This window comes from Abramis brama (assembly GCF_963993115.1).
Source record: "Abramis brama genome assembly, chromosome: 3".
Classification (NCBI taxonomy): Eukaryota; Metazoa; Chordata; class Actinopteri; order Cypriniformes; family Leuciscidae; genus Abramis; species Abramis brama.
Window position 1 is genome coordinate 1,593,505 of NC_139965.1, and position 72,089 is coordinate 1,665,593.

At 38.1% G+C, this 72,089-nt stretch overlaps 3 protein-coding genes across 3 annotated transcripts in view; all 3 read left to right on the top strand.

Moving 5' to 3' along the window:
• Positions 1–5,219: 5,219 nt before the first annotated feature.
• On the top strand, positions 5,220–9,416 carry LOC311078802 (uncharacterized protein). The gene is made up of 2 exons (XM_084107806.1): positions 5,220–6,908; positions 8,024–9,416. The coding sequence occupies exons 1-2, from the start codon at positions 5,247–5,249 to the stop codon at positions 8,387–8,389; spliced, it is 2,028 nt and encodes a 675-aa protein (XP_083963932.1). The 5' UTR covers positions 5,220–5,246; the 3' UTR covers positions 8,390–9,416.
• A 554-nt stretch (positions 9,417–9,970) lies between these two features.
• LOC311078931 (uncharacterized protein) lies at positions 9,971–38,445 on the top strand. The gene is made up of 18 exons (XM_084107982.1): positions 9,971–10,048; positions 12,399–12,462; positions 12,572–17,343; positions 19,207–19,271; positions 19,659–19,774; positions 19,980–23,080; positions 24,944–25,008; positions 25,341–25,462; positions 25,668–30,304; positions 32,168–32,232; positions 33,094–33,209; positions 33,416–33,963; positions 34,231–34,295; positions 35,034–35,215; positions 35,327–35,439; positions 35,526–35,590; positions 35,687–35,865; positions 37,030–38,445. Exons 1-18 carry the CDS (start codon positions 10,040–10,042, stop codon positions 37,119–37,121), a joined length of 14,376 nt encoding a protein of 4,791 aa, XP_083964108.1. The 5' UTR covers positions 9,971–10,039; the 3' UTR covers positions 37,122–38,445.
• Positions 38,446–69,322: 30,877 nt separating this feature from the next.
• Positions 69,323–72,089, top strand: part of LOC311080140 (uncharacterized protein) — a 5,451-nt gene continuing 2,684 nt past the window's right edge. Inside the window, exon 1 of the mRNA XM_084109911.1 lies at positions 69,323–72,089. This exon is cut by the window's right edge and continues 787 nt beyond it. Coding sequence (XP_083966037.1) covers positions 69,499–72,089 — 2,591 coding nt within the window. The 5' untranslated portion in view covers positions 69,323–69,498.

Below are 72,089 nucleotides of genomic sequence, written 5' to 3' on the forward strand. Positions count from 1 at the left end.
TTACATCTACATCTGAAGACATGACCACAACTCCTTCAACATCTACAACAGAACATACATCTACAACTACTGACCCTCTTACAGCAACAACAACACAACTTACATCTACATCTGAAGACATGACCACAACTCCTTCAACATCTACAACAGAACATACATCTACAACTACTGCCCCTATCAAAGCAACAACAACACAAATTACATCTATAATGGAAACAACGCCAACAACTCCTTCAACATCTACAACAGAACATACATCTACAACTACTGACCCTCTTACAGCAACAACAACACAAATTACATCTACATCTGAAGACATGACAACAACTCCATCAACCTCTACAACAGAACATACATCTACAACTACTGCCCCTCTTACAGCAACAACAACACAACTTACATCTACATCTGAAGACATGACCACAACTCCATCAACATCTACAACAGAACATACATCTACAACTACTGCCCTTATCAAAGCAACAACAACACAAATTACATCTATAATGGAAACAACGCCAACAACTCCTTCAACATCTACAACAGAACATACATCTACAACTACTGACCCTCTTACAGCAACAACAACACAAATTACATCTACATCTGAAGACATGACAACAACTCCATCAACCTCTACAACAGAACATACATCTACAACTACTGCCCCTCTCAAAGCAACAACAACACAACTTACATCTACATCTGAAGACCTCACCACAACTCCTTCAACAACTACAACAGAACATACATGTACAACTACTGCCCCTCTCAAAGCAACAACAACACAACTTACATCTATAATGGAAACAACACCACCAACTCCTTTAACATCTACAACAGAACATACATCTACAACTACTGCCCCTCTCAAAGCAACAACAACACAACTTACATCTACATCTGAAGACATGACCACAACTCCTTCAACATCTACAACAGAACATACATGTACAACTACTGCCCCTCTTACAGCAACAACAACACAACTTACATCTATAATGGAAACAACGCCAACAACTCCTTCAACATCTACATCAGAACATACATCTACAACTACTGACCCTCTCAAAGCAACAACAACACAACTTAAATCTATAATGGAAACAACGCCAACAACTCCTTCAACATCTACAACAGAACATACATCTACAACTACTGCAACTCTTACAGCAACAACAACACAACTTACATCTATAATGGAAACAACGCCAACAACTCCTTCAACATCTACAACAGAACATACATCTACAACTACTGACCCTCTTACAGCAACAACAACACAACTTACATCTATAATGGAAACAACACCAACAACTCCTTCAACATCTACAACAGAACATACATCTACAACTACTGACCCTCTTACAGCAACAACAACAACACAACTTACATCTATAATGGAAACAACGCCAACAACTCCATCAACATCTACAACAGAACATACATCTACAACTACTGCAACTCTTACAGCAACAACAACAACACAACTTACATCTATAATGGAAACAATGCCAACAACTCCATCAACATCTACAACAAAACATACATCTACAACTACTGCCCCTCTTACAGCAACAACAACAACACAACTTACATCTACATCTGAAAACATGACCACAACTTCTTCAACATCTACATCAGAACATACATCTACAACTACTGCAACTCTTACAGCACCAACAACAACACAACTTACATCTATAATGGAAACAATGCCAACAACTCCATCAACATCTACAACAAAACATACATCTACAACTACTGCCCCTCTTACAGCAACAACAACAACACAACTTACATCTACATCTGAAAACATGACCACAACTCCTTCAAAATCTACAACAGAACATACATCTACAACTACTGCAACTCTTACAGCACCAACAACAACACAACTTACATCTATAATGGAAACAACACCAACAACTCCATCAACATCTACAACAGAACATACATCTACAACTACTGACCCTCTTACAGAAACAACAACAACACAACTTACATCTATAATGGAAACAACGCCAACAACTCCATCAACATCTACAACAGAACATACATCTACAAATACTGACCCTCTCAAAGCAACAACAACACAACTTACATCTATAATGGAAACAACGCCAACAACTCCTTCAACATCTACAACAGAACATACATCTACAACTACTGACCCTCTCAAAGCAAAAACAACACAACTTACATCTATAATGGAAACAATGCCAACAACTCCATCAACATCTACAACAAAACATACATCTACAACTACTGCCCCTCTTACAGCAACAACAACAACACAACTTACATCTACATCTGAAAACATGACCACAACTCCTTCAAAATCTACAACAGAACATACATCTACAACTACTGCAACTCTTACAGCAACAACAACAACACAACTTACATCTATAATGGAAACAACACCAACAACTCCATCAACATCTACAACAGAACATACATCTACAACTACTGACCCTCTTACAGAAACAACAACAACACAACTTACATCTATAATGGAAACAACGCCAACAACTCCATCAACATCTACAACAGAACATACATCTACAACTACTGACCCTCTCAAAGCAACAACAACACAACTTACATCTATAATGGAAACAACGCCAACAACTCCTTCAACATCTACAACAGAACATACATCTACAACTACTGCAACTCTTACAGCAACAACAACAACACAACTTACATCTATAATGGAAACAACGCCAACAACTCCATCAACATCTACAACAGAACATACATCTACAACTACTGACCCTCTTACAGAAACAACAACAACACAACTTACATCTATAATGGAAACAACGCCAACAACTCCTTCAACATCTACAACAGAACATACATCTACAACTACTGACCCTCTTACAGCAACAACAACAACACAACTTACATCTATAATGGAAACAACGCCAACAACTCCTTCAACATCTACAACAGAACATACATCTACAACTACTGCCCCTATCAAAGCAACAACAACACAAATTACATCTATAATGGAAACAACGCCAACAACTCCTTCAACATCTACAACAGAACATACATCTACAACTACTGCAACTCTTACAGCAACAACAACAACACAACTTACATCTATAATGGAAACAACGCCAACAACTCCTTCAACATCTACAACAGAACATACATCTACAACTACTGCAACTCTTACAGCAACAACAACAACACAACTTACATCTATAATGGAAACAACGCCAACAACTCCTTCAACATCTACAACAGAACATACATCTACAACTACTGACCCTCTTACAGAAACAACAACAACACAACTTACATCTATAATGGAAACAACGCCAACAACTCCATCAACATCTACAACAGAACATACATCTACAACTACTGACCCTCTTACAGAAACAACAACAACACAACTTACATCTATAATGGAAACAACGCCAACAACTCCTTCAACATCTACAACAGAACATACATCTACAACTACTGCAACTCTTACAGCAACAACAACAACACAACTTACATCTATAATGGAAACAACGCCAACAACTCCTTCAACATCTACAACAGAACATACATCTACAACTACTGACCCTCTTACAGAAACAACAACAACACAACTTACATCTATAATGGAAACAACGCCAACAACTCCTTCAACATCTACAACAGAACATACATCTACAACTACTGCAACTCTTACAGCAACAACAACAACAACACAACTTACATCTATAATGGAAACAACGCCAACAACTCCTTCAACATCTACAACAGAACATACATCTACAACTACTGCAACTCTTACAGCAACAACAACAACACAACTTACATCTATAATGGAAACAACACCAACAACTCCTTCAACATCTACAACAGAACATACATCTACAACTACTGACCCTCTTACAGCAACAACAACAACACAACTTACATCTATAATGGAAACAACGCCAACAACTCCTTCAACATCTACAACAGAACATACATCTACAACTACTGCAACTCTTACAGCAACAACAACAACAACACAACTTACATCTATAATGGAAACAACGCCAACAACTCCTTCAACATCTACAACAGAACATACATCTACAACTACTGCAACTCTTACAGCAACAACAACAACACAACTTACATCTATAATGGAAACAACACCAACAACTCCATCAACATCTACAACAGAACATACATCTACAACTACTGACCCTCTTACAGCAACAACAACAACAACACAACTTACATCTATAATGGAAACAACACCAACAACTCCTTCAACATCTACAACAGAACATACATCTACAACTACTGACCCTCTCAAAGCAACAGCAACACAACTTACATCTATAATGGAAACAACGCCAACAACTCCATCAACATCTACAACAGAACATACATCTACAACTACTGCAACTCTTACAGCAACAACAACAACACACATTACATCTATAATGGAAACAACGCCAACAACTCCATCAACATCTACAACAGAACATACATCTACAACTACTGCAACTCTTACAGCAACAACAACAACACAAATTACATCTATAATGGAAACAACGCCAACAACTCCATCAACATCTACTATAGAACATACAACTACTGACCCTCTCAAAGCAACAACAACACAACTTACATCTATAATGGAAACAACGCCAACAACTCCATCAACATCTACAACAGAACATACAACTACTGACCCTCTTACAGAAACAACAACAACACAACTTACATCTATAATGGAAACAACGCCAACAACTCCATCAACATCTACAACAGAACATACATCTACAACTACTGCAACTCTTACAGCAACAACAACAACACAACTTACATCTATAATGGAAACAACACCAACAACTCCATCAACATCTACAACAGAACATACATCTACAACTACTGACCCTCTCAAAGCAACAACAACACAACTTACATCTATAATGGAAACAACGCCAACAACTCCATCAACATCTACAACAGAACATACATCTACAACTACTGACCCTCTCAAAGCAACAACACAACTTACATCTATAATGGAAACAACGCCAACAACTCCTTCAACATCTACAACAGAACATACATCTACAACTACTGACCCTCTTACAGAAACAACAACAACACAACTTACATCTATAATGGAAACAACGCCAACAACTCCTTCAACATCTACAACAGAACATACATCTACAACTACTGCAACTCTTACAGCAACAACAACAACACAACTTACATCTATAATGGAAACAACGCCAACAACTCCTTCAACATCTACAACAGAACATACATCTACAACTACTGACCCTCTTACAGAAACAACAACAACACAACTTACATCTATAATGGAAACAACGCCAACAACTCCTTCAACATCTACAACAGAACATACATCTACAACTACTGCAACTCTTACAGCAACAACAACAACAACACAACTTACATCTATAATGGAAACAACGCCAACAACTCCTTCAACATCTACAACAGAACATACATCTACAACTACTGCAACTCTTACAGCAACAACAACAACACAACTTACATCTATAATGGAAACAACACCAACAACTCCTTCAACATCTACAACAGAACATACATCTACAACTACTGACCCTCTTACAGCAACAACAACAACACAACTTACATCTATAATGGAAACAACGCCAACAACTCCTTCAACATCTACAACAGAACATACATCTACAACTACTGCAACTCTTACAGCAACAACAACAACAACACAACTTACATCTATAATGGAAACAACGCCAACAACTCCTTCAACATCTACAACAGAACATACATCTACAACTACTGCAACTCTTACAGCAACAACAACAACACAACTTACATCTATAATGGAAACAACACCAACAACTCCATCAACATCTACAACAGAACATACATCTACAACTACTGACCCTCTTACAGCAACAACAACAACAACACAACTTACATCTATAATGGAAACAACACCAACAACTCCTTCAACATCTACAACAGAACATACATCTACAACTACTGACCCTCTCAAAGCAACAGCAACACAACTTACATCTATAATGGAAACAACGCCAACAACTCCATCAACATCTACAACAGAACATACATCTACAACTACTGCAACTCTTACAGCAACAACAACAACACAAATTACATCTATAATGGAAACAACGCCAACAACTCCATCAACATCTACAACAGAACATACATCTACAACTACTGCAACTCTTACAGCAACAACAACAACACAAATTACATCTATAATGGAAACAACGCCAACAACTCCATCAACATCTACTATAGAACATACAACTACTGACCCTCTCAAAGCAACAACAACACAACTTACATCTATAATGGAAACAACGCCAACAACTCCATCAACATCTACAACAGAACATACAACTACTGACCCTCTTACAGAAACAACAACAACACAACTTACATCTATAATGGAAACAACGCCAACAACTCCATCAACATCTACAACAGAACATACATCTACAACTACTGCAACTCTTACAGCAACAACAACAACACAACTTACATCTATAATGGAAACAACACCAACAACTCCATCAACATCTACAACAGAACATACATCTACAACTACTGACCCTCTCAAAGCAACAACAACACAACTTACATCTATAATGGAAACAACGCCAACAACTCCATCAACATCTACAACAGAACATACATCTACAACTACTGACCCTCTCAAAGCAACAACAACACAACTTACATCTATAATGGAAACAACGCCAACAACTCCTTCAACATCTACAACAGAACATACATCTACAACTACTGACCCTCTTACAGAAACAACAACAACAACACAACTTACATCTATAATGGAAACAACGCCAACAACTGCTGTACTTTTAAAGTGTGAGGTGTGTGACAGAGCATCAGATTTTTTTGGAATTGTAATACAGGTTGTAAAATAGAAAGTTAAATGGCAACAACACACACAAAGACAAAACACCATCAGAGTAACACACATGACACTAAAATAATACAATAAACATTAACTAAACACCAGAAAATGTAATTAAATAAAAACATCCTAATGTGCAATACTAATGATAAAAAATGCAAATAAATAAATACAAATAAAATATAAATCACATGATGCATCCAGCAGGGACATCTAGGAATGTCCTTTAAATAATCCCCCCCGTAAATGATATGGTAATTCATCGCTTTTACTTAAAGCCATACATTTGGCAGTATTTTACACTAAAATTACATACAATGTAGGTCTTGCTGATATGTCCAAAAACAAATTTCACACATTTTCCTCATGGGCGAGCACAAAGCTTTCCCTGTGCATGAAATCCCCCATAAGCCAGCAAAACAATGATAACGTGGGACACGGATGATAACACATCAACATGCTGTGGATCCGCTTACCCTAAACCCTCCATAACGCACAGAGTTAAAGAAAGTTAAGTTTTTTGGCAAATAAATAAATGACAGACGTATACGTATTACCAACATTTTATCATGTAAGCTTTATTGTACACATCAAACGAGGGAATTTATTGTAACTTGTAGTGTTAATGTTAGTCCACGCAGAGCTCAGTAGACTACACACCCTTGATATATTTAGTATAAATGCCCATAGCTTAATCACAAACAATACTGCAATTATATTAAATTACGAGTCCTTTAATACATTTAATACATGCCTACATAATAAAATTCCATATTTAATATCCATTGTAAATGATGGTGATTTGCTGAAGCCTTCTGACTGTATCGTTGCAAACAGTGTTTGTCAGAGCCGTTTCATCTGGCTTTAAACTAGTTTAAATCACCGAGACATTCGTCGTCTTCGCTGAATTCAAGCGCTTCTCATTGGAACTCACAGGAAAAATTTATTGAGGGAAAAATGTATGTGCTAATTATCGTTATTGTTTTATTGCCCAGCCCTAATACAAAGCGTGTTTTATCCTACAATATGTGGTAACTTAATCACATTCAACCATTTTCATTTTCTTTACAGGGAACAGTTTCAAGACAAGCAGTGACACCTGATTCCAAGCCAATATCAAAGGACATATCCGCAATTTTTCCAACCACTCAGGAAAGCAATGACTCAATCTCTTCTCCTGAACCTGTGACCACCACATTAGCTTATGCACACCGAGATTCTCCTTTGGGTTTATCCATTCAACCAGGGCAAAACGGCACCTTGTCAAACCACATGACTTCAATACAAACAGATCTAACAAACTCACCATCACAAAATGACATCACCAGAGAAGGAAGCGTTGTTAACACACACCAAGAACCCATGTTTAAAATTATTACCTTTAATTACCCTCTAGTAAATCAAGTCACAATCATGACCACAGTGCCAAGACCATGAAACAGTCACACAAAACTACTTAAAGGTGAAGTGTGCAATTCAGAGAGCTTCTATTGTGCTCTTTGAACAGAAACTCTCTGTGAACTGTTACCAGAAAGAGATTGACCATTTAAGCGATGAACTAGCTGAGATGTTTCAGTAGCAACTGAACGCACAGGAAGACCATTCCAGTTATTCCAGATATTTCAATGTTTCTATGTCAGATCATATGACTAAGTTCTTATAAACAACCCAACAAAGAAACACACACGCAAAGACCGAAACAAAAACAAGTGAAACAGGAAACACATTTTGAAGAACCTTTTTAATGTTGCATGAAGACTAACTTCCATTTCAACAAAATATCAAATATAATACAATATGTATCATATGTAGAAATATGTTTAATATGATTATCTACAGCACTGTCTTAGGGTTATAGTGATCCCGCTTTATGTTAAAACCTGTCATGCAACACAAAACATTTCTCTTTTCTACATTTCAATATACCTTTTCAAAGTTGTGAATAAAACTGGAGTGCGTTTTACAAGAAAATACTAATTCAGTGTTATTTGCAGTTTCTTTGTAATTATAAGTTAAATTTACTTCATTTAGTGATTACTTTACTTAGTTTATTAGCTGTGAAATGTACAAGTAGGCTACATTTTTTTCAGTGGAATCTTGTTTATACTTTAAAAATTAGTATGAATATTGTTGACTCCTACGACAAATTGTGATTTTCCTCATTTGTACTGTAAGTTGCTTTGGATGAAAGCATCCACTAATTTATGAATGATTAAATGCCCTAGCTGGCATTTTAGCTGATCCACAGTGCACACAGAGAATGAATTGTAATTGTTAGGTATAATCGTTTTAGAAAATCTTTATTAAATTAAAATGTTAGTCTATGAGTAAAAGTTTTTTTAAGGTTAGAGATTTATGTTTTTATTGTATTTGTTGTTTATGATCCAATGTATTGTCAATGTAAATGCACCTTGAGTTCAAAACAAATTTCCCTCTGGGGACAATAAAATGTATTTCTTCTTCTACTTCTTCTTCTTATCACAACCTTTCATTCCGCCTTAATGAGGGATAATTAGCCTACATTTTTTTTTATTTCTGCCATCATCTACTCAATAATTTCATAATTTCAAACTCTCATATTGTGCATGTTCTCCTTCAATGTTTAGTCATCCATACAATAAAAGCCAATGAGGTCCAATGTGTTCTACAGAAGACATAAATAAATACAGGCTTGGAAAGACATTTTTGACTTTTTGAAATAGGTGTTTCATTATATGATCATGTAAATTAAACAAATGATCAACAAACGTAATATACACTGCTCTTTACAAGTGATAAAGCAGCCTACAAAATCATTTTGTCTTTTATAGGTTTAATCGTTTGACACCTTTTCGCTTACCTTTCAATGAGATAACATAGAACTGAATGCTTAGGGAGGAATGCATTGCTGTATAAGTAGGTATTTCTAGTTTGGTTAAAGATGGAATGTAAAAACGAACAAACCACTCAGAGTGACAACTATGTGGTTCATGTCATGTGACTCGAAGCTAATAAAAACACTGACTTTGAGGAGAGCATGACTTTACATGAGTTTACCAAGGGACTTACAGCTTAACCTGTGTGTAGGATATTACATTCAGATAAGCAATGGTTTGGGTGAGTTTGACTGAGTTCAATATTACTATAACCATAATTATTTATACTCATAATCATAATTAACCGTACAATATTTCTTAATTTTTTGTTGTTGTTGTGTATCATATAATTGTTATAACAGAATCAGACTTTATACTCCATGCATATTGTAAGAAATGGCTGACACTTCAACAGCAACTATAATAAGCAATTAATTTAAGTACAAATATTTTAAAATTGTCTAAATTTGAAGATGCAGTTGGAGTGATTTTCGTAAATTTCTCCAGACATTAAAGATAAAACAATACAAATGCAATAGGATACTATAATGAATGCAAAAATAATAGCCATGAACAATAATGATATCATGAGGAAGTACAATCATGTTTTACATCTTAAAATGTATGTAGGTACTTATCTAATTTCGCTGAATGTAGGTTTTAGGATAGCATATAAAAACCCTTGATGTTGGCAAAAAGACACTTGTGATGTAATGATTTAATTTTATAATTTTGTTCTTAATCTACATTACAGTTCAAAAGTTTGGGATCGGTATGATTTTTTTTTTTTTTTAAGAAAGGCAATTGTGCAATTTTAAAGGATGCTATTAAGTGACCGTTTTTACAGAAATAATATTGTTTTCAGCACTGATAATAATCATAAATGTTTCTTGATCATCATATTAGAATGATTTCTGAAGGATCATGTGACACTGAAGACTGGAGTAATGATGCTGAAAATTCAGCTTTGATCACAGGAATAAATTACACTTTACTGTATATTCACATAGAAAACAGCTGTTTAAAACTGTAATAATATTTGACTGTTTTTACTGTATTTTTAAAGAAATGCAGTAGGGCTGCACGATATTGGAAAAAAAAATGATATTGCGATATTTTGTTTTTCTGCGATATATATTGCGATATGAAAACAATTTCACCAGATTACTTGAAAAGCTCTATTTGAAAATAATTAATAATTCTAGAAAGATTAGGCCTAGTTGATGTTGTAGTGGAGTAAATCTGCATAGAAAATAATAAACAAATTGCAAGCGTAGATAAATACAATGGAACAAAGATACAAATGAAATAAACTTGTGCTTTATGTTTTTCAGGTAAGCCTAACAGTATTTAGGGACAGATGAATGAATAATCAGATTTATACATTTAATATAAATGAATCTTTGTTAAAGCTACAAAAGTGATTTTCTCTTTGTCTTTTGTTGTTTGATTAACATTAATGACACAGACAGCAGCAGGTATTTATAGACTTAATGCACAGATTCAATATAATGATACACATTCTAATTGTTTACATTGATCCAAGAGGTGCCAGATTCAATATTAAGTTCAATATTCTTTACTGTTAGGTTACAGTTAAACTGTCACAGACTAAAACATTGTTCAATGTATAAATTAACCAATAATAAAGCAATGTCAATTAACTTGAGAAGTTTCATATGGGAAAGTACATTACAATTGAATATATTCAATATTCAGCTGCACTATCAATTTATATTATAATCAACAGTATTTTTTAAAGTAAATATTGATGAAATATGTAATAATTACCAAACAAAAGCACTATTTTCCTTTAGTTACACTTACAGGGACTTAGCATAAATCCATCAGGCTTTTTAAACAATTAAGTAACAGATTTTCTTGTTCAAGAAGACGCTTCACTAGGATTTCAGTAGGGAAGAAAAGACTAGCACAGCTGTTTAAGTTCCCGTTCGCTGTTAAGCCTCTTCACATCACATTCTTTCATAATGGAGACTGTCTCTTAGCAATTAATACAAATACAATTATTATGAAAAAATGAAAAAATTCTCAGATTTCCAGTGCTCATAAAATCGACGGCCCTTCTTATCTTCTTTGTTTCTCTGATGTGGCATGGTGGTATCCCAAATTCCTAATAAAAAGTCATGTCCAAACCTTTAATGGTCACTCACTCATGGTTTACCGCTACACCTGGACTTAAACCTATTGCTGCCACCTTGTGGTGATATTGCACATTGCAATGTTGATGCTGAAATGATATGGTGCAGCCCTAAAATGCAGCCTTGGTGAGCAGAAGAGGCTTCTTTTGAAAACATTTAAAATCTTATTGACTTCAAACTTCTAAATAGAACTGCAATGCTTTCCTTGTTTTCTTGTTATTTATGATAACTACTTTCATCTTAATGTGCACTGTACAAAATGACAAATCATTTTTGATATACAGACAAAAAAGGAGTCATCACAGGTTCCTGTGCTGGAAAGAGAGTGTTTGTATTCATAAGTTTTTTGTTGTTGTTTTTTTTCACTGTAAATGACATCAAAATTATCTCAAGATGCCTTTCCTTATGTATTTTCTAATCTTATGTTTATAGGTGAGCTATTTGACAGCTACCAAGATGAGTAGGAAAGCACTGATCATTACAGTGTTAAGTTTAGGTCCGTAAGTAACTGATCATTAAAAATCTTTATTTAACTTATTACTTATTTAAGTGTGACAGTTGCTCCATGATGACTGTTATTTTTACTTTGATCTTTTTAACAACAGTATTTTGTAGTACCACTACTCAAACTACAACTGAAACATCAGTGGGCTCTGCAACTACAACAGTTCTGCCAACTGAGACATCAATGGACTCTGCAACTACTGAAATTACAACAGCTCAAACTACAACTCAAACATCAACGGACTCTGCAACTACTGAAACTATAATGACTCAGTCAACTGAGACATCAACGGACTCTGCAACTACTGAAATTACAACAACTCATCCAACTGAGACATCAACGGACTCTGCAACTACTGAAACTACAACTCATCCAACTGAGACATCAACGGACTCTGCAACTACTGAAATTACAACAACTCATCCAACTGAGACATCAACGGACTCTGCAACTACTGAAATTACAACAACTCATCCAACTGAGACATCAACGGACTCTGCAACTACTGAAATTACAACAACTCATCCAACTGAGACATCAAAGGACTCTGCAACTACTGAAATTACAACAACTCATCCAACTGAGACATCAACGGACTCTGAAACTACTGAAACTACAACAACTCATCCAACTGAGACATCAACGGACTCTGCAACTACTGAAACTACAACAACTCATCCAACTGAGACATCAACGGACTCTGCAACTACTGAAATTACAACAACTCATCCAACTGAGACATCAACGGACTCTGCAACTACTGAAATTACAACAACTCATCCAACTGAGACATCAACGGACTCTGCAACTACTGAAATTACAACAACTCATCCAACTGAGACATCAAGGGACTCTGCAACTACTGAAATTACAACAACTCATCCAACTGAGACATCAACGGACTCTGCAACTACTGAAATTACAACAACTCATCCAACTGAGACATCAACGGACTCTGCAACTACTGAAACTACAACAACTCATCCAACTGAGACATCAACGGACTCTGCAACTACTGAAACTACAACAACTCATCCAACTGAGACATCAACGGACTCTGCAACTACTGAAATTACAACAACTCATCCAACTGACACATCAACGGACTCTGCAACTACTGAAATTACAACAACTCATCCAACTGAGACATCAACAGACTCTGCAACTACAACAGCTCAGCCAACTGAGACATCAACGGACTCTGCAACTACTGAAATTACAACAGCTCAAACTACAACTCAAACATCAACGGACTCTGCAACTACTGAAATTACAACAACTCATCCAACTGAGACATCAACAGACTCTGCAACTACTGAAACTACAACAACTCATCCAATTGAGACGTCAACGGACTCTGCAACTACTGAAATTACAACAACTCATCCAACTGAGACATCAACGGACTCTGCAACTACTGAAATTACAACAACTCATCCAACTGAGACATCAACGGACTCTGCAACTACTGAAATTACAACAACTCATCCAACTGAGACATCAACGGACTCTGCAACTACTGAAATTACAACAACTCATCTAACTGAGACATCAACGGACTCTGCAACTACTGAAATTACAACAACTCATCCAACTGAGACATCAACGGACTCTGCAACTACTGAAATTACAACAACTCAGTCAACTGAGACATCAAAGGACTCTGCAACTACTGAAATTACAACAACTCATCCAACTGAGACATCAACAGACTCTGCAACTACTGAAATTACAACAACTCATCCAACTGACACATCAACGGACTCTGCAACTACTGAAACTACAACAACTCATCCAACTGAGACATCAACGGACTCTGCAACTACTGAAATTACAACAACTCATCCAACTGACACATCAACGGACTCTGCAACTACTGAATCTACAACAACTCATCCAACTGAGACATCAACGGACTCTGCAACTACTGAAATTACAACAACTCATCCAATTGAGACATCAACGGACTCTGCAACTTCTGAAATTACAACAACTCATCCAACTGAGACATCAACGGACTCTGCAACTATTGAAATTACAACAACTCATCCAACTGAAACATCAACGGACTCTGCAACTACTGAAATTACAACAACTCATCCAACTGAGACATCAACAGACTCTGCAACTACTGAAATTACAACATCTCATCCAACTGACACATCAACGGACTCTGCAACTACTGAAACTACAAGAACTCATCCAACTGAGACATCAACGGACTCTGCAACTACTGAAACTACAACATCTCATCCAACTGACACATCAACGGACTCTGCAACTACTGAAATTACAACAACTCATCCAACTGAGACATCAACGGACTCTGCAACTTCTGAAATTACAACAACTCATCCAACTGAGACATCAACGGACTCTGCAACTATTGAAATTACAACAACTCATCCAACTGAGACAACAACGGACTCTGCAACTTCTGAAATTACAACAACTCATCCAACTGAGACATCAACGGACTCTGCAACTATTGAAATTACAACAACTCATCCAACTGAGACATCAACGGACTCTGCAACTTCTGAAATTACAACAACTCATCCAACTGAGACATCAACGGACTCTGCAACTTCTGAAATTACAACAACTCATCCAACTGAGACATCAAAGGACTCTGCAACTACTGAAATTACAACAACTCATCCAACTGAGACATCAACAGACTCTGCAACTACTGAAATTACAACAACTCAGTCAACTGAGACATCAACGGACTCTGCAACTACTGAAATTACAACTCATCCAACTGAGACATCAACAGACTCTGCAACTACTGAAATTACAACAACTCAGTCAACTGAGACATCAAAGGACTCTGCAACTACTGAAATTACAACTCATCCAACTGAGACATCAACGGACTCTGCAACTTCTGAAATTACAACAGCTCATCCAACTCAAACATCAACAGACTCTGCAACTACTGAAACTACAACAGTTCAGTCAACTCAAACATCAGCGGGCACTACAACTACTGAAACCACAACAGTTCAGTCAACTCAAACATCAGCGGACACTACAACTACTGAAACTACAACAGCTCCGCCAACTCCAACATCAGCGGACACTACAACTACTGAAACTACAACAGCTCCGCCAACTCCAACATCAGCGGGCACTACAACTACTGAAACCACAACAGTTCAGTCAACTCAAACATCAGCGGGCACTACAACTACTGAAACAACAACAGTTCAGTCAACTCCAACATCAGCGGGCACTACAACTACTGAAACTACAACAGCTCTGCCAACTCAAACATCAGCGGGCACTACAACTACTGAAACTACAACAGCTCTGCCAACTCAAACATCAGCGGGCACTACAACTACTGAAACAACAACAGTTCAGTCAACTCCAACATCAGCGGGCACTACAACTACTGAAACTACAACAGCTCTGCCAACTCAAACATCAGCGGGCACTACAACTACTGAAAGTACAACAGCTCCGCCAACTCAAACATCAGCGGGCACTACAACTACTGAAACAACAACAGCTCCGCTGACTCAAACATCAGCGGGCACTACAACTACTGAAACTACAATAGCTCAGACAACTCAAACATCAGCGGGCACTACAACTACTGAAACTACAACAGCTCCGCCAACTCAAACATCAGCGGGCACTACAACTACTGAAACCACTACAGCTCCGCTGACTCAAACATCAGCGGGCACTACAACTACTGAAACTACAACAGCTCCGCCAACTCCAACATCAGCGGGCACTACAACTACTGAAACTACAATAGCTCAGACAACACAAACATCAGCGGGCACTACAACTACTGAAACTACAACAGCTCCGCCAACTCAAACATCAGCGGGCACTACAACTACTGAAACCACTACAGCTCCGGCGACTCCAACATCAGCGGGCACTACAACTACTGAAACTACAACAGCTCCGCCAACTCCAACAACAGCGGGCACTACAACTACTGAAACTACAACAGCTCCGCCAACTCAAACATCAGCGGGCACTACAACTACTGAAACTACAACAGCTCAGACAACTCAAACATCAACGGGCACTACAACTACTGAAACTACAACAGCTCTGCCAACTCCAACAACAGCGGGCACTACAACTACAGAAACTCCAACAGCTCTGCCAACTCAAACATCAGCGGCCACTACAACTACTGAAACTACAACAGCTCAGACAACTCCAACAACAGCGGGTACTACAACTACTGAAACTACAACAGCTCAGACAACTCCAACAACAGCGGGCACTACAACTACTGAAACTACAACAGCTCTGCCAACTCCAACATCAGCGGGCACTACAACTACTGAAACTACAACAGCTCCACCAACTCCAACAACAGCGGGCACTACAACTACAGAAACTCCAACAGCTCTGCCAACTCAAACATCAGCGGCCACTACAACTACTGAAACTACAACAGCTCTGCCAACTCCAACAACAGCGAGTACTATAACTACTGAAACTACAACAGCTCTGCCAACTCCAACAACAGCGGGCACTACAACTACAGAAACTCCAACAGCTCTGCCAACTCAAACATCAGCGGCCACTACAACTACTGAAACTACAACAGCTTCGCCAACTCCAACATCAGAGGCAACTACAACTACTGAAACTACAACAGCTCCGCCAACTCCAATATCAGCGGCCACTACAACTACTGAGACTGCAGCAACGACTTCTTCCCCTCTAACCGCAACAACAACACAACTTACTTCTACAACTGAAACAACGGTCACAACTCCTTTAACCTCTGCAGTTCTAGTTAGGTTTTCCAGCAGTGAAGAGTTTAAACCTGAACTGTCAAATTCATCATCAGAAGCATTTAAAAACAGAGAAAAAAAAACCATAACAGAGGTAAGTTGTATGATCAATGTTTAAGGCACATGTGATCGGCACTGCAAACTAAATAGTAACATTCTTCCATTTGAATGTATTAAGCATTTTATTTTTGAACCCTAATATAAATATTAGTGTAAACTATTTGCATCCATCATATGTAATGTATGTTATTTAAGTGCAAATAGTGTTCTATTTTATTTGCGTCCAGGTGTAAATTTGCTGGCATTTTAATAATTTCTAGTCCAGATTTTGCTTTCATTACTTAATAGTGGTGTGATCCGCTGCACCACTATTAAATAGTGAAAGCAAAATCTGGAAATTACAAAATTACAAAACTCACAGTTCGGATAATATTGCGGTTTTTGAGGGTCAGTAAAAGTTGTGTGTGTCCCTTTAAATGCAAATGAGCTGCTGCTCCCGTCACAGAGGGCGGAGCTTCAAGAGTTAGCAGCTCCAATTACCTCATGCAGACACGCACTAAAATGTCAGAAACTGTTTAGCCTTTTATGTTTAAACTGGAGTCGGACAATGGTGGAGAGATTCAAGAAGAAGTGACAACATGTAGAATGCAACAGGATGTTTCTGAATGGTTAGTTGATGAATTTATGTTGCTGATGTGGAGTTAACTATCTTCAATTAGCATATTCTGCAATGAAAAACTATAAAATCGCTCATGCGGGAACGGTTTTAAGATGCCTACAGAGTGACATGCTATTGCATTTGTGTTACGTACTGTATTGCATGTGAAAAGACGGATGCGACAGCTTGAGCAGACTCACAAATGTGCTCTACTCCAACAACTCTTCCTCTTCTCAACACTGCCTTTGCAAAACTAAAAATCACCCGCGTGTGTGAAACGCGGTTTACAAATAAACTTGACGCACCTTACCATGTCTTATAACAAGCACAAACTGTGTTAAAAAGAATTTGACATGCAGGTAAAAATGTAGGCTCTGTGTCCTACAGCGTTTTTCTACTTTACCACAGTAAAGGATACGAATACAATAGGCCTAATTAAAAGCGAACCAATGAAGAAACGTTTATAATCCCCTTAGAAAATGGTGAGACGTGAGTGAAGATTTGGGAAAAGAAACAAGAGATTCCATGCAGGGATGAGTCACGATTGTTGAATATTCGATTAGTTAATTTAATTATAGAATATCTAATATGGTTGTGCTATTATTCTCTAAAATAAAATCTCCATGTTCTGGTGTTGATGCGGTGGTGACGCGTTCATGTAACCAGAGGGTGACGCTGCCAATAACGCACATAACAGCTGTCACAAAGAACCGGCAAAAGTAATGATTATGAATGTGTCAAATATAGCAAGGAGACATTTTAATTGTTTTTTAATAAACTAGTGTTTTCTGCGTCAGTGTCGGCTGCAAAGATGAAGTTGACGATGCTGACTCGTCATCTTGCAGTGAACGCGCCTATAGAGAACTGCACACTTCATACGGATTAGCCTACATAAGCAGAGAGCAGCTAGTCGGTTTATTTTCTTTTTGAATTGTTTTGTTTAAAAGTAGACAATTCAAGCTTTCTATATGGAATAACTAATGGAATATTGTTAAATTCGCTGATAATCGGGTGACCAGATCGCAAAACAGAATTCAAAGCCGACAATGTTGAAATTTATGGGCTCACGCACAACTCTCTCATTCGTCGTGAATCCCAATTCTCCCCCAATATTTCCATGGCTGCGATGAAACATTTAATTGCTAACCTATTATTTATTTTGTAAACAAAGCTTTGTGCTGCAGATCATGTAAAAATGAATGAATGAACACCAAATGTCTTTCATGTTGTAGGTTTTTGACTGACGTTAAAATTTGTTACTAAATGTTGAACCTGACATTGTGAATCTGTTTTCCACAGATTGAGCCAATCTTTATGAGGGAATTCGGTAGCTCCTTCGTTAAAATTAAAGTTATTTCGTTCAGGTGGGTATTTCTTTCCTTATTATAAGAATACATTTCAATTTTGGAAAACAAAAATGTATACAGTCTGGACAGCTATATATATATATATATATATATATATATATATATATATATATATATATATATATATATATATATATATATATACACACACACACACATACATATATATATACACACACACACACACATATACATGTGTGTATATATATATATATATATATATATATATATATATATATATATATATATATATATATATATATTTTTTTTTTTTTTTTTTTTTTCCAATCAAATGTTCAATCAAAACAGATTTGTATAAAACCACTTTTAAAAACATTTTTTTTAAATGGCAATGACTCTTTCTCTCCCCCGTCCCTTCTGTAGTGCTGGATCAATCATCACTGAACTGGAAGCAACATTTAGATCTGTAACCAATGAAACAAATATAACCAATGCCATTTTAAATGGCAACACCACTCTTAACATCACCAGTGTTGATGGTAAGTCAATCAAGCAATATCATCAATGCAGTGCCATTCAAAACAGTTTGGAATGCTTTCTGTGTTACTCTTTATTGCTATTAAACTATAGTTGTTTGTAGTTGTTGTTTATACAATATTTTCTATGGATTTAGCTGAAGATTAATAGTTTTCTCAACTGTTATTTTATTTAACTTTATTCTACAATTATCCAAACACACAACAGTAATAAGTCCTACCAAAGCCACTACAACCAGTCCTACAGCTCAGCCAACTCAAACTTCAGCGGAAACTACAACAACTGAAACTACAACAGTTCAGTCAACTCCAACATCAGCGGGCACTACAACTACTGAAACTACAACAGCTCTGCCAACTCCAACATCAGTGGGCACTACAACTACTGAAAGCACAACAGCTCAGACAACTCAAACATCAGCGGGCACTACAACTACTGAAACTACAACAGCTCCGCCAACTCCAACATCAGTGGGCACTACAACTACTGAAAGCACAACAGCTCAGACAACTCAAACATCAGCGGGCACTACAACTACTGAAACTACAACAGCTCTGCCAACTCCAACATCAGCGGACACTACAACTACTGAAACTACAACAGCTCCGCCAACTCCAACATCAGCGGGCACTACAACTACTGAAACTACAACAGCTCCGCCAACTCAAACATCAACTGCGGCTACAACTACTGAACCTACAACAGCTCCGCCAACTCCAACATCAGCGGGCACTACAACTACTGAAACTACAACAGCTCCACCAACTCAAACATCAACTGGCGCTACAACTACTGAACCTACAACAGCTCCGCCAACTCCAACATCAGCGGGCACTACAACTACTGAAACTACAACAGCTCCGCCAACTCCAACATCAGCGGGCACTACAACTACTGAAACTACAACAGCTCCGCCAACTCAAACATCAGCGGGCACTACAACTACTAAAACTACAACAGCTCCGCCAACTCAAACATCAGTGGGCACTACAACTACTGAAACTACAACAGCTCTGCCAACTCCAACATCAGTTGGCACTACAACAGCTCTGCCAACTCCAACAACAGCGGGCACTACAACTACAGAAACTCCAACAGCTCTGCCAACTCAAACATCAGTGGCCACTACAACTACTGAAACTACAACAGCTCAGACAACTCAAACATCAACGGGCACTACAACTACTGAAACTACAACAGCTCCGCCAACTCCAACAACAGCGGGCACTACAACTACTGAAACTACAACAGCTCTGCCAACTCCAACAACAGCGGGCACTACAACTACAGAAACTCCAACAGCTCTGCCAACTCAAACATCAGCGGGCACTACAACTACTGAAACTACAACAGCTCAGACAACTGCAACAACAGCGGGCACTACAACTACTGAAACTACAACAGCTCAGACAACTGCAACAACAGCGGGCACTACAACTACTGAAACTACAACAGCTCAGACAACTCCAACAACAGCGGGTACTACAACTACTGAAACTACAACAGCTCCGCCAACTCCAACAACGGCGGGCACTACAACTACTGAAACTACAACAGCTCTGCCAACTCCAACAACAGCGGGCACTACAACTACAGAAACTCCAACAGCTCTGCCAACTCAAACATCAGCGGGCACTACAACTACTGAAACTACAACAGCTCAGACAACTGCAACAACAGCGGGCACTACAACTACTGAAACTACAACAGCTCAGACAACTGCAACAACAGCGGGCACTACAACTACTGAAACTACAACAGCTCAGACAACTCCAACAACAGCGGGTACTACAACTACTGTAACTACAACAGCTCTGCCAACTCCAACATCAGTGGGCACTACAACTACTGAAACTACAACAGCTCTGCCAACTCCAACATCAGCGGGCACTACAACTACAGAAACTCCAACAGCTCTGCCAACTCAAACATCAGCCGGCACTACAACTGCTGAAACTACAACAGCTCAGACAACTCCAACAACAGCGGGTACTATAACTACTGAAACTACAACAGCTCCGGCAACTCTAACAACAGCGGGTACTACAACTACTGAAACTACAACAGCTCTGCCAACTCTAACAACAGCGGGTACTACAACTACTGAAACTACAACAGCTCTGCCAACTCCAACATCAGCGGGCACTACAACTACTGAAACTACAACAGCTCTGCCAACTCCAACAACAGCGGGCACTACAACTGCTGAAACTACAACAGCTCAGACAACTCCAACAACAGCAGGTACTATAACTACTGAAACTACAACAGCTCAGACAACTCCAACAACAGCGGGCACTACAACTGCTGAAACTACAACAGCTCAGACAACTCCAACAACAGCGGGTACTATAACTACTGAAACTACAACAGCTCCGGCAACTCTAACAACAGCGGGTACTACAACTACTGAAACTACAACAGCTCAGACAACTCCAACAACAGCGGGTACTACAACTACTGTAACTACAACAGCTCTGCCAACTCCAACATCAGCGGGCACTACAACTACTGAAACTACAACAGCTCTGCCAACTCCAACATCAGCGGGCACTACAACTACTGAAACTACAACAGCTCTGCCAACTCCAACAACAGCGGGCACTACAACTACAGAAACTCCAACAGCTCTGCCAACTCAAACATCAGCGGGCACTACAACTGCTGAAACTACAACAGCTCAGACAACTCCAACAACAGCGGGTACTATAACTACTGTAACTACAACAGCTCTGCCAACTCCAACATCAGCGGGCACTACAACTACTGAAACTACAACAGCTCTGCCAACTCCAACATCAGCGGGCACTACAACTACAGAAACTCCAACAGCTCTGCCAACTCAAACATCAGCGGGCGCTACAACTACTGTAACTACAACAGCTCTGCCAACTCCAACATCAGCAGGCACTACAACTACAGAAACTCCAACAGCTCTGCCAACTCAAACATCAGCGGGCACTACAACTACTGAAACTACAACAGCTCAGACAACTCCAACAACAGCGGGTACTACAACTACTGAAACTACAACAGCTCTGCCAACTCCAACATCAGCGGGCACTACAACTACTGAAACTACAACAGCTCCACCAACTTCAACATCAGCGGCCACTACAACTACTGAGACTGCAGCAACGACTTCTTCCCCTCTAACCGCAACCGCAACAACAACACAACTTACTTCCACAACTCCTTTAACCTCTACAGTTCTAGTTAGGTTTTCCAGCAATGAAGATTTTAAACCTGAACTGTCAAATTCATCATCAGAAGCATTTAAAAACAGAGAAAACAAAACCATAACAGAGGTAAGTTGTATGATCAATGTTTAAGGCACATGTGATTGACACTGCAAACTAAATAGTAACATTCTTCCATTTTAATGTATTAAGCATTTTATTTTTGAACCCTAATATAAATATTAGTGTAAACTATTTGCATCCATCATATGTAATGTATGTTATTTAAGTGCAAATAGTGTTCTATTTTATTTGCGTCCAGGTGTAAATTTGCTGGCATTTTAATAATTTCTAGTCCAGATTTTGCTTTCATTACTTAATAGTGGTGTGATCCGCTGCACCACTATTAAATAGTGAAAGCAAAATCTGGAAATTACAAAATTACAAAACTCACAGTTCGGATAATATTGCGGTTTTTGAGGGTCAGTAAAAGTTGCGTGTGTCCCTTTAAATGCAAATGAGCTGCTGCTCCCGGCACAGAGGGCGGAGCTTCAAGAGTTAGCAGCTCCAATTACCTCATGCAGACACGCACTAAAATGTCAGAAACTGTTTAGCCTTTTATGTTTAAACTGGAGTCGGACAATGGTGGAGAGATTCAAGAAGAAGTGACAACATGTAGAATGCAACAGGATGTTTCTGAATGGTTAGTTGATGAATTTATGTTGCTGATGTGGAGTTAACTATCTTCAATTAGCATATTCTGCAATGAAAAACTATAAAATCGCTCATGCGGGAACGGTTTTAAGATGCCTACAGAGTGACATGCTATTGCATTTGTGTTACGTACTGTATTGCATGTGAAAAGACGGATGCGACAGCTTGAGCAGACTCACAAATGTGCTCTACTCCAACAACTCTTCCTCTTCTCAACACTGCCTTTGCAAAACTAAAAATCACCCGCGTGTGTGAAACGCGGTTTACAAATAAACTTGACGCACCTTACCATGTCTAATAACAAGCACAAACTGTGTTAAAAAGAATTTGACATGCAGGTAAAAATGTAGGCTCTGTGTCCTACAGCGTTTTTCTACTTTACCACAGTAAAGGATACGAATACAATAGGCCTAATTAAAAGCGAACCAATGAAGAAACGTTTATAATCCCCTTAGAAAATGGTGAGACGTGAGTGAAGATTTGGGAAAAGAAACAAGAGATTCCATGCAGGGATGAGTCACGATTGTTGAATATTCGATTAGTTGATTTAATTATAGAATATCTAAAAGGGTTGTGCGATTATTCTCTAAAATTAAATCTCCATGTTCTGGTGTTGATGCGGTGGTGACGCATTCATGTAACCAGAGGGTGACGCTGCCAATAACGCACATAACAGCTGTCACAAAGAACCGGCAAAAGTAATGATTATGAATGTGTCAAATATAGCAAGGAGACATTTTAATTGTTTTTTAATAAACTAGTGTTTTCTGTGTCAGTGTCGGCTGCAAAGATGAAGTTGACGATGCTGACTCGTCATCTTGCAGTGAACGCGCCTATAGAGAACTGCACACTTCATACGGATTAGCCTACATAAGCAGAGAGCAGCTAGTCGGTTTATTTTCTTTTTGAATTGTTTTGTTTAAAAGTAGACAATTCAAGCTTTCTATATGGAATAACTAATGGAATATTGTTAAATTCGCTGATAATCGGGTGACCAGATCGCAAAACAGAATTCAAAGCTGACAAAGCTTAAATTTATGGGCTCACGCACAACTCTCTCATTCGTCGTGAATCCCAATTCTCCCCCAATATTTCCATGGCTGCGATGAAACATTTAATTGCTAACCTATTATTTATTTTGTAAACAAAGCTTTGTGCTGCAGATCATGTAAAAATGAATGAATGAACACCAAATGTCTTTCATGTTGTAGGTTTTTGACTGACGTTAAAATTTGTTACTAAATGTTGAACCTGACATTGTGAATCTGTTTTCCACAGATTGAGCCAATCTTTATGAGGGAATTCGGTAGCTCCTTCGTTAAAATTAAAGTTATTTCGTTCCGGTGGGTATTTCTTTCCTTATTATAAGAATACATTTCAATTTTGGAAAACAAAAATGTATACAGTTTGGACAGCTATATATATATATATATATATATATATATATATATATATATATATATACACACACACACACACATACATATATATACACACACACACACACATATATACATGTGTGTATATATATATATATATATATATATATATATATATATATATGTTTTTTTTTTTTCAATCAAATGTTCAATCAAAACAGATTTGTATAAAACCACTTTTAAAAACATTTTTTTAAAATGGCAATGACTCTTTCTCTCCCCCGTCCCTTCTGTAGTGCTGGATCAATCATCACTGAACTGGAAGCAACATTTAGATCTGTAACCAATGAAACAAATACAAATATAACCAATGCCATTTTAAATGGCAACACCACTCTTAACATCACCAGTGTTGATGGTAAGTCAATCAAGCAATATCATCAATGCAGTGCCATTCAAAACAGTTTGGAATGCTTTCTGTGTTACTCTTTATTGTTATTAAACTATAGTTGTTTGTAGTTGTTGTTTATACAATATTTTCTATGGATTTAGCTGAAGATTAATAGTTTTCTCAACTGTTATTTTATTTAACTTTATTCTACAATTATCCAAACGCACAACAGTAATAAGTCCTACCAAAGCCACTACAACCAGTCCTACAGCTCAGCCAACTCAAACTTCAGCGGAAACTACAACAACTGAAACTACAACAGTTCAGTCAACTCCAACATCAGCGGGCACTACAACTACTGAAACTACAACAGCTCTGCCAACTCCAACATCAGCGGGCACTACAACTACTGAAAGCACAACAGCTCAGACAACTCAAACATCAGTGGGCACTACAACTACTGAAACTACAACAGCTCCGCCAACTCCAACATCAGTGGGCACTACAACTACTGAAAGCACAACAGCTCAGACAACTCAAACATCAGCGGGCACTACAACTACTGAAACTACAACAGCTCTGCCAACTCCAACATCAGCGGGCACTACAACTACTGAAACTACAACAGCTCCGCCAACTCAAACATCAACTGCGGCTACAACTACTGAACCTACAACAGCTCCGCCAACTCCAACATCAGCGGGCACTACAACTACTGAAACTACAACAGCTCCACCAACTCAAACATCAACTGGCGCTACAACTACTGAACCTACAACAGCTCCGCCAACTCCAACATCAGCGGGCACTACAACTACTGAAACTACAACAGCTCCGCCAACTCCAACATCAGCGGGCACTACAACTACTGAAACTACAACAGCTCTGCCAACTCCAACATCAGCGGGCACTACAACTACTGAAACTACAACAGCTCCGCCAACTCCAACATCAGCGGGCACTACAACTACTGAAACTACAACAGCTCCGCCAACTCAAACATCAGTGGGCACTACAACTACTGAAACTACAACAGCTCTGCCAACTCCAACATCAGTTGGCACTACAACAGCTCCGCCAACTCCAACATCAGCGGGCACTACAACTACTGAAACTACAACAGCTCCGCCAACTCAAACATCAGCGGGCACTACAACTACTGAAACTACAACAGCTCTGCCAACTCCAACATCAACTGGCGCTACAACTACTGAAACTACAACAGCTCTGTCAACTCAAACATCAGCGGGCACTACAACTACTGAAACTACAACAGCTCCGCCGACTCTAACATCAGTGGGCACTACAACTACTGAAACTACAACAGTTCTGCCAACTACAACATCAGTGGGCACTACAACTACTGAAACTACAACAGCTCCGCCAACTCCAACATCAGCGGGCACAACAACTACTGAAACTACAACAGCTCCGCCGACTCCAACATCAGCGGGCACTACAACTACTGAAACTACAACAGCTCCGCCAACTCCAACATCAGCGGGCACAACAACTATTGAAACTACAACAGCTCCGCCAACTTTAAAATCAGCGGGCACTACAACTACTGAAACTACAGCAGCTCCGCCAACTCCAACATCAGCGGGCACTACAACTACTGAAACTACAACAGCTCCGCCAACTCAAACATCAGCGGGCACTACAACTACTGAAACTACAACAGTTCAGTCAACTCAAACATCAACGGGCACTACAACTACTGAAACTACAACAGCTCCACCAACTCCAACATCAGCGGGCACTACAACTACTGAAACCACTACAGCTCATCCAACTCAAACATCAGCGGGCACTACAACTACAGAAACTACAACAGCTCCGCCGACTCCAACATCAGCTGGCACTACAACAGCTCCGCCAACTCCAACATCAGTGGGCACTACAACTACTGAAACTACAACAGCTCCGCCAACTCAAACATCAGTGGGAACTACAACTACTGAAACTACAACAGCTCCACCAACTCCAACATCAGCTGGCACTACAACAGCTCCGCCAACTCAAACATCAGTGGGCACTACAACTACTGAAACTACAACAGCTCTGCCAACTCCAACATCAGCGGGCACAACAACTACTGAAACTACAACAGCTCCGCCAACTCCAACATCAGCTGGCACTACAACAGCTCCGCCAACTCCAACATCAGTGGGCACTACAACTACTGATACTACAACAGCTCCGCCAACTCAAACATCAGTGGGAACTACAACTACTGAAACTACAACAGCTCCACCAACTCCAACATCAGCTGGCACTACAACAGCTCAGACAACTCCAACATCAGCGGGCACAACAACTACTGAAACTACAACAGCTCCGCCAACTCCAACATCAGCTGGCACTACAACAGCTCCGCCAACTCCAACATCAGTGGGCACTACAACTACTGAAACTACAACAGCTCCACCAACTCAAACATCAGTGGGCACTACAACTACTGAAACTACAACAGCTCCACCAACTCCAACATCAGCTGGCACTACAACAGCTCGGCCAACTCCAACATCAGCGGGCACAACAACTACTGAAACTACAACAGCTCCGCCAACTCCAACATCAGCGGGCACTACAACTACTGAAACTACAACAGCTCCGCCAACTCCAACATCAGCGGGCACTACAACTGCTGAAACCACAACAGCTCCACCAACTCCAACATCAGCGGGCACTACAACTACTGAAACCACTACAGCTCCGCCAACTCCAACATCAGCGGGCACTACAACTACAGAAACTACAACAGCTCCGCCAACTCAAACATCAGCGGGCACTACAACTACTGAAACTACAACAGCTCTGCCAACTCAAACATCAGCGGGCACTACAACTACTGAAACTACAACAGCTCCGCCAACTCAAACATCAGCGGGCACTACAACTACTGAAACAACAACAGCTCCGCCAACTCAAACATCAGCGGGCACTACAACTACTGAAACCACTACAGCTCCGCCAACTCACACATCAGCGGGCACTACAACTACTGAAACCACAACAGCTCCGCCAACTCCAACATCAGTGGGCACTACAACTACTGAAACAACTACAGCTCCGCCAACTCAAACATCAGCGGGCACTACAACTACTGAAACCACAACAGCTCCGCCAACTCAAACATCAGCGGGCACTACAACTACTGAAACCACAACAGCTCCGCCAACTCAAACATCAGCGGGCACTACAACTACTGTAACCACTACAGCTCCGCCAACTCCAACATCAGCGGGCACTACAACTACTGAAACCACAACAGCTCCGCCAACTCAAACATCAGCGGGCACTACAACTACTGAAACCACTACAGCTCCGCCAACTCACACATCAGCGGGCACTACAACTACTGAAACCACAACAGCTCCGCCAACTCCAACATCAGTGGGCACTACAACTACTGAAACAACTACAGCTCCGCCAACTCAAACATCAGCGGGCACTACAACTACTGAAACCACAACAGCTCCGCCAACTCAAACATCAGCGGGCACTACAACTACTGAAACCACAACAGCTCCGCCAACTCAAACATCAGCGGGCACTACAACTACTGAAACCACTACAGCTCCGCCAACTCCAACATCAGCGGGCACTACAACTACTGAAACCACAACAGCTCCGCCAACTCAAACATCAGCGGGCACTACAACTACTGAAACCACAACAGCTCCGCCAACTCCAACATCAGCGGGCACTACAACTACTGAAACCACAACAGCTCCGCCAACTCCAACATCAGCGGGCACTACAACTACTGAACCTACAACAGCTCCCCCAACTCCAACATCTGCGGGCACTACAACTACTGTAACTACAACAGCTCCGCCAACTCAAACATCAGCGGGCACTACAACTACTGAAACCACAACAGCTCCGCCAACTCAAACATCAGCGGGCACTACAACTACTGTAACTACAACAGCTCCGCCAACTCAAACATCAGCGGGCACTACAACTACTGAAACCACAACAGCTCCGCCAACTCAAACATCAGCGGGCACTACAACTACTAAAACCACAACAGCTCCGCCAACTCAAACATCAGCGGGCACTACAACTACTGAACCTACAACAGCTCCGCCAACTCCAACATCAGCGGGCACTACAACTACTAAAACTACAACAGCTCCGCCAACTCAAACATCAGCGGGCACTACAACTACTGAACCTACAACAGCTCCGCCAACTCCAACATCAGCGGGCACTACAACTACTGTAACTACAACAGCTCCGCCAACTCAAACATCAGCGGGCACTACAACTACTGAAACTACAACAGCTCCGCCAACTCAAACATCAGCGGGCACTACAACTACTGAAACCACTACAGCTCCGCCAACTCAAACATCAGCGGGCACTACAACTACTGAAACCACAACAGCTCCGCCAACTCAAACATCAGCGGGCACTACAACTACTGAAACCACAACAGCTCCGCCAACTCAAACATCAGCGGGCACTACAACTACTGAACCTACAACAGCTCCGCCAACTCCAACATCAGCGGGCACTACAACTACTAAAACTACAACAGCTCCGCCAACTCAAACATCAGCGGGCACTACAACTACTGAACCTACAACAGCTCCGCCAACTCCAACATCAGCGGGCACTACAACTACTGTAACTACAACAGCTCCGCCAACTCCAACAACAGCGGGCACTACAACAACTGAAACTACAGCTACGACTTTTTCCCCTCTAACCGCAACAACAACACAACTTACTTCCACAACTCCTTTAACCTCTACAGTTCTAGTTAGGTTTTCCAGCAATGAAGATTTTAAACCTGACCTGTCAAATTCATCATCAGAAGCATTTAAAAACAGAGAAAACAAAACCATAACAGAGGTAAGTTGTGTTATAAATATTTAAGGCACATGCAATTTGAACTGCAAAATAAATAGTAACATTCTTGCATTTTAATGTATTAAGCATTTTATTTTGAATCCTAATATGAATATTAGTATAAACTATTTGCACCCAACATATGTAATGTATGTTATTTAAGTGCAGATAGTGTTTGTATTTTATTTGCGTCCAGGTGTAGATATCAATTAGCTGTTTTTTAAATAACTTCTAGTCCAGATTTTACTTTCACCACTAAATAGTGATGCAACGGATCATATAACTCAAAGTTCGAATCATATTGCGTTTTTTTGAGTCACAGATGGAATCATTTTATTTTATTTTTTTTAAAAAAGGGTCTGAGTTTGGTAAACGCACGCAAACACGAAGATGAAGGTAGTAAGTAGTCTTGTAATAAATCCTTGTTCTACGATCAACATAGGCTTACAATGCTTTTGGGAGACGCAGCCATGGCTAAGAGTTTAAGCAGTCCATCCTAAGTTAAATTCATTGTGGAAGACTTAAGTGATAAAGACATTGACCATTAAAAACCCCTCACTGGTCACTCGGGTGGTCTATTGAACAAGGATACAGAGGGAAAAAAAACTAAATTCCTACACCAAATGGTTCAAAAGTTATGAGCTGCAAGATAAGTGAATAAATAACAACAGAAATAATAAGCAACAACACCAGAAAAAATAGGTGAAACATGCAAATACTCCCTCCAAGCATTTAAATACTTGTTCCAGATGATGTACAAACAAATTTAAAGTGCCCCTATTATGCTTTTTAGAGTATTGGGTAACACTTTATTTTACAGTGTCCTTGTTACATATGTTACATGTACTTACCATAGTAATAACAGCATAATTACATGCAACTAACCCTCAACCAAATCCTAATCCTACCCTAACCCTATAGTAAGTGCATGTAGTTGCTCAATATTACTCAGTACTTAAATATATAATTACACTGTAACAATGACCCCTTAAAATAAAGTGTAACTGACTATTGCCTTGCATGCAGTGTCTAATAGAGCTGTTTGTGAATGTAAAAGCTCTGCAAAGATCAAGATAAATGGAATTTTTGTCAACTAAACGAAAGACTTGATTCTGAACTGAAACGAGTCGTCAGTAATTCAGTCTCAGTTCCTGCTGAACCCGCGTAGGTTTGTAACTAATTTGCATGATGCCAGCCTGTGGTCTTGATTGGCTGAACAGCGTCTCTTAGCCCTGCCCTCAGACACTGTGGTGTATCTGAGACTGGAAGAGTTTGGTTTGTGTTGTTCATATCGAGAAGACGCTGTTTTCTGCTGACAAAGCAAATCCACTTTGATGAGATTGATACGGTAAAACCCACGCCATCGTTACTGTTCGTATCACTGTGTATCAAGAGCTGAGGAAGAGCTGGAATTCAGATATGCTAATAGGCATTTTGTTTCCAACGCCCACTGTAAGCGGTAGACCAATCACAGCAGACTGGGCCATCTGACCAATCAGTGCAGGGTAGGCTTGCAGAAAGGAGGGGTTTAGAGAGACTGAATTTTCAAACAAACCGTTTTCAGACTCTTTGAGAAATGAGGTGATGTGCAATGTATATTATGTGAAAATAATGTGTGTTTTTTTAACCTAAAATAGACCTTAAAATAGAATAACTGGTGCACTTTAAGGTACACCGTTGAACAAGAACTAAAGAGTAGACTATTAGAGTAAATGTTAATATGCACTTAAATTTGTAAATAATAACTGCAGATCATGTAAAAAATAATTAATGACCACCAAATGTCTTTCATGTTGTAGGTTTTTAACTGTGGTTAAAATTTGTAACTAAATGTTGAACCTGACATTGTGAATCTGTTTTCCACAGATTAAGCCAATCTTTCAAAGGGAATTCAGGAGCTCCTTCGTTGAAGTTAAAGTTATTTCGTTCAGGTGGGTATTTCTTTCCTTATAATAATAAGAATTCATTTCATTTTTGGAAAACAAAAATGTCTACAGTCTAGACAGCTATATCTAGCTTTAGTGGACAAGTTGGAAATAACAATTTTAGATTTCCAAACATTCCTATTACAAATACTGTAATAATTCAGTGATATTTTTGTTTGAACAAGGAGTTTTATAAAAGAAGATGTGCACTACACAGAGATCTGATCCCACCATTATGGAGAATTACATGGAAGACACAGAAACAACTGAGGCTAAACACCATAAATTCATAGAAGAACTATGGCAACTTCTCCTAGATGCTTGGAACAACCAACCTTAAAAAAGTCCTTGGAAAGAGTTGTTTTGAAGGCAAAGTGTGGTCACACCAAACACTGACTTGATTTGCTTAATAGACATTAACTCTTAAACAGTGCAGAAGTTTGCTGGCAGGTTGTTCCAGCATCTTGGAAAGGCTTTCACAGTTCTATGGATGGCTTTAGTCTCAATTGCTTGTGTTTTTTCATGTAATCCCAGATGGATTCAATGATGGTGAGATGAGATCTCAGTGTGGGCTGTACCATCGGTTGTTGGGTTCCTTATTTATAAAACAAAACATGTCAAGATTATTCCAAAACTTGCAAAAAAAATCTGGTACACTAGGGCAGAAGATATCAGCAACAGTCAAATGTTTTTTGAATCATCTATATTTTGTTAATAACACCGTCTGACAGATTTGTATAAAACCACAAGATAACAATAATAGCTGCATGAACACTTCACCAATTGCCTATGAGAGTTTGTGCACTGAGTCTTACATTTAAAAAAAAAAATGACAATGACTCTTTCTCTCCTCCGTCCCTTCTGTAGTGCTGGATCAATCATCACTGTTATGAATGTAACATTTAGAACCATACCCAGTGAAGAGAATATAACCAATGCCATTTTAAATGGCAACACCACTCTTAACATCACCAGTGTTGATGGTAAGTCAATCAAGCAATATCATCAGTGCAGTGCCATTCAAAACAGTTTGGAATGCTTTCTGTGTTACTCTTTATTGTTATTAAACTATAGTTGTTTGTAGATGTTGTTTATACAATATTTTCTATGGATCTTGCTGAAGATTAATAGTTTTCTCAACTGTTATTTTATTAAACTTTATTCTACAAATTATCCAAACACACAACAGTAATCAACACTACAACTACAACCACAACCAGTCCTACTACAACTACAACTACAACCCGTCCTACTACAACTACAACCAGTCCTCTTACAACTACAACCACAACCAGTCCTACTACAACTACAACCACAACCAGTCCTACTACAACTACAACTACAACCCGTCCTACTACAAATACAACCACAACCAGTCCTACTACAACTACAACCACAACCAGTCCTACTACAACTACAACTACAACCCGTCCTACTACAACTACAACTACAACCACAACCAGTCCTACTACAACTACAACCACAACCAGTCCTACTACAACTACAACTACAACCCGTCCTACTACAACTACAACTACAACCAAACCAACCACCACACAAACAACAACAACAACAACAACAACAACGCCCACCACCACCACCACAACAACCACACAACCACCACGTCCTCCGCCATCAGTAGCCATACAGATTGTCATCATTGTGACATTTGTTCCACAACTTGAAAACCCACAAAGTCCAGAATTTAAGAACCTAGCCACAATAGTAGAGAGTGAGGTAAGTTTCAAACTGCAGAACATTCATCCATTCTTCAAAACTGCTTATCTTCTGTAGGGTCGAGGGAACTGCAGAACAATATATATATATAAGTATTTTAAAATGTTTCATGATTTTAAATGCTTAATTTTCTTTTTTTTATTCTTTTTTTTACAATAGTTCAATTCTAAAGGAAAATCTAAACTTGGTTTCAAATCTAAATCTTTATTAGCATATTTTCATAGAATATTTTTAAATATTCCTAAAACTGCCTCACTGTTTTTACAGTTTGATGATGTCTATAAAAAAAAGTATGGGGAACGTTTCATCAGGACCATCGTGCTTCGTTTCTTGTAAGTTAAAAGTTTGCTTCATTACTCAAATGATTTCTTTATTAAATTTGCTTGGGATGCACGATATATCGGCCACCATATTGGTATCGGCAATTAAATAATGTAGTATTCCCTTCAGCTGAGACACTTCAGATTCGCACTGTTCAACATGATGGTTTTGAATGGCTTGAAATAAGATTGGAATCACTTCAAAAAGGAAAATACAGTTCACTGCAATATGTGCAGCGCAAATCTGTCATATCGGCTGATTTAAATGTATTGGCCAATATATCGGTTATCGGCTTTCAAATATAAAGAATTTTAGGGATTATCGGTATCGGCCAAAATGTTCATATCGGTGCATCCCTAAAATTTGCCCTCCATCATGCTTTCATATTAACTAATTAGATAATTTATGCATTAGATTAGATGCATTAGAACTTGCATTTAATGTAATATCAGTACTCGCATTGGAACCCATGACTTTGCTGCTGCGAGCGTGATGCTCTACTTTTTGAGCAATGGGAACGCCTAAACTTAAATCCCCCTGACAGGAAAAACTAATTTTGTACTTTCATTGTAATTTATTATGATTACCATACTCATTACTGTCAACAGTAATGATTTCATCTCCTTTTTGAATATTTAATTTAGTTTATTTTGCTTTCCTAAGCATTTATGGTTGTGTGGTTAGTTGCATTTATGGTTAGTTGCACAGTATATCTGGAATAAGTTATAATCTCTTGTTTTTCATTTCAGAGCTGTTGCCAAAACCCGAGCAGAGCAAAATGTCCAGGCAGAGGTTGAGTTAGTGTTTAATGAAAAGTCAACCGAACCCATTCCCAGCAGCACTTCCATTGTGGAGACTCTGAAAGAAGCAGCCACTAATCCAAACTCCGGCTTCAACCTCACTGTTGATGCCAACACTATTAGTGTCATCAGTAAGTCATCACAGTCGATGTACAGTTGCCCGATTGCTATGAAATGTACCATGTTGACTTGCCTAGAAAATTCTGTGCAATATGTGATACCTTTTCAAATCGTTTTTGTAGAATCACTGCAGATAATTCCACTGACAATCCTGACTGATGGGACCTTTTCAGCTGCTCTTTCAATTACAACTTCAACTGAATTTAAGAACAGGGCAACAATGATAAAATCAGGGGTAGGTGTGACGCGTCTACTTTCTTTGGTTAATTCGGCAAACAATGCTTGTGCCAATTTAGTCTAAACAACGCTCTTGTTTTGCAGCTTGAACCGTTTTTCTTTGCTGATTACCCTGCATCATTCAGCATCATAACCATAAACAACTTCAGGTATGCATATGCTGGCGTGTTCTTGAACATAGCTTTTGATTCAACATAATACTGCATAGTTTTAATTAATGAATTTTGATTTGAAACTCTCTCTAGTGATGCCAGTGTAAAAACAAGGAGTGTACCCTCGATCCGAAACTCCATGGATCTTACATTTGCAGCGAACACCGCTCTCCCCGACCGCAACCAGATAGTGAACACTATTGTTCGAGCAGCCAAAAGCAACTTGCTACCCTTCCAGATCTTCACTAATGAAATTGTGATAAATGGCACAGGTAAGTGTTGCACTTTAATCTTTTTGCTCAGATGAGTATTTATACTTTGATAACTGCACTCATATCAATGTAGGATAGTGTACAGTTGTAACATTTTGATCGTTTTTATTTTATTTTATATTATTATTTAGATATTGGCGCAGATATTACACATATTTTAACTCACTCATGCAAGTTCTGAGCTAATAATGCGGGTAAAGTTATTCACTATAACAAACAGGTTGAATGAGTTAATTATCCACAGGTGAGAAGATCAAACCAATCGCATAATGTAGAAAATTTATACCACTTTTTCGTTTAAATTCAACTTAAATGAAAAAATTTGAACTCAAACTGTACCATACCACAATCTAGCATCCAAGTATGCTTTTAGGTGTTTATTAATAGCAAATTCTCTAAATTTCAGGCTCTTTTTCGAAGAAGAAAATGTATTAATCATCAACAATAGGCACAGTTTGTTTTAATTATTAGACAGGAGTGGCCAAAAGTGATTTCAGTGAAGTCACATCTTCACCCTTAGTTCAAATATGAAATGTGTTAAAGATTTTGTAGTCATATTGCGTAGTTGTGCTTGGAGTCGATGGTTTTATTTGTGATGATAACGCAATGAAATATGACAAATTGTGTGGACATGATTTTTGTCCAGGCTGCCATACAAAGAAATCATGAGAGAGCCAACAAAATATTAAGAACTGATTATGTTGTGGTCAATGTATGCTTGTTCCTGTCAGCTCTTTCTTTTTTCGTATAGTAAAATAAAAACTTTAGATGTAGTTCACCAAATAACACAGATAAATACCTTCACCAAGTTTTTGCATTTTGTTCTTTCCTCATATTGAAAAAAATATAAAACGTTTTCCTCATATTTTGATGGCTTAATCCAACTTGTAGGGCCATTAAAAACAGATATCCCCCCGTACAACACTTTTGGCCACTATTGTATTCCCAATAAAAATGAGCAGAAGAAAAGGACTGTATATCTGTGAAGGAATGCGGACTGTAAGCTTGAAAGTTTTCACGCAGAGAGAGAATGTGCGCATGAATATTAACGCTTCAAACTCGAAGTGTTGCAACTGTACTCCGTCTACTGTACTAGATGAGCTTTAGGCAAAACTCCTAATGTTCACTGAATGATAATGTCTGTCTGTTTTCTTTTCAACGCAGCATTTTCATCAGCAGAAGTCAGCAGCAAGATCAGTGTGTTGACCGCGTTACTCCTGGTCGCTGTGTCGCTTCTGGTTTCGTGGATTGATTGAACATAACTATCAACCACTGTAACTGATTCAGACGGGTCTGAACGTTGCCTTCAACATCTGCTCAAGTGAAGGACTCTTACATAGAGCTACAGATGCTACTTAACGAGTAGTAATGAACATACTATTTTTACATAATCCTATTCTGAAAACTTCACACTAGACTTCAGATATCAGATCTGGATCTGTATATTCCTGTGTTTTTATAGATTTAAGTCAGAACCCAGCATTGTGCACTAATGTACAGTAGTTTTTATTTGATAAATACTTCAATTCACGACACTGGTTTGTAAAGTCTAAAGTGTGTGTGTGTGTGTGTATGATGACACAAGTTCCACAAAAACCTGCGATTAGTTTTTAAAATGGCATGTTTTTACATTAAGTGATCAGTCAAAATGTTCCATGGTCTATTTCATTTGATTCCCAGTTTTATCAAAATGATCAGAACTACTCCATATGGATTAAAATACTCTACAAATTAAAATTGAAGGAGAACAGAAACATAACAACCATGCATTTTTCATGTCCTGACAGATGGAAAAGGTTCACTTAAAAATGATTTATATCTTCATAAGGTTTCACAGCCAAACCTTTATCTCATGTATGTATACACATACTCGCATCTCTTTTAAAAGCAACATGACCGCTCCACTGTAACCGAACACAAGTCGCGTCGTGGAAAAACATGGGTCTCTTTTATGCTGGCTGACTTTGAAGAGTCTGAAACAGGTTTTGGTATGCAAAAGGATGAAGTATTTCAAAGATTATGAAACCTGTAAAACCGCTTGGAAGAATGATAAATATTTGCAGGATATGACCTCAGAAATGGCTGGTGGGAAAATGCATGGATAAGAAGTCTGATAATATTACATAACACATAAACCTGTACAAAACTAAACTCCTCATCTGACATGTTTTATGCAACATTATCTGTATAATACTAGTTTTTCTAAATTATTTATTCTAGAAAAAAAAATCTATATTTCTGATGTTAATTTAATGCTAAACTCAAAGGTCTTTTCTGTGAATTGTATTGCTGTATTGTTCACACTGGATGTGGTAATAACAGTTATTATGTAGGCTACGTAGTTATATTTATCACTTGTTAAATAAACTCTGGTGACAAGTATTATAATGGCGATAAACAATGATAATAATAAAAAAAAGATTATTCTAATTTTTAGTCATTGTATTATTATTTCTTCTCTCTTCTTCCTTTCTCTTCGCGCGCACACACACACACACACACAAAATATATTTTGTTTTTACCTTCCATACAATGAAAGTCATGGGGATGAATGTCCAAACACACCATTTATTGTTCCACAAAACAAAAGAAAGAAAGAAAGAAAGAAAGAAAGAAAGAAAGAAAGAAAGAAAGAAAGAAAGAAAGAAAGAAAGAAAGAAATGTGATAACGCAATGAAATGTTTGTCTCTTGAACCTTTATTTACCTGTCAAAAGTACAGAGAAAAGATTTCCAGTGTTTTCACTGACCAGCTTTATTGTATTTTTGATTTTGACGGCTGCAACGTTGGCATGTTTCCCACTGTCTCACATCACCTTTCCTTTAATTACAGTTTTATCATTTCTGAACTGAAGTTACTAATGTTGCAGTATATGATCCACACACACTGTATGATTTTTAAATAATTAATTTGCATTTTATTGCATGACATAAGTTTTTGATCACCTACCAACCAGTAAGAATTTCGGCTCTCACAGACCTGTTAGTTTTTCTTTTAGAAGCCCTCCTGTTCTCCACTCATTACCTGTATTAACTGCACCTGTTTGAACTCGTTACCTGTATAAGGGTCAATGACGTGACGCCTACATTTTCTGTCCGATTGCATTTTTTCAGGCAAAAACGGGTTTAAATGCATAAAAAGATACTGCATATTTGAAGTACCTCTCCCATGTATAACTCACTTATACACTGAGTGTTAACTCACTTTAACTCATCAAAAACCTTTACTTATTTTTTTATTTTATTTTATTTTTTTGTTATTTAAAGTGTCAAAACATCATGTGGTGCGACCTTCCGGCCATAACTTCTGTTTTGAAAACGTCTTTGATATTACTCTGAATTTATTCAAATTTATTTTCTGCACTATTTGGCATGATTTCCAAAATGTTTTGTAATCCTTTAAAAAAATTCAAAGCATTTGTATTTATATTTCCATCATAATATACAAACAAACTTTGTCCGATGATGTCCATTTTATGAAATATCATGTGGTGCGACCATCAAGGAACTACCATTTTGGGACTTTTATGTTGAAAACTATTCAAACACAGGACATTACATCATATACCAATTTACCAAGGACCCATATGGAAGCAGCAAGCAGGTTTGTAATTCTCTCAAATTGGAAAAATAAACCTTTGTAATGGTTGGTATGTAGTTGCCACATTTGGATGTCATGTGGTATGACCTAAAAAAAAAATTAATATTAAAGTTATTTCTACAAATATATATTTGTATTATAAATGTCATAGTGACCTTTTTTTTGGGAAGCTAGCTTGTTTTGTTTAGGTGGCCAATTCTGTGCCTGTAAATTTTGAATGAATTTGAAAATATCATGTGGTGCGACCAAATATAATGTGGTGCGACCACTGCAGACTGTTTTCCATGATAGATATATGTCCTAGATTGGCAGTTTTATGCTTTTATATTCAATTGACAGTTTATATGCAAAAAATACTTTAATTTAGTATCATTTGGAATAGATTTTTATGCAATTTGGGATATTTTCTTCATATATTTCAAGTTTGTTTACTACGGAGCCCCTGAGGGGACCTGTGCAAAAAAAAAATTAATACAAACTTTCGCGTGGCACGAGAAACTATTGCGTGCGCACGAACTTTCGTGTGCTCACGCGTTACAATTTCCGGTTTGCGTTATAGCGTCATTACTACAAATGTGGAAATATGGATGATGTATGTATCATTTATGTATGTATTACATTGCCAACATGGGGGAAACAAAATATTAACATAAAAAAGTACAAAATATTAAAGGGATAGTTAACAAGAAAGTGAAAATATTTACACCAGAGGACCTTCTTCTGAGGAACACAAAAGATGTTACGCAGAATATTCAAATATTAGGCATTGGCAGCCTCAGTATCCATTTACAACCATTGTATGAAAAATATGAAAGGAAATGATGACAAAGAAAGCTGATGACTGTTCAATGAACATTCTGCAAAACATTTTTGTGTTCACAGAAGAAAGTCTGAAAAGGACAGAATGTTTTAAATTTATATAAAATATAAAAATATAAATTTTAGATAAAGGTGTGAATTTTTTTATTCAAACTGCAATTAGTAGTGTAATTGAATCAATGTGTCTTTTGTTCAGTATATATTTTTTTATTTAATATTTAAAGTAGAAAATTAGAAAAGAGTTCTTTTTTCGTTTTATAAACAATATTTCTAAAACGTTTTTCGTTCTGAGGTAGAAAATTTAATAAACAGCTTGAATTTTTCGATTTCTAGTCAAGTCAAGTCAAGGCGCCTTCGTTTATATAGCGCTTTTAACAATATGGTTGCAAAGCAGCTTTTGCATAGAAAATTACTGTAACAGATTGTTTATAGGCTTTACAACAGCTCTTGGATAAAGTTCTACACGTCCGCATCATGTTGTTTTCTTTCTTTTTCAAAGGCATGACATTTTGTAGTCATTTTGAATGTACACAAATAAAGATATATATATTACTGTTTCGAATGACAGAGTATGAAACGATAAAGTATTAAGTTATTTCCCCAACTGAGGAACAAATCCAAGTGATGGCGCCGGCGAATCGCGCTATTAACAACATCGGTTCACTTCTGGCATTAACTTGACATCACAGCCGGTTCATTATTAAATGATTATTAATTCCTGTTCAGTATTAAACTTTGGACCGAACGAAAGATGCGCGAACCCAACTTTGCGGTATAGTTTCAGTTTCGATTCAAATAAATTTGTTTAGGCTTGGCGTTTAAAATAGGCTAAAGGTTGTTTGTAATAAAGGGCACAATGGGCTATTTTTATAGACTACTGTGTATTTTATTTATTTATTTATTATTATAAGTGGTTACTTATTTTTCATTTCTTGTTGTTTTCTGATACCATTCATTTAAGGATTTGGATATGGGGAAGTAAAATACGCATAACCTATATGTTATTAATAGTGTTTATAACCCACTAAACATTGGACGTCAGACATGTCTATATTGGGTCTGTCGGTCCATGACCAATTCTGGACATCTATTTGACGTCCAAACTAGGTCCACTATTTGGACGTCCAACCATGACCCAACTTGGACGTCATATTGACGTTCAACATTGGACCTTTGAATTCATTTTTTTGGACGTCATTTGGACGTCTATGACAGGTGCAGGAAATTTTTTATTTACAAATATCAACATTGTTATTATCAACATGATTAATACATATGAATACAGATTATTTATAATTATTTAAGATAATTTTCCAAAAACTCTATTTGATCGTCTCAGGTGATAACTGGAGACACGTAAAGGTGTGATGCTAGAGTGTTGGCGCTTGCAATGTCAAGATCACGGGTTCGATTCCCAGGGAAAGCAAGAACTGATAGGAATGTAAATGTGCAATGTAAGTCACTTTGGATAAAAGCGTTGTGGCGGGGGGATTGTGGTTCAGCGATCTCTGTGACGGGAGAAAGTGTGTGTGTGTGTGTGCGCGCGCCTGTCGTCTCACGAGGAGAAGCCTAAAGAAGTCGCTGTTTTGTGTGAGAGAGCGCACTGAGCGCGATTATTGTTTGGAAAAGACTTATATAATAAAACACACGATCCACAGCAAGCCGACCCCGTCTCCTTCCTTCTTCCCACAAACGAACTTTTGTGGACGGACGTCAACATTAGACGAGCGGAAGACGTCGAAAAAAGACGTCGCCTGGCGTCACAAAACAACCCCTTCAATGGACCGAATTTGGACGTCCAAAAATTACATGAAAATTACGTCCCTCCGACGACACATTGCGCAGTGGGAATGTTAATGTTGTATTTTATTTACAGGTCTTTTACACTATTTCTGAATATAGACTAGCCTAATAATATAATGCGTGTTTCCCTCTCAACATGACCGAGTGCGCCACGCACAAGCGCGCATCCTTGAGATATAAATTATAGGCCGATACATTTTAATAAAAAAGGCCTACATCATAAAACTCAGAAGAGTATGTATTTTAATATCTCTGATGTTCTCTGTTCTCTGGTTGTTAGACAGTAAGTCTGAATGACAGTTCATGCATGAACGTTAGGACTATACAGTCAATTATTACCTTTTTGTATTGTTTAAAATATTTAATTTACAACGAATTATATTGATTTATATCTTAATTTATTATTATTATTATTATTATTATTTTAAACTTACTGGACGAGGGCGACCATGTTAGGCCAACAGTCGTCATTTACCCTGTATTTACAGTATATCTAAGAAAGCCCTGTCTAGGCTCTTCTGTACGGGTTGTCTCGAACCATTCGTTAGTCTGGTTGTTTGATGAGAAAAAGATGAAATGTAGTTGCAATAAATGAAGTTTTATGTAACAAAGTTCGGGAGGAGCATGTTCAGGTAATCATCCAATCAGCACAAGAAGAAGCCAGTATAAATAAAGCCTTCCCTTACCTCCTGTCTCATGACAAATTTCTCAGCATCCCGCCACCACCCCATCACCTCACATTCAGATGGGCCTGCTCATAGATACCTATGATCTATACATTCATAGGGGGGAGTACTCTGGGGTCGGGCCGAATTCCGAGCTCGGAGCCCTCCCCCCGGACAGCAAGCCAAATACGCATTATAATATTACATCAGATTTCATTAACATGTGAACTCGTGAAACGCGTTAAGAATCCGTACAACTGCAGCAGAGGATGACTATTTTATTCTGCAGTGCGGAACTGAGGAAGAGCTGATGACGGAACAGTTTGATACAGCAATCTTGTGAACTTACTTCTTTAAAAAAATGTTTCCTTCATCTCAGTAGCAGAAGATTATTAATTTTTTTCTTTTTTTATCAATACACATACAAATACAAAGTTTATTAAAAGTATATTCAAAGTTAATACAATTATTTGAATTGTGACTAAAATATGTCTCTAAGTCTTGTCTTTAATAGCACCTTGCTTGGGATTTTTGCTAAAATAGACACTTCAAAACATGTCAAACAACAACATAAATGATATATACATCATCCATATTTCCACATTTGTATTAATGACGCTATAACGCAAACCGAAAGTTTCTCGTGCGCACGCGATAGTTTCTCGTGCCCATGCGATAGTTTCTCGTGCTCACGCGAAAGTCCTATTTTTTATTTTTTTGCAAAGGTCCCCTCAGGGGCTCCGTAGTTTACTCTTTGTACAATATGAGAAAAATGCAACAACAAAAAATTAGAGCATGTAATTTCAGTTATTCAGTAATTATGCATTTATTAGTAGTGTATTTATTATTGCCTATTTATTTATTTAAAACTATTTGAATCTATTTTACCAGATGCCACTGCCAAGCGAAAAAATTCTGACCCTGCAGCAAGAGCGGAGTACCTTGATAGGAGAAGAGTGAAATATTATTACAGTATAAAATATCTGTTTTCTATGTGAACATATAGTAAACTGTAATTTATTCCTGTGATCAAAGCTAAATTTAATCTTCAGCATCTTTAATCCAGTCTTCAGTGTCACATGATCCTTCAGAAATCATTCTAATATGTAACCCTGGACCACAAAACCAGTCACATGGGTCAATTTTTTTAAATTGAGATTTATACATCATATGAAAGCTGAAAAAAAATAAGCTTTCTATTGATGTATGGTTTGTTAAGATAGAACAATATTTGGCCGATACAACTGAAAATCTGGAATCTGAGGGTGCAAAAAAATCTAAACATTGAGAAAATCGCCTTTAAAGTTGTCCATTTATGTTTGCGATATTGCTATATTCACTCATCAAAAATAAATATTTTATATATTTATGGTAGGACATTTACAAAATATGAAACATGATCTTTATTTAATATCCTAATGATTTTTGGAATAAAAGAAAAATCGATAATTTTGACCCATACAATGTATTGTTGGCTATTGCCCCAAATATATCCTGTGCGACTTGTGACTGTTTTGTGATCCAGGGTCACTAATGATTTGCTGCTCAAGAAACACTTCTGATTATTATCAATGTTCATATTTTTGTAGGATTATTTGATGAATAGAAAGTTCAAAAGAACAGCATTTATTTGAAATAGAATCTTTCGTAACATTATAGCCTAAATATCTTTACTGTCACTTTTTATCAACTGAATGTGTCCTTGATTAATAAAAGTATTAATTACTTAAAAAACTATTGACCCCAAATGTTACCTGTATACAATAATTTTATGAAATAATTTATATCTATAACATTATTATTTGTTAGAAAGAAATTCTAAGTCAAGTTAAAAGAAATGGTGCACTTGTGTTTGTGATGTGATTTTTATAAATAAAAAAAAGTTTATGTTCAGGAAAATTCTGTGAAATTTGTATGAAATCTGGTTTAAATCATTTTTTAGTTTTTGTATAAAATGTATTGTTCATTGATCTCTTTAAATAGATTTTTAACTATATAATGTCTTCGTGTCATTTGGAGTGACCACTTATCATGTGGTGCGACCAATAAAAGCAATCACTGTATTAAATGTAAAATAAAATATCTTATTTCTGTGGCTGAAATATGAATCACTGATACAGTATGCTTTAGTAAATTATATTTTTAAAACATTTATATCAGTTTTATGTGATTTACAGGAAAAGTAAGTCTGTTAACTAGATTTAAGAAGGCAACTCAGAAATTATTGAACAAAAAACGAGATCATTATTTACAAAAACTCAAAAGAAATGCAAAACTTGGTTTCTAAACACTTTAATTACTAAGAACTTGTAAAAAAAATGTTTAAGCATGTTAAGGAAATTAATTAATTTTAAGATAAATCACGGTCGCACCACATTACATTTTTTAAGGCTACGGACAATTCATCTAGATGAAAAAACACTAAAATCACTTAAATTAATTTTTTTTAAATGAATTTAGGTGTACACAACATCCTTAATGTTTGAACAATTGCAACAGGTTTTTTTTTTTTGTGTGTGTGTGTGTATTTTAAAATTGACCTGTCGAAAATCCTTATACGTCATTGACCCATAAAAGACACCTGTCCACACACTCAATCAGACAGACTCCAACCTCTCCACAATGGCCAAGACAGAGAGCTGTGTAAGGACATCAGGGATAAAATTGTAGACCTGCACAAGGCTGGGATGGGCTACAGGACAATAGGCAAGCAGCTTGGTGAGAAGGCAACAACTGTTGGCGCAATTATTAGAAAATGGAAGAAGTTCAAGATGACGGTCAATCTCCCTCGGTCTGGGGCACCATGCAAGATCTCACCTCGTGGGGCATCAATGATCATGAGGAAGGTGAGGGATCAGCCCAGAACTACACAGCAGGACCTGGTCAATGACCTGAAGAGAGCTGGGACCACAGTCTCAAAGAAAACCATTAGTAACACACTACGCCGTCATGGATTAAAATCCTGCAGTGCAGGCAAGGTCCCCCTGCTCAAGCCAGCGCATGTCCAGGCCCGTCTGAAGTTTGCCAATGACCATCTGGATAATCCAGAGGAGGAATGGGAGAAGGTCATGTGGTCTGATGAGACAAAAATAGAGCTTTTTGGTCTAAACTCCAATCGCCGTGTTTGGAGGAAGAAGAAGGATGAGTACAACCCCAAGAACACCATCCCAACCGTGAAGCATGGAGGTGGAAACATCATTCTTTGGGGATGCTTTTCTGCAAAGGGGACAGGACGACTGCACCGTATTGAGGGGAGGATGGATGGGGCCATGTATCGCGAGATCTCGGCCAACAACCTCCTTTCCTCAGTAAGAGCATTGAAGATGGGTCATTTACATTTACATTTTTTTTTTTATAGTTATAGAACAGAATAGAATAGAATACAATAGAGTAGTAGAAAGTGTTAGTATTACTGGATCAAGTGCTGTCGAAAAAGAAGCGTCTTCAGCCGTTTCTTAAAAGTGGCTATGGACTCAGCCGCTCTGGTTGAGTTAGGCAGATCATTCCACCAGCAGGGAACAGTCATGGTAAAGGTCCGAGAAAGAGATTTTGTGCCTCTTTGAGATGGCACCACAAGACGTCGTTCACTTGCAGAGCGCAAGTTCCTGGATGGCACGTAAGTCTGAAGTAAAGAGTTAAAGTAAAAGGGAGCAGAACCAGTGGTTGTTCTGTAGACAAATGTCAGTGACTTGAATTTGATGCGAGCGGCAACTGGCAACCAGTGCAATTTTGTGAGGAGAGGAGTGACGTGTGCTCTCTTCGGTTTATTAAAGACCACTCTAGCTGCAGCGTTCTGGATCAGTTGCAGAGGTTTGACTGTGCAAGCTGGAAGACCGGCCAGGAGAGCATTACAATAGTCAAGTCTGGATAAAACAAGCGCTTGGACAAGGAGTTGAGTAGCATGTTCTGATAGGAAGGGCCGGATCCTCCTAATCAGTGGTTAAATTGGGCCGGGGCTCTCCGGGGCTCAGCCCCGGCACATAAGCCTGCTTGTTTGTGTCCTGATGTGCCTGTTTGCAGTCAGTTGCCTACTTGAAATTATGTGATGTCACATAAAATTTGATGAAAGTGATGCTTTTGAAAACCTATTTCTGATTATAAATGAAAGATTTTTGAAATGGTATGTCTATTTTGTCTCGGCGGAGCTGAGATGAGAACAATCGGGACACGGCCGTATTCTTGTTCAGCTGCTTAATCTCGTTGTCAGTCGACCATGATCGCACACCGCTCGCGCATGCCATGCGCATCTAGGTAGGCTACTACTCAGAACTCTGACACGGATAAATGTACGCAGCAATATATAATGAATGTTCCTGGGAGATCCGTAGTTGCGCGGGATGTGGAAGCGCCGGAAAAGTTCCAGAACCTTCTACTGCCTTGAAAGAAAGAAAAAAAAACCCCTCACGAGCTGCTGATCAATTTTGTCAAGTTCAGCACAACGTTGGTTGTACAAAAAGTGTCCTGGCCTTGAATGACAAGGTAAGGAAAATATGTTTGGCACATTGTATGGGTCACTATATCATAACAAGGTAATACAATGTGTAATCAAGTGATGTCAATTACAGCATTATGGACGTGACATTTGATTTGCAGTAAAAACTTATAAATATAAATTCTCAGAAAATGCATTTAATACCAATATATTGAAACTGTTTATATATCCATACTCCCTTAATAAAGGAGTCCAGACATTAGAAAAATATCAGTCTACACATATATTTTAATATGAGGGAAATAGGCTACACATGCCGAGGACGTGACATAAAAAATCTTTAACTTTTAGGTGGCAAAATATTTTTTTTTTGTAATTCTGTGAATTACACTGCAAACCAAAGTAATACTGCCCACCGGATGAAGAAGGGTCGGCTCTCCACAGAACATAACATAACATTAATTTTATTTTATTTTTCATGTTCGCATTTATGAGGAAAAAACAATGTTACGGACGTGAACGCTCTGAAAGCGGCACTAAAAGACTGTTTAAAACTTCCAGAGACCTAAAACAGAAAGCACAAAGCCTTTCTTTAAAATGAATTTCGTTTTGTATTAATTGTATCTTAATTTTAATCAATGCTTTTAGGTGCTTTATTGGCAGCGTCACCCTTACATGTTACATGAACATGTAAGGTCACCACCGTCACCACCGCATCAGCACCGAAAACATGAGTAGAAATGTAGTGGAGTAGAAAGTATAATAATTGCTGCAAAATGTAACGAAGTAAAAGTCAGAAGTAGGCTATCCACTATTGATTCTACTTAAGTAAAGTACAGATACGTGAAAAATGTACTTAAGTAAAGTAACGAAGTATTTGTACTTCGTTACATTCCACCACTGCGGATTAACAGTAATGTAAATGCTACATGTCCTAATAGGCTACCTGTTGATACTACAACAATGCAAAGTATATGCTCTTAACCTTGCAGTTTTTCACATATCATGTAAGACTCTCATTTATTTGCACAAAACTCTCCAGAAAATGCCATTTAATGGTTTATTTTTTCCAGGGGGGGCATACCCCCGGACCCCCCTAGGGAGAGCCCCCCCACATAATAAATCACAATTTAACCCCTGCTCCTAATGTTGTACAAGGCAAATCTACATGACCGGGCAGTTCTAGCAATGTGGTCTGTGAAGTTCAATTGATCAATTACCACACCAAGGTTCCTGGCTGACCTAGATGGCATTATGGATGACGAGTCTAGCTGAATGGTGAAGTTGTGGTGAAGTGTGGGGTTGGCCGGGACCACGAGTAGCTCTGTCTTCGCAAGGTTTAGTTGAAGGTGGTGGTCCTTCATCCAGCCAGAAATGTCTGTCAGGCAGGCTGAGATGCGAGCAGCTACCGTCGGATCGTCGGGCTGGAATGAGAGGTAGAGTTGTGTGTCATCAGCGTAGCAGTGGTAGGAAAAGCCATGTTTCTGAATCACAGATCCTAGTGATGTCATGTAGATGGAGAAGAGAAGCGGTCCCAGCACTGAGCCCTGAGGCACTCCAGTAGCTAGATGTTGTGTCTTAGACACCTCACCCCTCCACGAAACCCTAAAGGACCTACCTGAGAGGTAAGACTTGAACCATTGGAGTTTGGTTCCCGAGATGCCCTTCATCTTTAGGATTGACAGGAGGATCTGGTGGTTAACTGTGTCAAAGGCAGCAGACAGATCCAGCAGGATGAGAACTGAGGATTTGGAGGCTGCTCTTGCCAGTCTCAGAGCTTCAATTACTGAGAGCAGGGCAGTCTCAGTTGAGTGTCCGCTATTGAAACCAGACAGATTGTTGTCCAAGAGGTTGTTCTGTGTAAGGAAGGAAGAGATCTGGTTGAAAACAACTCGCTCAAGTGTTTTCGCGACGAATGGAAGGAGAGATACCGGTCTGTAATTCTCCAGATGTGCTGGATTTAGAGTGGGTTTCTTAAGCAGTGGGGTTACACGAGCCTGCTTAAATGCTGTGGGAAAGGTACCAGTGTGAAGAGAGGTGTTTATGATGTGTGTGAGTGTGGGTACAACCGAGGATGAAATGGCTTGAAGCGATTGGAAAGGAGGAGATTGGAGACTTCTGCCTCTGAGAGTAGAGAGAAGGAGGGTAGAGAGTGTGTGTTAGCTGGAAAAGTGTGTGTGTCAGTTTGTGGATTGGTAAATTGGCCGCTGATGGAGGTTGTTTTATTTATAAAGAATGTAGCAAAATCGTCAGCTTTTAGTGTTGATGAAGGAGGAGGAGGAGGAGGGTTGAGAAGAGAGGAGAAGGTTTTGAAAAGCATCCGAGAGTCTGAAGAATTGTTAATTTTGTTGTGATAGTAAGTCATTTTAGCAGTAGAGATATTAGCAGAGAAGGAAGAGAGGAGGGACTGATAAAGACCAAGGTCAGTAGGATCTTTCGATTTGCGCCACTTCCTTTCTGCACCCCTGAGTTTCGAACGATGTTCACGGAGAACATCAGATAACCAGGGGGCAGAGGGTGTGGCGCGGGCTGGCCTGGAGGAAAGTGGGCAGAAGTTGTCCAAGCAGGATGTTAAAGTGGAGAAAAGATTATCAGTTGCGAGGGTCGATCAGTTGCCAGGGTCGAGGCTGGGTCTTCCAGCATGACAACGACCCGAAACACACAGCCAGGGCAACTGAGGAGTGGCTCCGTAAGAAGCATCTCAAGGTCCTGGAGTGGCCTAGCCAGTCTCCAGTCCTGAACCCAATAGAAAATCTTTGGAGGGAGCTGAAAGTCCGTATTGCCCAGCGACAGCCCCGAAACCTGAAGGATCTGGAGAAGGTCTGTATGGAGGCGTGGGCCAAAATCCCTGCAGTGTGTGCAAACCTGGGGCCCGTTCTTCGTACGTTGCTTAAAATATCCGAGATCAAATTACACATCCAAGATTATATCATCGTGCTAATAATGATCTGGCTAATTAGGTTCTTCGAACACACTTGCCGGATATGATTAGTATCGCTGGATTGAGCTATCTGAGATAATTGCGCATTCATGCGCTGGTTTAAAAGGGGATATGTATCGATAGTAGAAACATTGATCAGCAACGCTGCTATTGGCTGCTCACGTGGACAAAGAGCGCGCTCAGTTTTTCTCCTCAGCAGAGCAAGAACTAATAGTCGAAGTTTATTCGGAATTTTAATGTTTAATCAAAACGCCAGGGAACACCTCAAAGTCTGCAAAAGCCAGGAGAGAGGGCTGGCAAAAAGCAGCAGACAATTTAAATCCGTTAGAAGTGGCCATGTTAGATGTTTTTATCACTTATTAGCCTATATTTTTGTATTTTAATAATTGCATAATTACTTTGTTCATTGTAATGTCAGTCACCACACTAGAACATGGGAACAAATAAAATTGAAGTACAAAAATATTCTACATAATGGTAATTTTTAGTTATATTATAGTCTCTTTTATAAAAGGCACTGTTAAATAAATGGTGTTTGTTTATAAAAGCAACCAAGAAAAAGGCTGAGGAAAAAAAAAGAAAAGATCTTAGTAGCCTACACTGTAAAATAATTTTTGCTGCATTAAATTAAGGCCGTATAGTCATTTCAACTGTTAAATCTTGAGTAATGATGAATTGCTTTGACTTGTGAAAGTGAAAACTGATAAACTTATGTTAATGTAAAAATATTTTGCCATGAGTTATTGATCACATTTTTTTCCCCAGTGTAGTTCATTGTAATGACATTGTGTTTTCCTCTTTTGTGCACTTTTACATAATACACCAACACTTGTATCTGTTCCCAAGAAAGTGGCTGAAATATGTGCAGTAAGTGGACATTTTCTAACTTTCCAAAAGAAAGAAAGTATAAGACTTTGTAATGTCCATTTGTTTCCATTGCACTGGACAGTGAATAAACCCTCTCAGATAACTGTCATATGGAGGAACTAGCCTACCTGCAAGTGCATAAATAACTTTACTTAATTTATACTTGTATGCTTTATGGCTGCAATATAAGCTGCAGGATTCCACATCTACAGAAAGGCCTACAGAAGAGTCTGCACAGACAGAGGAGACATAGGCCTACAGGTGGGCAGTGGATAGACAACTTTTCCTTTTTATTTGTTGCATGAGGCATGTGTCTAATATCTCTTGCAGGCACTTGACCACTGGCTTTTCTTTACAAAGAACAATTGAAATAAAACTCAAGGAACTAAGCATATTTGTCTTTTATTAAACATTTAATGAAAAGTGTTTTTTTTTTTTTTTTTTTTTTTTTTGCCATGTTGTGTAATATGGCACATGCAACAATGTCACAGGCCCTGTCAGGTGTGCAACCCTCAGACTTCTCAGACACTGAAATCTTCCCTTTAGTTAGCCAGTTAAGTTAATTTCATTGTGTGCCCTTGTCCTGGCTAGAGCTGCATTGTAACTGGTTTGGGTCAGGGAATGGGGTCATAAAACACCTGTCTGCAGGAACATGTCATAATCACCTATGAAATAAATGCAGTTCTGTTAGGATCAGCATAAGTGTATGTAATACAGTGAGCTTGATAATTAATTGTGGAACTTTCCTTACCACTTTCAAATAATGTGCATAAATGTGAATCTCTGAAAATGCTTAAGTCATGCACAGATCCTGGCCATTTTGCTTTCACATTTGTGATATGGAAGATTTTAGTCAACTGCCTTTTTTTTTTATTTGATATAATATTACTAATCTGGAATATTAATAATCACAATAGTAACTGGGCTGCACATTTACATTGTGAACCCCCTTTCTGTTCACATAATCCCCTTCATTGAGGCCTTGATGGCAGTCTATGGTCTAGCCTATAGTCTATGGTACCAATCACGTTAGTGAAGCCTGAGTGACATATACCATCGGCATGGTCATGATCTTCATAAAAAATTCTGATAGCCTAAAAATAAAATAAAAAACTGCTTTAAAAAACCTGCTTTACAACATTGGGTCTTAAGTGGCTTTGAAATGCCACAAAAAAACCTAAAACTGTGTTTTAAACCTAAAAGCGCCAGGTAAACTCCAAATGACACGACAGACAGCACTTTCCATCAAGTTCTCCGCATCTCCAATAGTGTAAAGGAAAGAGCCACTCGCAAATAATCTTAGGGCAATGCAAACAGTTTGTGCTGTAGTTAAAGCCCGACTCCGACAAGTCGAAAATAAATTTCCAACAAATGAATAATGTAAACGACAATCTCACGAGTCACGAGAAAAAATATATATCTCAGAAAGTGCACTATCGCGCTGCGCTGGACTTCCCGTATCAGCTCCGCTTATGAAGCCGGGATCTAATCCTGTTAACATGAAATAAGCTGCTCCGAGCAGGTTTAAGATTGCGCACCTGTTGCTATGACAGCAAGTCCAGGATGAGCGTCGAAGAACCAAACAATCCAAGATCATGCCAAATCGCCAACAATCAAATCCAGCCAGTTAGCGACGTACGAAGAACGGGCCCCTGGTCAAGAACTACAGGAAACGAATGATCTCTGTAATTGCAAACAAAGGTTTCCATTCCAAATATTAAGTTCTGCTTTTCTGATGTATCAAATATGTCATGCAATAAAATGCAAACTAATTACTTAAAAATCATACAATGTGATTTTCTGGATTTTTGTTTTAGATTCCGTCACTCACAGTTGAAGAGTACCTATGATAAAAGTTACAGACCTCTACATGCTTTGTAAGTGGGAAAACCTGCAAAATCGGCAGTGTATCAAATACTTGTTCTCCCCACTGTACGTGTGCGGGACGGTGAAAGACTTCAATTCTTTGCAATCTTGCATTGAAAAATGTGATTTTTGAATTGTTTGATGATTCTCTCACAATATTTGGCACAGAGTAATGAGCCATGACTCATTTTTGCTTGCAAAGACTGAGATGCTTTTATTCCCAATAATGATTGCCTCACTTATTAACAATTCACCTGCATATTATGAACTGTTTTAAAGCAGTATAACTTGGATATTCTATACTTTTTTCACTTTTATTCTGCCTCTGTCCCAACTTTTTTGGAGTGTGTTGCAGACATCATGTATAGAATATATGTATATAGAATATATATATATATATATATATATATATATATATATATATATATATATAAACTAAAATAAAATACTTTCCCCATATTTTGATGGTTTGTATGGAACAAACCATACCATGGTTTCATTAAAAACAAATATCATTAAAACAAATATCCCTTCCGGACAACACTTTTGGCCACTACTGTAGGTTTACTTGTCATTTTTTTATGATAAAATATTTGATTTTTGATTCAACATAACACTGAAAATACTTTATCCCAGCTTAAAGGTGATCCAAGAACTTTCCTGATCATTTACTTCAACAGAAATAACAAATATGACAACTTTCATATCAGTGGCCTAATAAAGAGCTCACTTCATCTAGGCTTAATCTCATTTATACAATGCCAGAGAAACATGTCACTACAATTCAGGAATATCTGCCAGTTCAACATTAACCTGTTAAGCTGCAACCCCACTTTTGAAAAATCCCAAGAAATGACATACCCAAACTGAAACAGATACAGTTCATGAACCCTTTGTACTAAAAGCACAAGTATGATCTCATTTGAAAGCTGACACCTGGCAGTTTATTGTAAATGTAGAATTAATTATTGTCATAATGACAAAAATTGTTATAAATAGCTTCAAAGTTTTGTAAAGTTATTAGAAATTATTTTTTATGAAACATCCTCATGAAAAAAAAATTGAAGTTGGCACTGGAGCAATCTAGAAATGCACTACAGCTAATGCCACATGTCTAAACATTTTATGTTTAAAATCTTAAGATAATAAGTCCAAAACTCTGTATTTAGTGAAATGTTTTTCAAGACCATGTCATGTGACTTTATTTTGATTTGACGCTAAAATGCTACTGATGTTTATTGTCATCTTCTAACCATCTATCCAGTATATTGTCTTTATTGTTTTGTGGTGCAAACGAGCCCCATTCAGTCTCAGTCTCCCCCTGCACACATTCACACCTCTCCAGCCTGGTTATGGCTGTAAATATGCATTTCTTTTGTCTGCATTATAGTTACTAACGACTGGCTATTCACAGGCTATTCATATGGTTTCAGTCACTAATTTCTTTTCTTAAAGTTCACCCTTACATTTTAAACTGTATCAAATGCATTTCTTGAATAAAGAAACATTTCAGTAAGCATTCAAAAAATAATAAAAATATAACTTCTAGGTGGCAGGTGCACCTAGGGCTAGCTAGCATGTTAGCTTAGCACACCATCAATACACGACAATTTATGAGATTAAAACCATGTTTGTGCTTATAAACTTACTTTATAAAGCAAATCGAGTATTTTAAATAATTTTTTGTGATCTAATTTGGCTTCAGATAAAAAATCAGACAGAAAATATACTATTGGATAGTGTTCTGCACAACGATTCTATATAGATTAGCATTACATTATAAATATAATCTATTATTATGGAAATACCTGGCATGGATTGAAAAACACAGGTAACTCAAATATCATAGCAAACATGTTTATTGTCTTCAAAACTGCATGTTACAGCCATAGTTACAGCGCGATCTCTTGTTAGCTTTGTGTGTGTTCGAGGCTTCCTGGATTGTCACATGATTATGGCACTTCTTCATGTTCTAATACTGTGCACAGGGCGGCGAGGGCGCCCTCAGGCTATTGGTATGAATTCAAAACACAGTATCAGAGTTATGCAAACGCTCATAATGATTACATCGACGCATTTGGGTATAAATTCAATAAATATTATTCCTGTCTATAGAAATCTGATGTAAACCTATGAGAATATATCAATATTTCTCCAAATCTGCACATTTTTGAGCTAAAGCCCTGAGGCACGTTGTTTTGTGTATCGCTGTCATGACGACGGCACGGGAGTTTTTTTATGAATGAAAGCGGCTGACGCGCATAATTCATATCAAAGGTATCGACTAATTTTTTCATTTCATAACTCCTGACACAAATTAAGAAATAACTGTCGCTATAAGTTTCTCAGAATACAATAGTGGTCAAATTCTGAAACTTGAGTCTTATATCTTTTTAATGATGTATAGTTTGTCAAGGTATAACATTAAATCTGATAGTAACTTTGAACTATATATAAATAAAACCGCTTCAGTGCGCCGACGCACTGGCAACGGTTAACAGGACACTGAGTCACTGAGATACAGTACCAGTAACAGCAACTACAAGTAAGGCTGAGATGTTCAGTCTGCATCAAAACATTTCTCTCACACATGGTTTGATTGGAGTGAGGAACGGGTTTGTTGAAAGTTATTTCAGGATTTTTATTTGGCCATGTTTTTTGAAATTTTTATATATATATATCCCACAAACAATTAAATGGCGCCATCTGCTGGGTGTCAACAGTAGAGGAGCCCAAAAAACAACAGCACAGCAATGCACATCAGTAATTCAGACATCACTAATCACAGTACACGTTCAGTACGCCACAATAAAAAATATACTTAAGTGATGGAAAGCAAATTGTTCAAAGTCTTAAAATACAAAAGACTTATATTAATTGAGAGACTGCCCAGTGCGTGATACCATTAAATAAATGCATTTGTCCCTCAATTAATATTACATAAGAATTCAAGTAGTTAATTAAATTATTACACTGTTTAAATTAATATTTATTTTGCTAACTGTGATTTTGTATGTACTTTTTTTTTAAATACATAACTTAGACATTTACCTCTGATAACAGAACACTCTAAATTGTAATGTGCATTTTCTGTAAAGCTGCTTTGAAACAATGTGTATTGTGAAAAGCGCTATACAAATAAATGTGAATTGAATTGAATTGAATTGAAAAGCTGGTAGTGTGATTTTGGTCCATTTGGTCATTGGTGTTCTGTCGGTGGGAATGCCGATTTTATCAACGTGTCATGTGATCTAAGCTTGGTACAATCTAAACATTTTTAAAACCCCTCGCCATCTTACACTTTACAACTTTGTAAATGGTTACAAAGAAAAACTGGGCATCATAAACAAAATGACTGAAAAGAATTTCATGTCATTCTGAACACAACAAACTCTATGGCAAGCTGTTTTGACTTTAATTAGCCTAATTCCCAGGATATGAATTCTTCATATCAACCATTACATTTTCACTAGTTAAAATGTTGATAATTGATATCAAGAATTGGATTTCTACAAGTAACAATGGATATTTTTGATATCAGGAATTACATTTCAACTAGTATAAACTAGCTATAATTTGATTTCTGCAATTGTATTTTCACTAGTTAAATGTCACCATAGGCTGCCATTCAAAGTCAATTGTTGATATCAAGAATTGATTTCTTACTAGTTCAAATTCCATTTTCACATATCAGAAATACAATTCTTACTAGTAAAAATCATCATTTTTGATATCAGCAACACTTTACAATAAGGTTCATTAGTTAACATTAGTTAACTACCTTAGTTAACATGAACCAAGAATGAGCGATACTTATTCAGCATTTTTTTAATCTTAGTTAATATTAATTTCAACATTTACTAATACATTATTAAAAGCAAAGCTTGTATTTGTTCACATTAGTTATTGCACTGTGAACTAACATGAACAAACAATGAACAGCTGTATTTTTATTAACTAGCATTAACAAAAATGTATAAATACTGTAACAAATGTATTATTAGTTCATGTTAGTTAATACATTAACTAATATTAACGAATTAACCTTATTGTAAAGCGTTACCAATAATTCCTACTTAGTTACTAGTAAAAACATAAATTCTTGACATCAAGCACTCAGTTTTCTCTAGTTGAAATTTTAATTCTTGATATCTATAAATAGGCTAACTGTATGTTTCAACATGTTACAATTGGCATTTCTAAATTTCATTTCTAATTTCAGAAATCTAAAATGGCTTTTTTACTAGTAACAATTACATTCGTAATATCAGAAATTACCATCGAATTATTGATATCAAAAATGAAAATTTGTACTAGTAGAAACTCAACTGTTGATATTAAGAACAGATATTTGCACTATTAACAAAGTAATTATTTATATCAAAAATGATTTTTACTTAAACTGGAATTTCAACTAGTAAGAAATCAATTCTTGATATCAACAATTGAATTTGAATGGCAGCCTATGGTGACATTTCACTAGTAAAAATACAATTACAGATATCAAAAATTTGCATGTTTATTAGTGGAAATAATAATAATAATAATAATAATTTGTTACATTTATATAGCACTATCTGGGAACTCAAAGCGCTTCACATAGCCTAGAAGGGGAATCTCCTCAACCACCACCGATGTGCACCTCCACATGGACGATGCGACGGCAGCCATACTGCGCCAGAACGCCCCCCCACACACACACACACACCCGCCAATGGGCAGATTTGTCCGGGGTCACACCCCTACTCTGTTTCGAAGGACATCCTGGGATTTTTAATGACCACAGAGAGTCAGGACCTCGGTTTAACGTCTCATCTGAAGGACGGTAAATGTAATTCCTGAAATCAAAAATTGCTATTGTTAACTAGTATGAATCTAATTCTTGAGATCAATAATTAACAATTTAACTAGTGAAAATTTAATTGTTGATATCATGAATTCATATCTTGGGAATGAATAAAAGTCATACGGCTTGCCATACTATCTCTCATAGAAACATGATCCTAATTGCTAAGAGATGAGTGACAGATGAAAACAATATGTGCTCAATAGTCACAAAATATCAACATGTTTGATATTCTAAAGAAAAGTCTAAAGGCAAAAGTCGTGTAGCCTATTCCAGCCTTTACATAACGCATTCACAAGGAACAAACTAATATAAGATAATAATACAGGCAACAACATCAGCATTGTTTATAAAATTCACGTTAATGCCTTTAAAGGTGAACTGAAAAGTTGTGAGGGTGTGAAATTTACCTAAAAATAAATCTCTTAAACAGACGTTCAAGTGATAACAACTAGTTAAGAGACAAAAACTTAGAATAGCAATTTTGGTCTGTAAAAAAATATTCCTTATCCATCTCCTCTCAGCTTTCCAAAGATGTATCCGTCTCAGTGTGTCAGCAACGAGGTATGCATTGAACAAATCTCAGACCGGTTTGTTTAAGATGGAATGTAACAACAAAGCATCAGTTAACAACCTAATTACAATAAAACTTTGGAATGTTGTTTAAGAATTCCACTTGTCATTGAATGATGGTCTTCCTCCTTTTGTAGATTTGCTTGTCCTTGTGATAATGACACAGCACATGACTCATAACAGAGGTAATAAAGCTGAATTTGAGTAAGGTATGGGTGCACTTACCTTTGCCATGGGACTTACAGCCTGACCTGTGTTTAAGGATCATTCGTTGAACTGAACGACGAATTGGGTGAGTTCTGAGCAAATTTCTTTCTTACCTTTACTACTGATGGCAATTTTAGCCTTTTCAGGACTGTAACTACAGAACATTTTACTGAAATAAGAACATTTTCCCAGAAGATAAGTACATTTTTACATTTAAAAAATAAATACATTTCAAAATGTGCATAGTATATTCAACGTAAATGTCAGTCGCTAGCTTAGTGGAGTTAAAAATAAAAAATAAATACAAAAATCTGCCATACAAACAAATTCCTATACCAACACCAATATCTAGTCACAAAACAGTTCTGTTAAATTATTACAAGTTTTCAAAAATGTTGTTTAAATATGTGAATGAGGAATTGTCTAATTAAATATTAATGAATTTGCATACATTTCCAGAACATAAATCTGAACATTGGATAAAGTCAGGTTTAAAACTCTTGTTTGATTGTGCTGACATGTTACATTTAAAGATTTTTACAGAAGGGGTTTTGGATATCTCTTTTTATTCTCCGTAAATCAGAAAATACCAGGTTAGAAATAAAATAAAATAAATAACCATGTTTTTAGGAATAAAATGTTATGTAAAATGTGAATGGTATATGAACAAATCCCTCAGTAAAAACCTTCAGAATATAGATAGGAATAAAATTGTAAAGTTTAGTGTATGTAAGTGCTGCTGAAGTGGAGAGAAAAACTTTTCCTTAGCCTTTAAAGATATGCATTGTAATTAAGATCCAAAGACGCAGATAAACATGAAAATGTATTTCAGATGTTTTCTTCCTAGTCTGAAAGAAGACCTGTTATGGAAGCACAATAAATAGCTCAACAACAACAAGAATTTCAAAATTAATGATTTTACCTGTAGTGTCTTGCCTTAAGTTGAAACCCAGTCGGCATGTGTGTGAAACTGACACTTGACTCGACCAGACAGGTACAAATTCTACTCTCAAAGCAAGCAGAACCAGATGCACAAATTCGAAGTGCAAATTGAGCAAAACATTTTATCTTTAATCATTTTTTTATTATTATTATTATTATTATTATTATTCAGAAACGCCAACCCAGTGGCATGAAATTTGACGGTTTCGGGGTCCCGTTGAACTCAAGATAGCTAGCAGACCTCTACTGCAAAGTATCTAGGTCACACTAAGATAAAACTGCAGTATGGGAAAATGGGATGACAATGGTTCTCAAACCGTTTCATAGAGTCTCCTGAAGCACTGCACTTTTGAAAGGATATTTCTCTGATCTAACACACCTCATTCAACTCATCAGCTCAGTAGACAAGAGCTCCATGACCTGAACCAGGTGTTTCAGATGGGAGATTCCAAGAGAGAATTGAGCAATTCTGGGCAATACATTTATAGGGCAAAAAAAAGTTACATGACATCTATTTTTTTATACTCATATGTTGTGTTTAAATGTGATCAATTCTGACAGCTATCAAGATGTGGAGAGCAGCATTGATGACGACAATTTTTATGTTAACAGGTAGGCCTAAGTTCATGTCTTTTCACATTAATGTTGAGTGTCATATTGTTCATCTCAATGTTTTTACTCATTCACTTCTGTTTATGTAATATATGCGCTTTACCTTACATTTGGTCTTTTTTTAAATAGCACATACCGTTGTCAGAGCTGAGCAAACAACTGATGTTACAGAAGCCACAGAATCAACGGATGACTTCACAACAGAATCAATTGTTCACATTACAAATGATTCTACGACCAACACAATTGATGAATTACCCACAGACATAACCATGGAATCCATTACAAGTAGCACTGCTGAATCTATAACCGGTTTAACAGGTAGGTTCACTTCATCACACACAATTGCATCAACTACCCAGAACAAATTTTACTGGAATTTATTTTATTTATTTTTTACAGATGAATCAACCAATGATGACATGACGAAAATGACAACAATGGAAGAATTTTCAACATCTTTGTTGGATAACCCTACCATAGACCTTGCAGATCATTCAACAGAGATACCACAATTTACAACAGAATTGACTGACAAATCACCAACAGATTTCACAGATGCATCAGCCACAGACATTACAGATGAGCCAGGAACAGCATTTACACTTGATTCATCAGAGGAGACTGAAATGTCAACTATTGGAGTTTCATTTACTGATGAAATAACTACTGATGAGACACTGGAACCTATAACATCATTCCCATCAGACATATCTACAAGTGTCACCGAAATATCAACACCATTTACAACAGATTCATCAGAGGAAGATTCAACGGAGGAAACTGAACCGGCAACTACTGGATTTACTGATGAATCAACTGCAACCACAAAACCCCAATCAACCACAAGAGTTACAGCTGGATTCACCTTAGAAGAAACAACTATAGACTTCACTGATGAGACACTGGAACCGATAACATCATTCCCATCAGACATATCTACAAGTGTCACCGAAATATCAACACCATTTACAACAGATTCATCAGAGGAAGATTCAACGGAGGAAACTGAACCGTCAACTATTGGATTTACTGATGAATCAACAGCAACCACAAAACCCCAATCAACCACAAGAGTTACAGCTGGATTCACCTTAGAAGAAACAACTATAGACTTCACTGATGAGACACTGGAACCGATAACATCATTCCCATCAGACATATCTACAAGTGTAACAGAGATATTAACACAATTTACAACAGATTCATCAGAGGAAGATTCAACAGAAGAAACTGAACCGTCAACTATTGGATTTACTGATGAATCAACAGCAACCACAAAACCTCAATCAACCACAAGAGTTACAGCTGGATTCACCTTAGAAGAAACAACTATAGACTTCACTGATGAGACACTGGAACCGATAACATCATTCCCATCAGACATATCTACAAGTGTAACAGAGATATTAACACAATTTACAACAGATTCATCAGAGGAAGATTCAACAGAGGAAACTGAACCGTCAACTATTGGATTTACTGATGAATCAACAGCAACCACAAAACCCCAATCAACCACAAGAGTTACAGCTGGATTCACCTTAGAAGAAACAACTATAGACTTCACTGGTGAAATAACTACTGATGAGACACTGGAACCGATAACATCATTCCCATCAGACATATCTACAAGTGTCACCGAAATATCAACACAATTTACAACAGATTCATCAGAGGAAGATTCAACGGAGGAAACTGAACCGTCAACTATTGAATTTACTGATGAATCAACAGCAACCACAAAACCCCAATCAACCACAAGAGTTACAGCTGGATTCACCTTCGAAGAAACAACTATAGACTTCACTGATGAGACACTGGAACCGATAACATCATTCCCATCAGACATATCTACAAGTGTCACCGAAATATTAACACCAATTACAACAGATTCATCAGAGGAAGATTCAACGGAGGAAACTGAACCGGCAACTACTGGATTTACTGATGAATCAACTGCAACCACAAAACCCCAATCAACCACAAGAGTTACAGCTGGATTCACCTTAGAAGAAACAACTATAGACTTCACTGATGAGACACTGGAACCGATAACATCATTCCCATCAGACATATCTACAAGTGTAACAGAGATATTAACACAATTTACAACAGATTCATCAGAGGAAGATTCAACAGAGGAAACTGAACCATCAACTAATGGATTTACTGATGAATCAACAGCAACCACAAAACCCCAATCAACCACAAGAGTTACAGCTGGATTCACCTTAGAAGAAACAACTATAGACTTCACTGATGAGACACTGGAACCGATAACATCATTCCCATCAGACATATCTACAAGTGTCACCGAAATATTAACACCAATTACAACAGATTCATCAGAGGAAGATTCAACAGAAGAAACTGAACCATCAACTATTGGATTTACTGATGAATCAACAGCAACCACAAAACCCCAATCAACCACAAGAGTTACAGCTGGATTCACCTTCGAAGAAACAACTATAGACTTCACTGATGAGACACTGGAACCGATAACATCATTCCCATCAGACATATCTACAAGTGTAACAGAGATATTAACACAATTTACAACAGATTCATCAGAGGAAGATTCAACAGAAGAAACTGAACCGTCAACTATTGGATTTACTGATGAATCAACAGCAACCACAAAACCCCAATCAACCACAAGAGTTACAGCTGGATTCACCTTAGAAGAAACAACTATAGACTTCACTGATGAGACACTGGAACCGATAACATCATTCCCATCAGACATATCTACAAGTGTCACCGAAATATTAACACCATTTACAACAGATTCATCAGAGGAAGATTCAACAGAAGAAACTGAACCGTCAACTATTGGATTTACTGATGAATCAACAGCAACCACAAAACCCCAATCAACCACAAGAGTTACAGCTGGATTCACCTTAGAAGAAACAACTATAGACTTCACTGATGAGACACTGGAACCGATAACATCATTCCCATCAGACATATCTACAAGTGTAACAGAGATATTAACACAATTTACAACAGATTCATCAGAGGAAGATTCAACAGAAGAAACTGAACCATCAACTATTGGATTTACTGATGAATCAACAGCAACCACAAAACCCCAATCAACCATAAGAGTTACAGCTGGATTCACCTTCGAAGAAACAACTATAGACTTCACTGATGAGACACTGGAACCGATAACATCATTCCCATCAGACATATCTACAAGTGTAACAGAGATATTAACACAATTTACAACAGATTCATCAGAGGAAGATTCAACAGAAGAAACTGAACCGTCAACTATTGGATTTACTGATGAATCAACAGCAACCACAAAACCTCAATCAACTACAAGAGTTACAGCTGGATTCACCTTCGAAGAAACAACTATAGACTTCACTGATGAGACACTGGAACCGATAACATCATTCCCATCAGACATATCTACAAGTGTCACCGAAATATTAACACCAATTACAACAGATTCATCAGAGGAAGATTCAACCGAGGAAACTGAACCGGCAACTATTGGATTTACTGATGAATCAACAGCAACCACAAAACCCCAATCAACCACAAGAGTTACAGCTGGATTCACCTTCGAAGAAACAACTATAGACTTCACTGATGAGACAATGGAACCGATAACATCATTCCCATCAGACATATCTACAAGTGTGACAGAGATATCAACACAATTTACAACAGATTCATCAGAGGAAGATTCAACAGAGGAAACTGAACCAGCAACTATTGTATTTACTGATGAATCAACTGCAACCACAAAACCCCAATCAACCACAAGAGTTACAGCTGGATTCACCTTAGAAGAAACAACTATAGACTTCACTGATGAGACACTGGAACCGATAACATCATTCCCATCAGACATATCTACAGGTGTAACAGAGATATCAACACAATTTACAACAGATTCATCAGAGGAAGATTCAACAGAGGAAACTGAACCAGCAACTATTGTATTTACTGATGAATCAACTGCAACCACAAAACCCCAATCAACCACAAGAGTTACAGCTGGATTCACCTTAGAAGAAACAACTATAGACTTCACTGATGAGACAATGGAACCGATAACATCATTCCCATCAGACATATCTACAAGTGTAACAGAGATATCAACACAATTTACAACAGATTCATCAGAGGAAGATTCAACAGAGGAAACTGAACCGTCAACTATTGGATTTACTGATGAATCAACTGCAACCACAAAACCCCAATCAACCACAAGAGTTACAGCTGGATTCACCTTTGAAGAAACAACTATAGACTTCACTGATGAGACAATGGAACCGATAACATCATTCCCATCAGACATATCTACAAGTGTAACAGAGATATCAACACAATTTACAACAGATTCATCAGAGGAAGATTCAACAGAGGAAACTGAACCAGCAACTATTGTATTTACTGATGAATCAACTGCAACCACAAAACCCCAATCAACCACAAGAGTTACAGCTGGATTCACCTTTGAAGAAACAACTATAGACTTCACTGATGAGACACTGGAACCGATAACATCATTCCCATCAGACATATCTACAAGTGTAACAGAGATATCAACACAATTTACAACAGATTCATCAGAGGAAGATTCAACAGAGGAAACTGAACCAGCAACTATTGTATTTACTGATGAATCAACCGCAACCACAAAACCCCAATCAACCACAAGAGTTACAGCTGGATTCACCTTAGAAGAAACAACTATAGACTTCACTGGTGAAATAACTACTGATGAGACACTGGAACCGATAACATCATTCCCATCAGACATATCTACAAGTGGCACCGAAATATCAACACGATTTACAACAGATTCATCAGAGGAAGATTCAACAGAGGAAACTGAACCGGCAACTATTGTATTTACTGATGAATCAACTGCAACCACAAAACCCCAATCAACCACAAGAGTTACAGCTGGATTCACCTTAGAAGAAACAACTATAGACTTCACTGATGAGACACTGGAACCGATAACATCATTCCCATCAGACATATCTACAAGTGTAACAGAGACATCAACACCATTTACAACAGATACATCAGAGGAAGATTCAACAGAGGAAACTGAACCAGCAACTATTGTATTTACTGATGAATCAACTGCAACCACAAAACCCCAATCAACCACAAGAGTTACAGCTGGATTCACCTTCGAAGAAACAACTATAGACTTCACTGATGAGACACTGGAACCGATAACATCATTCCCATCAGACATATCTACAAGTGTCACCGAAATATCAACACGATTTACAACAGATTCATCAGAGGAAGATTCCACAGAGGAAACTGAACCAGCAACTATTGTATTTACTGATGAATCAACTGCAACCACAAAACCTCAATCAACCACAAGAGTTACAGCTGGATTCACCTTAGAAGAAACAACTATAGACTTCACTGATGAGACACTGGAGCCGATAACAGCATTGACATCAGACATATCTACAAGTGTAACAGAGACATCAACAGCATTTACAACAGATTCATCAGAGGAAGATTCAACAGAGGAAACTGAACCATCAACTATTAGAGTAACTGATGAATCAACTGCAACCACAAAACCCCAATCAACTACAAGAGTTACAGCTGGATTCACCTTAGAAGAAACAACTATAGACTTCACTGATGAGACACTGGAACCGATAACATCATTCCCATCAGACATATCTACAAGTGTCACTGAAATATCAACACCATTTACAACAGAGGAACATTCAGAGGAAACTGAACTACTAACTACAAAAGTTACAGATCAATCAATTACCACAACACTACAGTCAACCACAGGAATTACTACTGGATCCACCATAAAAGAAACAACTATAGATTTCCCTGCCTTAATATCAACAACTGAAAATGCACTGGAATCCACTACACCATTCACATCAGGAATATCTAAAAGAGTCACTAAAGAATCAACAACATCATTTACGTCAGAATTGTCTACAAGTGTTACTGAAACATCAACAGCATTTACAACTAAGGAAGATTCAACTGCAGAGACTGAAATGCCAACTATAGGAATTACTATTCAATCAACTACACTCATGACACCAGACTCAACTACAGAAGCCAAATCATTAACTAAGATTCCTGATTTATCAACTACAACAGGAGTGATTTCAACAGAATTTACAACTATAGGAATTGCTGATAAGTCAGCTTCATCCATCACAACAGAAATGAAATCCACATCAGCAGAATCAACCACTCATGCCATAGCCGAGCCCACAGCTATAGATACATCAACCAAGGCTATTACAGCAAAATCAACCATAGCAATAACAGAACGGCTAACAACCACATTCACAACAGAGTCCTCTACAGGAATTAGCGAAGGAAAAGAAACCTCAGTGACCACAACACAACCTGAAGTAACCACATCCAGGACTACAGCAAATAAAGAAGGATCGATGACATCACTAGATACTACCATTGAGAGCTCACCTACCAGTGTGACCACTGTTCCGCATGAAAGTCCCCTCGTTTGTAAGTTAGACAAACCCACATTTTTGTATTTTGTGTGATGCATGACAATGCAAAATGTGTGCTAGGGTCATTGATATTTTTCCAGGTGAAAAATTAGTTTGTAAATTATTTATTTGGCATTCTACTGGAGAGAATGGACAGTCGTCCGTTAAAGTCATTAAATTAGGTTTTCATTATTAAAAAAAAACATGCTTCTTTGTGTTTCATTCAGGTGACTTGAATTTAGTTTTAAAAGAGAAGTTATGTATTTGCTGTGATTTAGACTAATATCCATTTATTCATCCTTTGAAATCAGCACCACAATCTACAACACAACCACTAACAACTGCAGTGGAACTCACTACAACTGCAACAAAGCCTACACCACTTACAACTACGGTCCTTGTCAGATTTACCAGTGATGAAGCGTTTGATCTTGCACTGCTGAACTCAACTTCCCCTCAGTTTACAAATCGAAAACAAAGAGTCAAACATGAAGTATGCTGTGTAGAAACCTTTCAAATACCTTTTTATTTAATATGTTGTTTAGTACAGACAATAGTACACAGAATAGAAAGAACTGCAAAAAAATACTAAAAATACTAAAATTTTGACATAATTGTTACAGTAAATACAACAACATTTTCATCAACACCATAACTTTTTATGTACTGGATTTTTTCTATGTTTTAAACTTTATAACTTAATGTTTAACCTGCCTTTGTTACTTTCCTACAGTTTGAGCCAATCTTTAAAAAAGCATTTACCTCCTTCCTCGGACTGACAGTTATTCGGTTCCGGTGAGTATTTCTTCATTTCTTGTTTTGTGTAATCTCTGGAATACCTAGTCATTTCTATCTCTATGCAAATATCAGTGCTTGTTTAATAAATGGTGTTTTTGATCACTGCACCTGCTATGCTTTAATACTTCTCCAAAAAATATACATAAAACAAGCAACATAACATATTTTCTCAAATGCAATGTATCTAATTACATTAACTAAAGGCTAATTTTGAAACTTGCACACTATTCGACACAACCTTTAACAAAAAACTTTTGCTCTCTTTTTATGTGTAGTTCTGGATCAGTAATCACAGACATGAATTTGGAATTCATAATGGACATGGTCCCTGAGGATAATAATATCACACAAGTTATCATGATTGCAATAACTACATTTAATATAACCAGTGTGGATGGTAAGTAAATCAGCTGATATAGCAAAAAAAAGTAAATTATCATTGAATTGAATTTTTATGGAGACTATATTTGAGACTAATATCACTTCTCAATTGTTTTTTGTCAACTATAATTCAATCTACAATACAAACAATTATTCATTTTACAATAAACAACATCAGTCAGGCCGACAAATGATGCTACAACTTCAACCAATCCTTCTATAACAACCATTACACCCACAACAACCGAACCAACAACAAGCCAGCCTACAGTTACAACACCACCCCAGGATACAAAAAACATCCAGACTACAACCCTCACAACAACTATATTTCAACCTGTAACAACTGTGATCCAGTCATTAACAACTTCACAACAAACTGAAATTCAACCTACAACTGAGACTCTATCAACAATGACTACATCACACCAAGCAACAGCTACAACCCAGCCTATGTTCTCAACATCTGCCCAACCTACAGTCCAGACCGTAACCATTTTACAAACTACACAACCGGAAATCCAACCTATAACCGGAGCCCAGTCAACAACAACTACATCACAGCTTGCAACCACTACAACCGAGCCTAGATTCTCAACAACTGCCCAGCCTACAAATACAGTCCAGACAGCAACTATTTCACAAGCAGCACAAACTGAAATCCAACCTATAACCGGGACCCAGTCAAAAATAACTACATCACAACCAGCAACAGCTACAACCCAGGCTACATTCTCAACATCTGCCCAACCTACAGTCCAGACCGTAACCATCTTACAAACTACACAACCGGAAATCCAACCTATAACCGGGGCCCAGTCAACAACAACTACATCACAGCTTGCAACAGCTACAACCGAGCCTAGATTCTCAACAACTGCCCAGCCTACAAATACAGTCCAGACAGCAACTATTTCACAAGCAGCACAAACTGAAATCCAACCTATAACCGGGACCCAGTCAAAAATGACTACATCACAACCAGCAACAGCTACAACCCAGGCTACATTCTCAACATCTGCCCAGCCTACAGTCCAGACCGTAACCATCTTACAAACTACACAACCGGAAATCCACCCTATAACAGGGGCACAGTCAACTACATCACAGCTTGCAACAGCTACAACCGAGCCTAGATTCTCAACAACTGCACAGCCTACAAATACAGTCCAGACAGCAACTATTTCACAAGCAGCACAAACTGAAATCCAACCTATAACCGGGACCCAGTCAAAAATGACTACATCACAACCAGCAACAGCTACAACCCAGGCTACATTCTCAACATCTGCCCAGCCTACAGTCCAGACCGTAACCATCTTACAAACTACACAACCGGAAATCCAACCTATAACAGGGGCACAGTCAACTACATCACAGCTCGCAACAGCTACAACCGAGCCTAGATTCTCAACAACTGCACAGCCTACAAATACAGTGCAGACAGCAACTATTTCACAAGCAGCACAAACTGAAATCCAACCTATAACCGGGACCCAGTCAAAAATAACTACATCACAACCAGCAACAGCTACAACCCAGGCTACATTCTCAACATCTGCCCAACCTACAGTCCAGACCGTAACCATCTTACAAACTACACAACCGGAAATCCAACCTATAACCGGGGCCCAGTCAACAACAACTACATCACAGCTTGCAACAGCTACAACCGAGCCTAGATTCTCAACAACTGCCCAGCCTACAAATACAGTCCAGACAGCAACTATTTCACAAGCAGCACAAACTGAAATCCAACCTATAACCGGGACCCAGTCAAAAATGACTACATCACAACCAGCAACAGCTACAACCCAGGCTACATTCTCAACATCTGCCCAGCCTACAGTCCAGACCGTAACCATCTTACAAACTACACAACCGGAAATCCAACCTATAACAGGGGCACAGTCAACTACATCACAGCTCGCAACAGCTACAACCGAGCCTAGATTCTCAACAACTGCCCAGCCTACAAATACAGTCCAGACAGCAACTATTTCACAAGCAGCACAAACTGAAATCCAACCTATAACCGGGACCCAGTCAAAAATGACTACATCACAACCAGCAACAGCTACAACCCAGGCTACATTCTCAACATCTGCCCAACCTACAGTCCAGACCGTAACCATCTTACAAACTACACAACCGGAAATCCAACCTATAACAGGGGCACAGTCAACTACATCACAGCTCGCAACAGCTACAACCGAGCCTAGATTCTCAACAACTGCCCAGCCTACAAATACAGTCCAGACAGCAACTATTTCACAAGCAGCACAAACTGAAATCCAACCTATAACCGGGACCCAGTCAAAAATGACTACATCACAACCAGCAACAGCTACAACCCAGGCTACATTCTCAACATCTGCCCAGCCTACAGTCCAGACCGTAACCATCTTACAAACTACACAACCGGAAATCCAACCTATAACAGGGGCACAGTCAACTACATCACAGCTCGCAACAGCTACAACCGAGCCTAGATTCTCAACAACTGCCCAGCCTACAAATACAGTCCAGACAGCAACTATTTCACAAGCAGCACAAACTGAAATCCAACCTATAACCGGGACCCAGTCAAAAATGACTACATCACAACCAGCAACAGCTACAACCCAGGCTACATTCTCAACATCTGCCCAACCTACAGTCCAGACCGTAACCATCTTACAAACTACACAACCGGAAATCCAACCTATAACAGGGGCACAGTCAACTACATCACAGCTCGCAACAGCTACAACCGAGCCTAGATTCTCAACAACTGCCCAGCCTACAAATACAGTCCAGACAGCAACTATTTCACAAGCAGCACAAACTGAAATCCAACCTATAACCGGGACCCAGTCAAAAATGACTACATCACAACCAGCAACAGCTACAACCCAGGCTACATTCTCAACATCTGCCCAGCCTACAGTCCAGACCGTAACCATCTTACAAACTACACAACCGGAAATCCAACCTATAACAGGGGCACAGTCAACTACATCACAGCTTGCAACAGCTACAACCGAGCCTAGATTCTCAACAACTGCACAGCCTACAAATACAGTCCAGACAGCAACTATTTCACAAGCAGCACAAACTGAAATCCAACCTATAACCGGGACCCAGTCAAAAATGACTACATCACAACCAGCAACAGCTACGACCCAGGCTACATTCTCAACATCTGCCCAGCCTACAGTCCAGACCGTAACCATCTTACAAACTACACAACCGGAAATCCAACCTATAACAGGGGCACAGTCAACTACATCACAGCTTGCAACAGCTACAACCGAGCCTAGATTCTCAACAACTGCCCAGCCTACAAATACAGTCCAGACAGCAACTATTTCACAAGCAGCACAAACTAAAATCCAACCTATAACTGAGGTCCAGTCAACAATTACATCAAAGCTTACTACAGCTACAACCCAGGCTACATTCTCAACAACTGCCCAGCCAACAAACACAGCCCATTCTGTGACTACTTTACAACCTACACAAACTGCAATCAAACCAATAACTATAGATATATCCCAGACCACAGCAGAGTCTAAAACATCAATCCAGCTGACAAATTTAACCCAACCTCTGAGTACAACTCAAGCTACAAATATACCTACAAACATATCTGCAACCCTGACCAATACTACAACCCAAGCAATATCAACTTCAATCCAGTCAACAATGACATCAAACCCTGCAACAACTACAAGTAAACAGCCAACAATTCCAACCCAACAGACAACATTAACCCCTTTAAAACTTACGACTACTGCCCAACAAACAAATGTATCCCAACCTACCAGTACAATTCAAGCTACAGACAAATCTACCGACAAATCTACAACTTCAAGCCAACCTATAACTCATTCAATCCAACCCACAACAATTACAACCCAGTCTCCAGTTGAAACTACTTTTCAGCCTAAAAATACAGCCCCAACCACAGCTACATCCCAACAACTATATCCCATATCTACAACAACTAAATTCCAGTCTATATTTACAAGCCAGCAAATAACTAAAAAACTAATTTCAATCGATACAACCCAGTTGACATCTGCTGCAACCCAAACTACAATAAATGCTTCATCTTCATCCCCTGATACAACTCTGGACCAGCCTATGATTCCACCTACAACACAGCCTATAGCTACGTCCGTACCTAGAGCTACTACAATCCAACCAACAATTTTAGCCTTTACCTCACCTAAAATGACTGCAACTCAGCCTACACTTCAAACTACAAGACAGACTATCGCTTCTTCCCAGCCAAATATAATTATTTCACCACCCATAACAACTACAAACCAGGTAATAACTACACTGGCAACAACTGCAACCCAGTCTACATCTTCAAATATAACCCC

Coding starts and splice junctions, on each gene's coding strand:
- LOC311078802 (XM_084107806.1), top strand. CDS start 5,247: ATGGAAACAACGCCAACAACTCCTTCAACATCTACAACAGAACATACA. Junction 6,909..8,023: donor CTGTACTTTTAAAGTGTGAG/GTGTGTGACAGA, acceptor TTTTCTTTACAG/GGAACAGTTTCAAGACAAGC.
- LOC311078931 (XM_084107982.1), top strand. Junction 19,272..19,658: donor ATTAAAGTTATTTCGTTCAG/GTGGGTATTTCT, acceptor TCCCTTCTGTAG/TGCTGGATCAATCATCACTG. Junction 30,305..32,167: donor AAAACAAAACCATAACAGAG/GTAAGTTGTGTT, acceptor TGTTTTCCACAG/ATTAAGCCAATCTTTCAAAG.